Raw genomic sequence first — 72,089 nt, 5'->3', positions numbered from 1 at the left:
TCCCATATGGGTGCCGGTGCAAGTCCTGGCTGCCCCATTTCTGATCTAGCTCTCTGCTATGGCCTGGGAAAGATGTAGAAGATGGTCCAAGTCCTTGGGGCTCTGCACCCACATGGGAGACCTGGAAGAAGCTCCTGGCTCCTGGCTTCGGATCAGTGCAGCTCCAGCTGGTGGCCATTTGGGGAGTGAGCCAGCAGATGGAGGACCTCTCTCTGCCTCTGCTTCTCTGTAACTCTGCCTTTCAAATAAATAAATAAATCTTTTTTAAAAAGAAATCTGAAATGTTCTAGAAACTCCAAGGTACCACAAATTTAGAAGGTATTATTAAGGCAGAAAACTCTTAGGATGATCTTTTGGACTATAGTCTGGTTCTCAGGATGTTTTAGGAAGGCCTTTGCACAATACTTTCATATTCTTAATCTATAGCTGCATATATATTTATGTCTTACTTCTTAGGTGGCAATAATTTTGTCTAGGGTGTGTCTTTCAAATTTCTTTACAGAGCTTAAAAATGATGGATGCCTTGTAAATGCTAGATATGCAGATAAAACTCAGGTTCTCTATGCATCTTTCATTCATGTTTTGGCTGCAATGTTTTCAACAGTCTAGCGAACTCTTATAGGAGGAGTGGATGCCTTTGAAAAACAATTCTCAAACCCTCTCTAAATGCAAAGATATTATTAAATTCACAGGAGATACAATTCCTACTAATGCCATGCAAATTTATGAGCAGGAATGAAAATAGCCCTATATACATTTGTTTCTGTTTTGTTCTTTGCATTTGCAATCACACCCTATATAGGTCATTTTTTTTTTTTCATTTCTGCATTCTGTGTGCCTTAAGGCATGTCTTGGGATTTCAAAAGAAGACAGAAAGACATAACAACACGGAATCACAAAATGTTCCAGCGTAAAGATCATTATGTTTAGCCCTGTCATTTTACAGATGAGGAGACTAAGTCTAAGAGACATGAAGCGGCTTGCCTAAGGTCACACAGCAAAATAGTAATCTTTTTCTGCCATTATTCTTCCTCTGACACATTTTGGTATTTTCAGGATTGTTGATATTTCTTTGGAAAGCAAATACTTTTCAAAATGAAATCTTTTATTCCAAGGGCCAATAGAACATATGATAGGTTCACTGCTGGGGATCATAGAGATCTCCCAGTGGAGGGAAACTAGAAAATACCTCTGGGCTCACCAGTTGTTGGCTCGCTGCAATTGCATCATTCACCTAACAGCCAAAATATGTCTAACCATGTGCATTTCTTCAAATTAAATATCCAGTCACTTCAGTGAAATCATTCTTTTTTTTTTTGGACAGGCAGAATGGACAGTGAGAGAGAGACAGAGAGAAAGGTCTTCCTTTTGCCGTTGGTTCACCCTCCAATGGCTGCCGCGGTAGCGCGTTGCGGCCGGCGCACCGCGCTGATCCGGTGGCAGGAGCCAGGTGCTTCTCCTGGTCTCCCATGGGGTGCAGGGCCCAAGGACTTGGGCCATCCTCCACTGCACTCCCTGGCCACAGCAGAGAGCTGGCCTGGAAGAGGGGCAACCGGGACAGGATCGGTGCCCCGACCGGGACTAGAACCCGGTGTGCCGGCGCCGCAAGGCGGAGGATTAGCCTAGTGAGCCGCGGCGCCGGCCTGTGAAATCATTCTTTCTTGAGCATCTACTTCATACCAACAGTATGCTAGCTTCTATAAGGAAACTGAATTATTCACAGATAAAAAATAAATAACATAGAACAGAGGTAATACATGTAGATACTTCAAAAATTGAATTAAAAAAAGTTTGTTATGATGCAAAAAATTGAAATCCATGCATGGCTTTTCCACCTCTGAACTTCTTGCAAACCCCTCATAGCACAGTGGCCAAGAGCATATATTTACAGACCAGTATGCCTACTAGTTGTGTGCTTTTGAGCAAAACCCTGAAGCTCTTTGTGCTTTAAGTTCTTTGTGTGTCAAGTGGGGTTCATTTATAATCACTGTGAGAATGATGAATTTAATAAACATCAGGTGCTTATACTGGCTGACATATGTCATGAGGTCTGGGTCTCCTCCCCTTCCTATCACTGCACTGCCCCCTTCTTTTTAAATTTTATTTTATTTATTTGAAAGAGAGTGTGAGTGTGTGTGTGTGTGTGTGTGTGTGTGAGAGAGAGAGAGAGAGAGAGAGAGAGAGAGACATTGACTTTCCATACTCTGGCTTACTCCCAAAATGGCCAGCACAGCCAGGGCGGGACCAAGCCAAAACCAGAAGACAGAACTCCATCTGGGTCTCCCACACTGGTGTAGGGGCCCAAGTACTTGGGCCGTTTTCTGCTGCTTTTCCAGGCACATTAGGATCAGAAGCAGAGTAGCAAGGATTTGAACCAGAGCTCTGATATAAGATACCTGCATTGCAAGCAGTGACTTAACCCACTGCACCATAGCACCAGCCCCCATATCCTCCTTTTATAGAGGAGGAAAGTGAAGCTAAGAGGTCAAGTAACTTGCCTAAAGTAGTGATAAGATTCAAACTTAGATCTGACTGGCAGCTGGGCCTGGCCATGTAAGCCCTGAGCTGTGTGCTGCTGTCAGATACCAGCCTTGCTCTCAAGAAGATTGCATGCTAGAAGCACTAACACAGGGCTGAAGACACTAAGTACCACGAGAAAGAAATGATGTGGGCTGAGCATTTCAGCACAGGGCCTGTGGGAGATTGTTTCTAGCTTAAGAAATTAGAATAAGCTTTCAGAAAGATGAGGGATTTGAATTGAGTTTTTTTTTAAGATTTATTTATTTACTTATTTATTTATATTTAAAAGCACAGTTCCAGAGGGAGAGGGGGAAAGAAAGAGGGTAAGAGAGAGACAGATTTTTCATACTAGGATTCACTTCCCAAATGGCCATGGCCGAAACTGGAGCCTGGAATTCCATCTAAGTCTCCCGCACAGGTGGCAGAGGCCCAAGTACTTGGGACATCTGCTGCTGCTTTCTCAGGGAGCTGGAGCAGAAGTGGAGCAGCTGGGACAGGAGCAAGCACTTTGATATGGGATGCCAGCATCACATGTGGCAGTTTAACCCATTGATCCACAATAGCAACCAACTGAATTGAATCTTGAAGGATGTACTTATGCAGAAACAGGAGTGAGAAAGGACAAAGGGCCCAGCGTAGGAAGGGTGAGATCTAGATGAGCAACTGGTAGCTGCTGATTTGATAACAGACCTCAGGGTATGTGCAGGAGATTAAGGAGGGGTGAAGCCTCAAACCCTAATTGATGTCACACTACAAAGGGAGTCAAGTGCCAGGCTAAGGAGTGTGCACCAATAATTGGAAGTCCTTCAAAGGGCTCTTAAAGAAATCAAATGGAGTGGCACAGTGGGTAAAACCGTGCCTGCAGTGTCGGCATCCCATATGGGTGCCGATTTGAGTCCTAGCTGCTCCACTTCCCATCCAGCTCTCTGCTATGGCCTGGGGAAGCAGTAGAAGATGGCCCAAATCCTTGGGCCCCTGCACCCACATGGGAGACCTGGAAAAAGCTCCTGGCTCCTGGCTTCAGATCAGCACAGCTACAGCCATTGCGGCCAACTGGGGAGTGAACCAGTGGATGGAAGACCTCTCTTTCTCTGCCTCTGCCTTTCTGTAACTCTGCCTTTCAAATAAATAAATAAATAAATAAATAAATCTTTTTTAAAAAAGAAGTCAAATGGAAAAAGAATTAAAATTAAGAGAAAGAGCTAAGATTTTGAGACAGAGTGATTATTTACCAGCAAGAACTGGAAAAGATAGGTTTATTTACTTGGTAAGTTCTCTTCTGAACAGTTCAGACCTTTTCTTTAAACCATAAGGACAGTTGATTTGCATTAGGAGAGTTGAGAAATTTTTTTCTGAAATCTGATATAATTTTGATGTCTAAATTAAAATGCAATTTATAAGTATTTCTGCTTGAGTGGATAAAATAGATCTAAAATTTAAATTTATTTTTGAGTTCTTTCCTTACCTCCTTCTCTTCTTTCCTTCCTTCTGCTTACTTTTAGCCAGGTTCACGCATCTGTCCTAGAAAACAGTGTGTTTAATTCTAATTTCTCCTCATGCTTTGAATGCTGTCTTACATTCAAATTTCACATTATTTATGACATAAACTCTCAGCCACTGGGGCACCTAACATCCTTAGAATGGCAAAGTTGAAAGCAGCAGTACAGATGGCCTAGTCTAGAATTCATGTTATTGTGCAGGAGACCAGGGCTTAGAGAGACAACACGACTTCTTCAGGAGCACAGAGCCAGTTCCAGGGACCAGGACTTGCTCTGTTTCCTTTGAGTGCTCATTTCAGTGTGTCATCTGGGCACCTACAGGGCTGTAGGGGAGAACTCAGTTTCTTAGGAATGGTCCATAGAGTCTCAACACACTTTTCAAATACTGCTTCAAGACTGAGAATCCATGAAGTAGTTAGAGCTTAACATCATGAAATCCAGCATTCTCCTTGCTGTGGCCTAAGAGTGTTGCTGCCCCCCATCCTCTGCAAGTTCATGTGCTAGACACTTAATCCCCAACACAACTGCATTAAAAGATGGGGGCCTTTGGCCTTTCAGGAGCTGTGTAAGCTGTGACGGCTTTGCCTTCACGAACAGATGAATGCTGTTACACAAGGGTTTGATGAAAGGGTTTTGATGCCTTTTCGTGCTTCTGTCCCTTCTACCACGAGAGGACAACACATCCCTCTTCAGAAAGCAGCATCAAGGTACTACCTCAGAAGCACAGAGCAGCCCTCACCAGAGTGCTGAACCTACTGGTGCTCTGATCTTGGATGTCCTCAGCCTCCAGAACTGCGAGAAATCAATTTCTGATCTGTGTGGGTTACCCAGTCTCGGATATTCTGTTATACCCGCACAAACAGATGAAGACACTCCTTTTTCAGAGGAGAAGACCGAGGTTAAAGAAGTAAAGGGGGACTTGCCCAACTTAGATGTTAAAAAAGGGCAGAGAAAGGTCAGGGATTCCAATCTGCTGACTCCCAGACCACACTTTCTCTCTGAACATGCTCTTTATTTTTCAAAGTCTCCATGTCAAGAATCCATCCCTTTACAGTCACATCTACTGAAAGGAATTCTGCTTTACAATGCCTGGGATAGCTTCAAGTGGAATGTATCCAAACCAGCAAGAAACGGTTCTGTTGGTATTCTTCTCGATGGTCAGTTCAGGTTGGGTGTGTGTGTGTGTTGGGGGGTGGGGAGAGGCACGTGGAAAGCTGACCAATTCTGCTTTAGCAAGTCCTTTATCTCCTCAAACCCTGAAACTACCACAGTTATTGAATTCTTGTTGAGACCAGAACTCAAAAGAGTGACAGTGGAGTTGGGAACTTGGTGAAGCAATATCCAAGTCAACCAAAACCAAGACTGCATATTTGCATAGCAATTCTGAGGCCACCTTGTTATTTATACCCACAAAGTGAACACGCAGCTGAAGGCTCAGTGGCCAGACTGTGCAGTGGGTGTGGGATGTGCGTAAATGTGCACGTATGTGTGAAAGAACTGTGTAAAAGATAAAACGTTGTACAAAGGGGAAAAAAAAAACAATAAGAAAGCCATAGCTCTTTCTCCTCTGTCATGAATTACACCCAGAGAAGAACATTGCTCCCAATCTCCAGCAATCACCTATAGTTTTCCACACATCCTATCTGGGAAAAATCAAGTAGGAGCTTTGAAAGCAATATTGATATCTGAGATCCTGATTCACTTGATCTGGGATGGGTTCTAGACATTGCAACTCTTAAAAATATCCCATATGTTTGACATGCAATTAAGGTGGAGAATTACTCAGATTATCAAGTAACTCCCTGATTCATTCTTTATGCATAGAGTTAAATTCACTTAAAATGTGATTTTAGCCTTCTTTGCCAAAACACCTACACTAAGAGGACATTTTAAATAAGAACTTAAAATAATAAAACACTGCTTTTTGTGGACTGTAAACCCAGTTTTCCACATTTAATAAATCTCCCAAAAATAAATAAATAAATAAATAAATAAACAAACACACACACACACACATTGTTCACTAATGATTTGGTGACAGTGGAATCTGTATGGGACATACAAAGTGCTGAATCCCACTTTGAGATGTGCAAAACCCGAGGATGCCCATGAGACAACCACTTTGTGGGTAGAGTCATCATATGTTACAACTAAAATTGCAAGACACCGAGTGAAAATTGAATTTTAGTAAACACATAATTTTTTTTGCACAAATATGTGCCACACAGTATTTGGACATACTTATATTAAACAGTTATTATGGCTTAACTGAAATTCAAATTTAAAAGTTATTCTGTATTTTATCTGACAATCCTACTTCAGGTTATGATGTTGGGTTTTTATGATCAAAGAGAGAAACAGGAAATGAACAAAGGCACACAGAAGGGAGAGTATAAGATATGTTCAGGGAATAGGGAGAGGTAGTATGTGGTTGCAGTGCAAGGTATGTTGGGAGTTCTCAGGACATTAAACTAAGAGAACAAACTAAAGCCACACCCTGGAAAGCCTTGAATGCCATTCTGACTAATGTGTGCCCTGTCAGCAATGGAGAGCGCTTTGACATGTTAAAGGGAGGGAAATCACATAAAGTTCATCCATCCATCCATTTGCCATCCATCTGCATCAGTGTATTTATGTCTGTGTAACACATTTGAAATCATATGTTCTCTAAATTTATATTATGGTTCTGCTGTGTGCTGAGTCATCCCCACAAACTACTGCCTCTCTGTCTCGGCTGCCCGAGAAATGGGCAGACCTAGATTCACAGCCTACGTTCTTATCAAGATTGCCATACTGAGATACAATTACCAAGCAGGAAAGACTCCCTTGCATGCTTTTGTGAGGACTTGTTAGAAGGTTCAAATGCTGTGTGCCCAGTCTCTAACCTTATTGCCCTAAAGCATTCCCTCTCTCTAGTTTATCTTCTCGCAAAAGCACTGGACTTTACCCCTGTGCAGTCACAGTGAGCATTTACTGCATCCCTGCCAAATCAACGCATTTGTGTGCAGTGTGTGTGTGGTGAGGAGGCTGTTGCTACTTGTGAAATATATTACAAAGCATTTTCACATTCATTATTTCCATTGAATTTTCAGACAACTCATTCTGCTCTCATGGGAGCATAGTCTGGAAGGGAGTGGGGGTTATAGCTTGGAGGTAGAGAGACCACTGGGAGGCTGCTATGATAGTCTAGGTGAGATGCAATGAAGACTTGAATGGGAGGAGGGGAAGGGGTGAGCTGAAAATGGCAAGAACAGATGAAAACAAATGACCCAGAAATAAAAACAAAAGGAAGTTCTGACACCTGCATTTTGGCCTCATTGACATTGCTTCCATTTCCTCCGTTACACGTCCTGGATAAGGGTGAAACTGGATGCTTCTTGGCAGTTTCAGATGACACCACCCCTAACTTTCTATTGGATAGGGGAAGGCCCAAAATAGCCTCTGGTCCCATAAGCTAGTGATTCCTGGGACTCAGATTCCTGTCCTGAAAACATGGGGAAGGAGCCAGGCATTTGCCCACTGACCCTCTCACCAGCTGACCTGGGCATTAGCACAGTAGTGTCTGCTGACACAGAGTGTCTGCCAAACTTGATTAGCCCATGTCCTGGCTAAGCTGGGCATGTCCAGCATCAGTGCCAAAAGGAGCCTTCCAAGAAGAGACTGTGAGACTTGGAAATCGCTTTCTTTTTCCCGGTAAGTGTCAATCAGGACTGGCTGCTTGGCAGTTTGGAGGTAGGGGTGGGGAAGAGATAAATATGTTACAAGAATCAGAAAACAAAGTCAGAGAGTAATCCAATGATGTTTTCTAAAAACAGAGAAAGCACTACAAGCAATCAACGGAGATCGTTTCTCTCCTCTTGAACTTTGCAAAGGCCTTTGGAGCCCAGCAGAATAAGCCTAGGGTTTGTGAAATGACCTGTGGGAACAGGTTCCTGGCTCAGACCAGGTTGCTTGGAGGTGTGTGGGGTGATGTATGACTGGCCTGTGAGGTGCCAGTGGAGCTCTGTACCCCCAGCACATGGCCAGTTGACCCTCATCTGTAGACTCAGATTCTCCTGTTCCTAATCACAGGGAGTCTGAAGGAATTTACAGACCCTGGTGCAGGAGCTCAGTGTTAGATTGAGCTGTCTGGTGGTCCCATTCTGACTCTGAAAGTCAGTTTCAGTGTTTAAAATCATTGTCCTTGCTTCTATTGTTAGACTCCTACTTGTATTCAATGTTCTTTAGGACAAGTGTCCTGTAGAGCTAATCTTCAAGTCCTAGTCACCAGGTTAGGGTCCTGTTTCCTGGCGTTACAATTCTTTAGTATCTCTGACTCCTATTTACTGGAGGAAGAGAAATCTAGGACAGCAGTTCTTCAATGACTGGTCAACTGAACCACTCGAAAGATTTTAAAAATACAGATGTCTGGGGCCGGTGCTGTCACGTAGCAGTTAAAGTCGCCACCTGCAGTGCCGGCATCCCATATGGGCACCAGTTGGAGACCCGGCTGCTCCACTTTGGATCCAGCTCTCTGTTAGGGCCTGGGAAAGCATTGGAAGATGGCCCAAGGCCTTGGGCCCCTGCACCTGCATGGGAGACCTGGAAGAAGATCCTGGCTCCTGGCTTCGGATCAGCACAGCTCCGGCTGTTGCGGCCAATTGGGGAGTGAACCAGCGGATGGAAGACCCCCCCCCCCCACCTCTCCTTCTCTCTGTGAGTGTAACTGTGACTTTCAAGTAAAATAAATAAATCTTTTAAAAAATACAGATGTCTGGGCCTCACTTTCAGAGATTCTAATTTAACCTATCCAGGGTAGGGCTTGGGCATAGATTTTTTTTTTTTTAAGTTTCCTATGTGACTCAAATGTATAGGTCAGGATTGAGATTCATCTGATGGTTATGATTAGAGCCTTGGGGGCCAGCATCATGGGTAAAGCTGCAATAATGTGACGTCCCCATTTTGTACCAGACACCATGCTAGATGTTTGCATGCTATCTAAAATACTTGTCAACTATATGACAGTGTAACTTCAGAGATAAAGAAACTGAGAACACAGCAGCCTATATAATTTGCCCAAGGTCACACAGTTCAAACCACATCTCTATTACTCCAAGGCCATAATCTTCTTTTTAAAATTTTTTATCTGAAAGGGTTGCAGAAAGAGAGAGAGAGAGAGAGAGAGAGAGAGAGAGAGAATCTTCCATCTTTCTGATTCACTCCCCAGAAGGCCACAATAGCCAGAGCTGAGCCAGGCTGAAGCTTCATCTAGGTATCCCATGTGTGTGTAGGGGCCCAACTATACTTGGACCATCTTCCACTGCTTTTCCCAGGCAATTAGCAGTAAGCCGGATCAGAAGTGGAGCAGCCAGGATGTGAACCTGTTTGCTTGTTAATCCCTTAAAAAGTCAAGCCAGTGCACTCCTGAAAAACTGTGAACACTATGAGTATTCTCCCTTTGTGCTGGTGGCCTAAATGCTCTGATACACAGCTAGCTATTTGTCATTTTCCTGATGGCTTTTACACTATTTCAGTCTTGCAGTTGTTGAGAATGACTCCAGATCTTGAGGGTGTAGATTTTGTCCCTGATCTGCTACTCACTGGTAGTGCGACCTTTGACATCTTAATTGAGTTTTCTGTGCCTTGGTTCTCTCATCTCTAAAAGGGAAGTAGTAATATACCACCTCATTTATGGATTGCTGTGACATGAGTAAATCTGTATAAGGTGTGCCAGCACTACCTACTCATGAATATGAGCTGGATGCACCTATGACATGGAGCAGAAAGTTGAGGTAGGATTGCTCTGATGCACCATGATCACTTCTAGGAATGTGACTGTGGCTTCTGCTTCTCTCTTACTGTGTGAATTCATTCTTTCCACCCTGGATTCAGGCAGTGCCATTTAGCCAGGATGGTCACTTAGAGATAATGGGTTTCATTTGGAATGTGTAGTCCAGAAAAACACCTTTTATTGTAGTCTGTCTCTTCCATTTGCCTAAGTGTAGTGATCATAGCTTAATTGTCAAGCAATGTTGCTAGTGGATAAACAAGTGTTGCCTCTCTGAATCTTTCAGAAAAGACACAGTGGCCCTGGATGCTGATGACACAGACTAGATGGGGTCCCTTTAAAGAATCAGGGGATATAAGAAAAGGGCTTCTGGGGTCTGTGCCGAGGGAGCGCAGCTTACCGCCAGTCAGCAAAGTGACTACTAAGAATTGGTAAACACTTTTTAGGTTTCCCCATGAATCTTTGGCTTTTAAGTGTCTTATGTGCATTACCTCATTTGATTCTAACAAAATCCTACAAGGTAGATGGTAGTGTTTATGCCAGTGAGGAAACTCAGGCACAGAGAAAGTGACTTGCCTACAGCCACACAGCTCCCATAATTAAGACCCCAGCATTCAGCTCCAAAATGTATACCTTAATTATCATACTATGTGCCCTCTGAGAGGTGAAAAGTTGATTCCCAGAAGAAACAAAACCCTGAGGTGATCGGGAAGGGGGGCAGGGCATGAAGCAAGAGTAGAAGTGGAGTCAATTAGAAAGAAAACATGGGTTTATCAAGTGAGGTGGCTAGAATAAGGGGTTCCAGACCCTGGTATGCCACTGAGGTCTAGCTCAACAGCTGGTCAAAGCCCCACTCTGAATGACCTCCCCCACCATACTGAAGATGACTGAGTGCCCTGAAGATACTTGCCATTGGGTATGGTGTTGCCATGACTTTTCAAGAGATACCCTTGTCCTCATTGCCATCCACTAAAGAAGAGGATCTGTCCAGATTGCTGGGGGTGGCAGTGAAGCAAGGTTAGAGCTGCATATTTTTGGTGAATTTATCAAGACCAAAAACCCATTCTGTTTAGAACCTCTACAGTATGTAAATCCAGCAGTTTAATCTAGAGTTTTCTGACTGCAGGATCGCTCCTTGTTAGGCATCATGTCATAGGCATAAATGCATGACAGGAAACATAAGTAAATAATATTATTGGGCTTTGAAAGTGAGCTTAAAGTCAGGCAGAAAAATTATTCACCTTGAACAAGGCACTTTCTGCCTAGTTGTCAAATAGTTGGCAACAGCCATGGCTGGGCCAGGTTGAAACCAGAAAAACCTTCCTTAGACATGTCCCCCATCCCCAACCCACATGCTGACCCAAAGAGCCTCCTGATTTCAACTTTGCAGCAAATACCAAGTAATAAGGGCACAAAAATGGAGGGAGTCAGGAGATGGATGGTGAGTTATCTCAGAGCATCCCCAGCCATGATTCTAAAACCTCTTTAATCTCTTCTTACTGCAGACAATGAAGGTAGGAGAATGGAATTTACCTCCAAGACTACCCAATTGAGCCTCTTGCTATGGAGGATGAGGGATTCGAGGTCCGAAGGCTCAGAGACCAGAAATGTGTTTGCCAGCCTAGTTAATGGCTGACTATTAGGACTCCTAGTCTAGATTCAGGTTGCGATACTGCTAAGTTAGATCAGTAATGTATTTGGACACCCTGCCTACATCCCATGCAGAGAAAAATCTTCAAATACAGTTTGTAGCTTAAAATGTGCAGGAGTGTGCACACACACAGACATACACATACACACACAGATGGAGTGGGGATGGGAATAGATTATGTTCAGGTCTTCATTTCCAGAAACCAGTTACTCTAATTAGGAAAAGTTTTGTCACAAAGACCTTTGTATTTGCAGTCTGGTCATTCAGGAGGCATGAACCTAGGACTCCTCAGCTGGACAGTAACAGCTGATTAATCCCAGTTACCTATTTAATTTGTGACAATATAGCTCTAGTTGACAGAGAGAGAGAGAGAAAGAGAGCGAGCGAGCTGTGTCAGCATGTGCAGAGCCCAGCTCCCCAGATGGAATGATCTTTTCCTTATTAATTTGCTACATGTTGCTTCTCATTTCTCGCAGTCACATTTTTCAAATGTGTTACAAACGACCACTTGCTCTGGGTACTGAATCCACTACTGCTGTTGCTTTGAAAGGGAAGGGGAAAAATGTTAACTATAAACTGCAATGAGCTTTTCTGGCACACATTTATATGTGTGCTTCTAAATTATCAGGGTACTCTCCCAACACTGAGCACCTCAAAGCACCCGTTACTCTTGTATGCTTTAGGAAATGGGAATCTAGAGAGTTTGGAATCATATATTTGGGGCCATGGAAAGAGGTAGTGGCATGACTAGGATCAGAACTCAAGAGTTTCAAATTCTTGGGCTGTGTCATTTCCTATCACATAGAAGAACACACCGAGGGCTGATTGTTTAATCCCCTGAATCCAATGAGACTCAAATTTGAGTGGGCACAGACTCAGTGGTTGGAACACAGCTTTCTGGGCCCTACCCCCCCCCCCCCCCAGCGCTTCTGATTCAGGAAGTCTAGGGTAGGGCCTAGGAATATGCATTGCTAACAAAGTCCCAGAGCCATTGCTGCTGCTGCTGGTCAGAGATCACACTCAGAATCACTGTATCAGCCCAGTTAGGGGAGAGGATGAGTACTGTTATCTCCAAGTAAACACTGCTTATTGTCTTTTTGAGGTCTCTGCTATTTCAGCATGTCTTTTTTCTTCCTGATATGTACCAAATCCTAGCTTAAACACCAATTCTTAAATGCTGGGGCCAAATAGAGAATGTGCTTTACTAAATGCAAATGTGTACTGCAGTACTTGCTATAGATTTTTCCAAAATGTGAGCACTTAAGCTAGACAAAAATATTTCCCCTGGGTTCATCCATTCTACACAGACCAGTTACTGATGTATAAGGAACCATTGGACATAAAATACAGGAACAAAGTGCAGTGGTGCAGAGGCATCCTTGTCCTTGTCAAAGGTAGAACACACACTTCAAGCTCAGTATTTCAGCCAACGCTTTTTGGTTATTTACAGGCTTGTCATGTCCTGTCATGAATAGGGCATTTTGTGTGAGTTTTTGCAGGACAGAAGGGGTTAATTTTCCAAGGGACATTTGTTTTACCATATTAAAAGACATTAATAATACAGCATCTCACACTTAAATATATAATTTGTGTAAAGGTCTTGTTTACACTGTGTGTGATGAGATTTAACAAATCGAAGAGCAGATTTTACCATTCCATGTTACTGACATAACCAAGCACACAGGATTGTTATTCTGAAAAGCAAATGCCAGGTTCAGTAGCTCATGATTTGATGGTTTGTGCCTAGCAAATAATTGGAGGGATTAAAATAAACATCTGTGGAAATCCTACAGCATACCATAAAACTGGCTCTTGTTAAGAATGAGGAATATAATGTGTAAAACCACAAACTTTCTTGTTAATATTTAACCATCTTCTTGGGTAACTGTATCTAACTACAGGTCAAAAAATAAGGAAGTTGCACTTTTTTTTTTTTCCTGCAGACTATTGAACTGGTGGCCAGGATAGAGAATGAATGACGATGCTCAAAAGAACTGGGGTAGTGGTGTGGGCGGGGTGGAATGTTTTCAGATGCTACCCATTTTGGAGTGGTTGCATCCACTCGTGTCACTGTGTTTGGTTCTTAGGTGGGGAGTGAATCGACCACTAGTTAATTCCACGTAACCCAGACACTCCCCTCCTCACCCCATAAACCTACTAACAAACCTTTAAAACAACAGTCCACAACTGAAAGAATAGCCCAGGATCCATCAAACACCAATTCTGCTGGTATTTTGAGGTTGGATAATACCCAACTATCCAAACTTCCAGGCTAATTACATCACTGACACTATATTTATGTACATACACTATTTCTTTTCCAATTATTAACTTTCTTTAACAGTGGTTTGCCAAAATATGCTGCCATTCCACTTGCAGAATAGGCCTTGTGTTGGAACATACTGGAAACAGGCTTCAACCCTAATGCTGCCGAGAGTGTGAGCTGAACTGAAGCAAGGTCCGAAGCCTTTGGTTGCAGTTCTGAAGATGTTTGACATTTTATCCAGGGTCTAGTAACCACTTCAATGAATGAGGGACAACTGAACTGATTAATTCTAAAATTTAGTTCAGATTCTCACCCAGAACTGAGACAATAATCATAGAATTAATATAGCCGATAAAGACTTCACAGACACAACTAGTGAGCACAAAGGCTTGGCAGCATGGTGAAAAACAATAGATCAAAGCAATGGTATATTTCTTGGCATCTTAATAACTAAACAAGGTTTAGCTGCTTACCCGATGGCCACACTACTGTGTTTACTCCTGTTAACTCCAAGTTGGTGAACAGATGCCTCCATTTTTGTTTTTGTTTCTCTAACCTCATTTTGTAATAAAAACTTCCAGTCATGCTGACCAAACTCTGGTAAGTAATTTGAACGTCACATTTAACTCTCACTTTCTTTTACTAAACCCTTTCAAAAATATTTTAGACTTCCACAACTATGAAAATTGGTTGAGCCTGAAGTTTACCAAGGTCTTAATTCTATGGCTGTGCTGTCGTGACTGGCAGTCAAGAACTTCTCTTAGAGTTTAGAGTACTCTGAAAACTCACTGGACAGATTAGAATAATTCATCTAGTTCGATCTGTTCTTCCATATACACAACACAAGTCAATGTTTGTTATGACTTTCTTGATCCTTATTAATAAGACAATACAAGAGGAAACCATGTGTGTATGTTTGAAATAGAAATGATACATTGCACAGATATAGTTCACCACGTTCTGGGATGGGTTCTCAGTGTTCAAATGGGGAGTCTGAAGAGTAAGAACAGATGCTTTTTTTCCTTAATGGCTCTTTCTCTAATTTAAAATCCTTCCATTTATTTCACCAAGATTTAGTGATAACTTTAAACACTTTAACTAAATTACCCAGCGGCTTGGCAGCCATCACAGAGGCAAATCTTTTTAGAAATCCTAGCAATCTGTTAGATCGTGGGTACTATGATATAAAATCTGCAAGCTCAATGTACAAAAATTAAATCAGTGCAATGGATACAAATACATACTGCAAACAGCGTCATTTCCAAACTGAGGGCATATGACCTGTCTCCACATATTGAATTTCTGTATTTTTTTTTTCATTTGTTGACTTTCTAAATTTGGGTTAATTTATTCTCATTATCCCTAAGTAAACCTAGTTTGATTTTTTTTTAACAGTTATTTTATAATCACATAGAGCCAGCCAGCCCTGATTCATGGATCCTGATGTTGCTAGGATACATGATTTTCTACTTGATGAAAGAATATCACTTCAAAGGGGAAAACTTTCAAGTGTCCTAGAAAATGACACTGCAGTCTTCCACGGTGGAAGACAGATCCAATACCAGAGCTTCTCAGAAGCTCACAGGCAGCAGAACTGGCCTCCTTGAGCCTTGACATAAGCATCCTCTCTGGGGCACTTTTCAATTGCTAAAACTAGTGAGGTTGGTCTTAAAGCAAGGAGCACACGTATTTATAATGAAACACGTTTTCATGTTTGTTTTACAGTAAAGAGAAAAAACCCAGAACCCCCAGATTTTATGTACTTTGAAAATATATTTAAAAACATTAAAAATTCTATATTTAAAACATATATTATATGTTAATTAGTACACTTAAATAGAATTTGTATTTACAATAGGCTTCTGATGCGGTTAAGTTTTAATGCCAATTTTTTTCAATAACATAATTATATAAATATACTAAAATACAATAAATATTTGTTTTTGTTTTACATGGTGAATAATATCTTTATCATAGAGAGAACAAGGCCACAGACATTTACTTACATTTTCAATGGGAATCACCATAAAAAAGCAACAGGCCTGCTGCCATGCATGAAACACTTCTGCCACAAAGAGACCACAGCAAGACTTTAAAAAAACAAAACAGAAAAGAACAGAACAAGAACAAAGAGCAACAGAGAGAAATTTTAACAAAATAAATCTCAGATCAACATAAACCACCAAGCATGTGATAGTGATATATCTCTTTGGGTACACTTACCACACAATTGCTAAATGTCTGCTATGAAATCACTTACTAGATCTGTCCCTTGCAATACTTTAAGATTGTGATAGGGACTTTTGCTTTTAAAATTTTGTCCCTCCAAAGGAAGCTGCAAAAAGTTAACATATAACAGATATCCCAAGCATTCCTTACAGGTTAAAAATAATTACAAAGATAATATTTTCAAACATCACATAACAAATCTATACTACATAAAGTCTTCCTTGTTTTAAAGACAGGTGTTCAGGTGATACTGTAAAAGATAGGCCAGTTCTGAATGAAAAATGAAACAAGCAGAAATTATTTGCTGGTGGCATCTTTATTCCCTGGAACATCTGCTTATCCCTCACCCTGTTCACATGCAGCATTTGCATGCAGTTGTTTCTGAAACTCAAGAACACTAGTCCAGGTAGTAACCACCAATGTTTTCAGGTTTGGAAGTGGGCCGACTGGGTGAATGGGATGAGCCTTAATTTCCACTGGGGTCCATTTTTCTCAGGACTACTATTCCAGGTTTCTAGTTTGATTTCTCCTAACCCAGAATGGCAGAGGTGAGACAGGAGCCCTCTTCATAAGCAGACAGGATGGGCAGGAGGTTGCTGCGGCCTTCTCTGGGGAGCAAGATTTTGTCAGCTCTGTCCCAGCCTCTTCTATAAAGCAAGGCAGCTTCCCCGAGTCTTGTCTCTTGACAAGATTTCTATTAGTGGCCTTTGATCACTTGGCATGATTGAGTCTTGGGGCCTTTCCCTGTTCCCTTTTATTTTACCAAAAGTTCTCAAAAGATAAAACCCTGGTTTCCTCAAATCTAGTTTCAAAGAAATTAAGTGTTCATGTACAAACATCTTCTATTTCAATGTGTCAGTCTCATCATCAGAAATGCCACATTTGGCTCCAAATCTGCTCTGGGCTAATCCAACTTTATGCACAATTATAGAGGGGTGGAATGGAGGGCATAAGCCGCCTTGAGTGTGGTCCTCCAGTTGAGAACCTCTTGAGCACAGTTAGGTAATGTAGGCACTTAAAGCACGAGGTCCAAGCAACTTGACACGTGTCATTCCCGAGCGTCCCCTCAAGGGCCCTGAAGAGACCTTCCTTTTGGAATGTCTCAAATACCATTCCCCACCTCCACCTAGACCTCGTGATGGCCACTCAGAAATTCCTCGGGCATTGCCAAGAAATGACGTCAGCTCCACAGCTTCCATCTGGCTGCTTAGTCTCATTTCACTGGCAATGTGGATTCCTGCTCTGACCTAGGTGTTTCTGGGTTCATTTAGAACTCTAGCTTTCACTTACAAAACATTTCTCAGCCTTCCCCTGATTTTTTTTTTAAGTGTTACAATGGTTTATGCAAATCTCACTGCTCCTAGAAAGGAAACATTTGTTGTTGTTGTTCTTTTTCTCTTCTAAAAAAAAAAAAAAAAAAGCAGGAAAAGAAATCACTGTTCCCCATGCTTATGAGTGCCATGATGTGACACAATTTGTTCACTTATTCACAGCAGTGGTAAAATAGTTCAGAGCGCGCAACTGAATTTTTTCCCTTAAGCTAAAACAAAACGAAGAAGGGACCAAAGGGGGAGGGAGGGAAAGAATGTGTTCTGAGCAAATGCAGGTCTTTCCAAGGAAAGAAGCTTCCCCCCCAACCAATGCCCATAGGGTGAGCCGGGGCCTGGGAGGTGCATTATGGGAAGTGAAGTATGAACATTTCATTCAGTTGCCTAATTTTTATTCACTTTCCAGTCATCTGATTGATATTGCGAACATCTTTACAACATACAGATGTATTTTTCATTAACCAGAATATATACTGAAGGGATTCTTTCCCCATCCCTACTCCCTGTGGGAACTAAAAAAACAAAACAAACAAACAAAAATAAAACACAAAACAAACAGAAATCTACCCCTCCCATCCCCCCTACCCCTAAGCCAGAAAAGCAATGACAACAGCACCTTGACATTGTTTTAATTCCAACGCTATCAGAAGTTAAAAGCAGTAAAACAGATAGAGTACTAACAAGAACGGAGATACTTACTGTCTAAAATGTAAACGGAATGTTTTGGTTCAAATTTTTGTTTTTTTTTTTTTTTTTTTTTTGTCTGTTTTCTGAAAGAGGACAGTTTATTATCAATTCACAATTAAAGCAGCATGCAATTTATTATTTTTTTCAACTTTTTATGTTTTCAATTCTTGGCAATGGCAACAAACCACAACGTTATCGAGGAATGTAATGCAGACATTTTAAAGTTGTGCGCAAATGACTGTTTCCCTTCTGGTCATGGATATGTCCAATAAATAGATTGTAGAACCACTGTACTGTATAAACTTCATTTATACATGCAGTTCATAAAATTATTTTTTTCTTAACTGAATAATTTACCCTGTTATGTATATATACAAATAGAATAATTTTTTGTCTCAATATAATCTATACAACATAAATCCACTATCTTCCCCTCTTAATGGTCAATGTACATACACAGGAAGTGTCTATCCTTATGAACCGCCAGCCAATTCGCTTTTTGCTATCCATGGTAAGGGCCCGCACATACGACTGGGTAGTTCGGCACTGGGAGTTCCAATGCCTTTTGTCTATGCCCCTGCAGCCTTCTTTCGTGTAACCCATTGGATTGCACTTGGTCTCGTAGAAGTATTGCTTCAGTTGGCCTTTCGATACAGGGACTTTTTCAAGGACTGTGACCGTCCCGCCCGACATGTCCACTGCAGTCTTTTTGTCTGCCGCTGTCACCCATTCACTAATACTGTCACACACGCTCAACTCCCCACGGCGGGCAGGGTCAGAGTGGCGCCGGACCCTCATAGACATGTTTGCAGCATCCAGGTAATTTTTGTATTCCTCAAGCAGAAAGAGGAGAGGAGGCTCCAAAGGCACTTGACTACTGAGCATCACCCTGGAAGTATACAAGTCCGCGTCCTTATTGTTTTCTTCGCTGGGCCGAACTTTCTGGTCCTCATCCAACAGCTCTTCAATCACATGTTCAAAAGTGTCAGCCAACGACGTCAGGCCTCTTGAACCTGTCTTGGGCCCATTCACGCTCTCCAGAGTCCCATGGGTCCGCATACCCGGGTAGGCCAAGCTGCCTTGTCCTCGGACGTTTGCTTCTTTCATGGGGGCAGCCTTCATGCAACCGAAGTATGAAATAACCATAGTAAGGAAAAGGATGGTCATCACTCTTCTCACCTGGTGGAACTGTAGGGAAAAAAGCAGAAAGAAGACACCACACTGGTTAGGGCTTTCTTTCACAGGGATACAATGTGACCCATCTGATTATAATTCCAGGACATTCTGCAGGGTCAAGGTTTTTTACATCTTAGTGATCAACTCCAGCTGCACTAGACACAAATCAATGTCAGTCGTGTGCTGAATGTGGTTTAATATAAACCAGAGACATGCAGTGTTTTCCCCAAGACTTAGCATATAACCTAAGATTAGATGGCATCTATGCAAGTGAAAAAACTGTGGCTTCAAGTTTTCCTTTCTTCTCACTTTAAGCAGTTTTGTAAGTTAAATTTTTAATGATCTCCACTCATGCTATCCCAAGAAACACAAAATCAGAAAGGTTACCAAGCAACAGCTGCAAGTGTAATAGTAACTTTTTTTTTTCATCTTAGCAATGTGGTCCTTTGCAGGAATGTGTGACAGGAACACTAATGGCCTGAGGGGTCTGATGAACCTTTCTTCCTATGTGATGTCTAGGTATGAAGAGCACAATAATAAAACAGCAATCAAGGAGCTCCAAGGAGCCTTTCCATTGGCTTTCTTTCCTCTTATAGAGATATTCTATTTCAGAAAAGATTTCATTGAGCCATGCTGTTTTAGGCAAGGAAACTCAAGGCCATACAGGATTTGCCTCGTGTCATGAAGAAAGTTTATATTAGAACTTGAGGCTCCCAACTCCAGTGTTCTGTCTATTACACCTGGGTGGTCATAACTGAAAATGTTTTGCTTATTTTCAAACCAAAACTATTTTCTGTATGCTCCTTTTAATGATGTGTCCCTGCCTGGGGCTGATATCATGAAAACAATGTGTCTACTTAGGAGAAAACTAGAGTAGTCAGCATTAAAAAGCCATTTAAGTCAATTTCAAATGCCTCCCATATGTAGGCTTCACGTGTATCTCCACCAACTCTCTGAAGCCCTCAATCCCTTGGCTTTTCCAGCCAATATACAAATCTACCTAAAAAAAAAAAAAAAAGCCCAACTTCTCTTTTTGTTGGAAATATGGTCCTCTGTGTGTGTGTTGACGAGAAAGAGAGAGAGAGAGAGAGAGAGAGAGAGAGAGAGAGGGAGAGAACATAGGCTCTGAGTTTATCATGCCTTTAGAAAGCTGAGTGGTATTTTGCACATTTTTGGAATAGGCAGCAAGTGTGTCTCTGTGCTTTTGAAGTTTCCTGGGAAGTCCCTTAACAGCACACCACAAAATTAATCTCTTCCTGTTTGCCAGAGGGTTGCTCTAATCTCAGTTTGGCTCTACCTCTACAAGCATGCTCTAAGAAGCCAATTAGAATGGATAAACAAGCAAAATGAAAACATACCTATGGATCAAACCAAGGTTACCGTCAGGTGGTGAAGGACTTCAGCATCACTTACCTGAAGTATTGTGTCCCTTAGTAGTAAGGAGTAGCACCCCTCAGCCCTAACATTCTAACTTTATTCCTACTTCCCAGGGCTGGAGCACAAACTTTCAAAAAGACACACACATGCCAGAATCATTATGCTATGCAAATCTGTAAGAAAAGAGACTGTGTTTCTGTCCACAAAGTATCACTGAACACATAGGCAACCTACCTCCAGTCAATCGATCATAGTGCAGAAATGACTGAAGACCCTGGTATTAAAAATCAAATATTTCTATCCTTGACCTTTGTAAGAGATAACATTCTTTTTTACCACTGTGAGACTTTATACCATCCTTAGACACAAACATAACTTCCTTGTAGACTCACTCTCACTTTGCAGGAACATATGCTCAGAATGGCTTGGACTGTGCAGTATTCTGAGATAAGGAAGGGAAAATGGGCCTGAATAACATACCTATGCCCATTCTGCTAAACACAGATTTTGAGAATGTTATGGATTCTGTACCATCAAAGAAATGGGTTCTCCAAGGAGGTTCCTATTCCTGGCAGGCAGTAATTACACTGTTGAATAAAAACCCTTTCTCTTACTATTCCTAGCACAAATTAAAACAACCAAAGGATGCCTCACTTTCAGGTATAAGAAAGAAGAGCAATTTAGAATACTTTGGCCTTCTATATCACTTTGGTAGAGTTTGATTGTGATCAGCTATCTTAAAACACATTTCAGCAAACCAAAGATATTATCATGGCAGAACAAACATATCATTTTATGTGCCACTGAGAAAGAAAACTACAGAACTACCTAGTCATCACTGAATCCTATTGGACACTTAATGAAAGAGCTCCTTGAGACTTATTTGGACACACTTTATAATAAAGAACTTTTGTGCATGCATAAAAAGTAAAAATAAACAAAATAAACTGGTTAAGGAACCAGTGGCTCTGTAGTAACTACTGCAATCTGAAAGATGTTAGAGTAAGAAACAAGGTGCACTTTAGAACTATTGAAATACAGTTACTAAGTATTCACACTAACAGCTGAAAATGGCTCAAGGTTCTGAGACATCTTAAACTAAACAGTTGGGAAATCGTTATATATATGATTATATAGATATATATATGATTTATTTATTTATTTGAAAGGCAGAGTTACAGAGAAAGATGTGTTCTATCTGCTAGTTCCTTCCCTAAATGGCCACAATGACCAGGGCTGTGCCAGGCCTAAGCTAGGAACCTGTAAATCCATCTGTGTGTCCCATGTAGGTGCTGGGGCCCAAGAACTTGGGCCATCTTCTCCTGCCTTCCCAGGCACATTTCCAGGGAGCTGGAATGGAAGTGGAGCAGCAGGGACACAAACTGGTGCTAGTCTCACCTTCTGTGCCACAGTATAGGCCCATTTCTGCAATTCTTACTGGATGTTCACTTAGAAAGCCTTGATATCAAGAAGATTTAACACAAAACTCAAACCTGTTTGTTAGAACAGTGGTATCCCTATCTTTTCTGCTTCTAACAATGGTTCCCTTCTATTTAGGTAACCTAGGCATAGGTCAGAAATCTTAGAATAAATGTTGACAATATATTTCTTATATTGCCTTCAAATCCAGTCACTAAAGATATCCTAACAGTCTCCCCTTAAAATGCTTCTCCTGACCCTTCCTTTTTCGGCACCCCATTGCCACCATCTTGGTTCAGCTTTCACTATCACATTCTGTGATGACAATGTTTCCTTGCTTTACTGGACATATTTTCTTCTCTGTCCAACTCTGATGACCATTGCCTGACTAACCATTCTCATCATTCTCTTTCACAAAGCCTTTTGGTTGCACTTGATCAAATAAAGCCTCTTCTTGCTGGCATCCAATGCCCTTCAAAATCTGGACTCACCTATTTAGCTAACTTTCTTGTATTACCCAATACTTCACTTTCTCATATTACTCAATGCTTCGTCACTCCTGATGAAGGCCAGAGTCCTTGGAGTTCTATACATATTATTGCCTGGAAGTGACTTATTCCATTCTTCTGGCAAATCTCCCTCTGTCTCTAACCACCACCACCCTCCTCCTCTTTCTCCCCTTCATAACCCAGTTCAGGCATCAAAATCATTTATGCCATCTTCTGTAATCACTCCAACACACACTGCCTTGTTTCTCCTCTACACTCCCACAATACATCTTATTTAGTATTTTATCCCCTTCTCACTTATGGTTACTTGTATTCCCTAATTAGGGTAGTCCTCAAGTAGATGGTAAGTTCTCCAAGGAAATGGTTCACGTGTGATCCTCCATAACACTCATATAGAAACATGTAATAGAAGTACTCAGCAAAAATTTACTGGTGGGTTTTTAAATTAAGAAAAAGAGTTCTCACAAAATATCCATTTGGAAATCACCACTGAATCCACTGAAATTCTTAGGTCTTAAAGGATAGGCTGCACTAGCCCCAAGGTATAAACTCTCAGGAGTTTGACAGGGTGAGCATTGTGGTGCAACAAGTTAAGTCACTGATTGTGATGCACACATCCCATATCTGAGTGCTGCTTCCAGTCCTGGTTACTCTGCTTCTTATCTGGCTTCCTGCTAATATGCCTGAAAAACAGTAGATGATGGCTCAAATGCTTGAGTCCTTGAAGGGACCAAGAAGGGAACCCAGATGGAGTTCCTGGCTCCTGGATTCTGCCTGGACAACTCCTGGCTATTGCTGCCATTTTGGGAGTCAACCAGCCCTTCCTTTCCCCCCTTTTCCCTCTCCCTCCATTCTGCTTTGTCATTCTACCATTTAAGTAATAAATAAATAAGAGTTTAACAGATGGCAATTATCAGCCATGAACAATTCCTTGACTTCCTCTAAAAGCATAAAACTTTTCTTAAATAATTAAAAAGCAAGTAACACTGCAGCATACTAACTGCCTTACTACTCCCTGTGTGGTTCTGTTTCTAACAGATCAACAAGATACTGGAAAATAGTCAGTAATAGTAATGACAATAACAGCAAAAATCAGGTTTTCCAATCTTTAACTTCTTTTTTCTTATTCAGCTCAGCTCTTCAATGAGTAATTTTACATGCTGTACTAAGGACTCACAGAAGGTTAAATAACAGCTTCCATGATAATTCTTTTTATCCTTCAGATGGGTATTTATTACATGAAACATTAAGAGGCTGTGCAATATTGCAAAGTAGATCATTAGTCCATGTGTCTACTTATAGTTAACAAACTCATTTGGTACTAATTTTTGCTCCCAGTGATACAACAATCATCTCAACCACATTCCTAAAAAGCCAGGAAGATTGTGTTTAGACCCAGTCTCAGGAGATTCAATACAGTATATAGGATTAAAAAGAAAATCAACAAAGTAGAAATAAAGTTTAGTTTTAAACATGACTCACAAATCTTAAACAGTCAACCAGAGGAATGTCTATAACAGCATTCTCTTTTGCTGTCACACAGTAATAACTCACATTTTTCTAAAAGACCATAAAACATGGCCAGTGCCGTGGCTCAGTAGGCTAATCCTCCGCCTGCGGCGTCGGCACACCGGGTTCTAGTCACGGTTGGGGCGCCGGATCCTGTCCCGGTTGCTCCTCTTCCAGGCCAGCTATCTGCTATGGCCCGGGAGTGCAGTGGAGTATGGCCCAAGTGCTTGGGCCCTGCACCCATATGGGAGACCAGGAGAAGCACCTGGCTCCTGGCTTCAGATCAGCGCAATGCGCTGGCCGCAATGCGCCGGCTGCGGCGGCCATTGGAGGGTGAACCAACGGCAAAAAGGAAGACCTTTCTCTCTGTCTCTCTCTCTCTCTCTCTCTCTCTCTCACTGTCCACTCTGCCTGTCAAAAAAAAAAAAAAGACTATAAAACATGATCATCCCCATTACACAGATGAGGCAAGTGCACTTCACTCACAGAGGTGCAGGAGTCTGCCAAATGTCACAAAGCCTGTGGGTCACCTGTCTCCTAATCCAAGCTATTACCAGGAGGATATGTTGCAAGTCTTAAATATTAACTGCTGGGGAGAGAGAGAGAGAGAGAGAGAGAGAGAGAGAGAGAGAGAATGGAGAAGGAGCTTCCAAAAATGAACAGCTTTGCACAGTTATCAATATCTTGGAGACCAACTTTCTAAAGACGGTACTATTAAGACACCACTTTGTGGGGCTGGATTAATCATGATCTCTAAGATTCTTCAACTTTAAGGCTTGGTTGCTGCAGTAGATGGAATTTCAGACCATGTAGTCTTTCAACAGAAAGGTTTATAAAAAACCAGTCATGTTAGAACCAAATTTCCACAGCCAAGGCTAAGATGGGGAACCAGAGAAAAACACAGGTAATTCAGACACAAGGTTGGGGGGGGGGCACATTTCATTTTTTCCCAGTCCCTTTGAGTTCTATGAGTATGACACATTTAAACATATGTCTGCTCATTTTAAGCAGTCTTTAAAAATATTTTATATTTATTTGGAAGGCAAGTTTACAGAAAGAGGAAGAGACCGAGAGAGAGAGAGAGAGAGAGAGAGAGAGAGAGAGATCAATCTATCCGCTAGTTCACTCCCCATATGGCTGCAATAGTCATAGCTGGACCAGAAGCCAAAAACCAGGAGTTTCTGCAGGTGCCCAAGTACTTGGGCTATTTTCTCCTGCTTCCCCAGGCACATTAGCAGGGAACTGGATCAGAAATAGAGCAGCCAGGACCCAAACCAGCACCCACATGGGATGCCAGCATTGCAGGTGGTGGCTTAACCCACTATGCTACTATGCTGGTGCCTTTTAAACAGCCTTGTAAGTGACAAGGATAATTGTTAATGTGGAAGATATTATCAATTAATATTTCATTCTTAATATAGATGATGCAAACCTATTGGGACCACCTTAAAAAAATCTTGGCAATCAATATTGAAAATCTGGGGCCGGCGCTGTGGCACAGTGGGTTAAAGCCCTGGCCTGAAGTGCCGACATCCCATATGGGTGCCGGTTCTAGTCCTGGCTGCTCCTCTTCTGATCCAGCTCTCTGCTATGGCCTGGGAAAGCAGTAGAAGAAGGCCCAAGTCCTTGGGCCCCTGTACCCACATAGGAGACCAGGAAGAAGCTCCTGGCTCCTGGCTTCGGATTGGTGCAGCTCTGGCCGTTACAGCCATCTGGGAAGTGAACCAGTGGATGGAAGACCTCTCTCTCTCTCTATCTCTCTCTGTAATTCTGTCTTCCAAATAAAAAAAAATAAATTTTTAAAAAATATTGAAAATCTTTAATTTGCATCCAGTTTCACTACATGTATATTGGCTTTCTTTCTGGTCATTCATTCATCAGACATGGAGTGTACTTTCCAGTTTACCAAGTGTAGGAGGCAATAGTGCACATATGTAACCAAAACATAAAGGTAGAAGTACAAATACAATTCTACAAAAATCAAGAAGCTACTTCCAAAAAAGGAATGGAGGAATGCTTTGTGAAGAAGACTGCAAAGGATTTGAACAGATGCAGAAAAGACAGCAGTGGACGGGTGGCAGCTTGATTAATGGCATGGAGGTTGGAAAGCATTGAATAAATGTCTGGAGAGGAGAGTTCTGGAAAAGGAATAGTGAGAAATGAGATGGAACGGTTGCCAGGTTCCAGACAGAAAGGCTCTGAGGGTGACACCGAAGGGATTGGATGTTGACTGATAGCCCAGGAGAGTTTCTGAGCAGGTGAATGCTTCAGGAAGACCAGTTTATCACTATACATAGCGAGACATGAAAAAATGATAGAGGAGAAGAAACAAGTTGGTTTAACAGTTTTATTCTCAGGGACTATTTAGCTTTGAAAATAAATATTGTCATTAAGTCTAGATAGAACTTTTTAATTAATCAACCATCTATTTTGTAGATTCATAGGCTGCAATGGGTTACAAGCAGTCAGAAGTGTGCAGAGCTGAGTAGCACTCGACGGTAATGTCTGTGTTGGCAGAAAGGACATGAGAGAGGTGGTAGGAAGCTTGGACTACAGACTTGCTTTCCAATTATAATTACACTGAACTTTGATTCCACAGCTCAGCACTTTTAATTCAAAGATCTCCAAACACTTTGCAAATATTAAGTAATTAAGACTCATAGGATCCTGGAGGAGTAGGTAACTATAATTATCCCCATTTTTTACAGGAGTTTTTTTTTTTTTTTAATCAACTCATCCTCTTGTGGTTCCCTTGGTAGAACAAGGTCAGATTCCCAGATTCCAAAGGAAACTAGGCCATAAACTACAAAGCCCAGTTTGTTCCACCATTCCACATTATTTCTGCATTATTTTTTACCATTTATGTGTATTATTTAGCCAAGACTTAAGAAGCAAATTGAAAAAACCCACCAAAACAATAACTACCTCACATTGCTTTAAAAAATTAGAAGTTGAAACCCATAAGATATATAGTAATTCCTAAAAAATTAGAAATTGAAATCCGTAAATGAAATGGAAAACACAATACAATGACCTCTCAACTCACCTACTTACCTGAATGACCATTCAACTGAAACTAATTAAATATCTCAGTGAATGCTATCAGATAATGCAGATGATCCAAAGCTTTGTAGGAAGAACCTTTGAAGATGTAATTTACTATATTGTAGTACTATGTCATATGTAGTACTATAATGCAGTAGTATATTATATAGTTTATGAATGAGGACATCTAAATACACTTCTGTGAGTGTTAATTTTAATTGTCAATGTAGATTGATAAAGAATACCTAGAGAACTGGTAAAGCACTATTTTTGCATATATATGTGAGAGTTGCTTCAGAGATTGGTGAGTGTGGAAGATCTGCCCTCAAGGAGGGCAGGTACCATCCAATTGGCTTGGAGCCCAGATAGAACAGCAACAGAAGAATATATAATTGGTTTTTCTCTGTCCTGGAGCTGGGATACACTCTTCCTTTCCTGCCCTTGGATGTTAGAGTCCAGGCCTTTACACTCCAGGTCTTACACTCTGCCTCCACTCCCACCCCCAGGGCCTCAGGCCTTCAGACGTGGACTGAGCCACTTTATCAGCACCCCAAGGTCTCCAGTTTGCAGATGGCCTGTCCTGGAACTTCTTGGCCTTTATAATCACATGCACAAGTTTCTCTAATAAAGCCCCTCTTCTATCTGTGTATATAAATTGCATTGGTTCTGTCTCTCTGGAGAACCCAAACACAACTCTGTACAAAATACAGTCCTTCATACAGAGTATCCTTTGATCCCCTGGTGTGTCCATGGTGTTGAGTGGCACTTGCAAATATTACTGATCCTCACTAAGAGTGCCAAGGAAATGGCCAATTTTCAGTTCATACCAAGAGTAGTACGTACATGTAATTACCATAAGAAAAAACCTACTATTTCCCTGAATTATTAATTTGATGGATAAATTTATATGTATATTTGATAGAAATCACCATAGCTCTAGTCCTCTTGCCTTCCTCTGCTCATATCCCTCATCTCACCCCTGAAAAAAATAAGGATTTTTCTACTGGCAGGAGACCTATCCCTCTCTAAGAGTAAATTTACTCCATATGCTCCATGAGAATTGGATATTCTCCCTGAGTTACCACCTGGAGCAATTTGTATAGTCCCCTGTACAAACCAGGTTCCTCTGACCCTGAATGACTCAATTATCTTTGTGCTGGTATTATCTGCATAGTATTTAGGGAGGTGCAATTAAAGTAAGAGCAGTAAGTCTTAAAGTGAGCTGAAATAATGCCATCAGTCTTGGGATAAGGGATGAAAGAAAAATGCCTGGCATAAGGACCAGAACCAGACAGAAAACACTCCACCTGGCATCCCAAATCCAAGCTCAACTACCATCATTCAGAGGGCTCTAAGTGCTTCCATCACTACTGGCCCAGGAAACCTATGCAACCCATGAAGACTCCCTGAAAGCTAACATTCCCATCTGTGCTCTGCCCTCTTCATCTAACCCCTGGTCACGGAGGAACATTGCTCAAACTGCACACATCTTTAGTCTATTATAAAGAAGTCTTGGCACCAAGCATTCCCAAGTGACATGCATATCAAATAAGTAGGCTGTTAGCAAATATGTTTCTGATTATATATATATATATTTTTTTTTTTTTTGACAGGCAGAGTGGACAGTGAGAGAGAGAGACAGAGAGAAAGGTCTTCCTTTTGCCCTTGGTTCACCCTCCAGTGGCCGCCGCGGCTAGCGCGCAGCGGCTGGCGCACCACGCTGATCCGATGGCAGGAGCCAGGTGCTTCTCCTGGTCTCCCATGGGGTGCAGGGCCCAAGCACTTGGGCCATCCTCCACTGCCTTCCCGGGCCATAGCAGAGAGCTGGCCTGGAAGAGAGGCAACCGGGACAGAATCCGGCGCCCCGATCGGGACTAGAACCTGGTGTGCCAGTGCCGCTAGGCGCAGGATTAGCCTGTTGAGCCACGGCGCCGGCCTCTGATTATATTTTAAAACTACTATTTTTCGGCCGGCGCCGTGGCTCACTTGGCTCACTTGGGCTCACCTGCAGTGCCGGCACCCCAGGTTCTGGTCCCGGTTGGGGCGCCGGATTCTGTCCCAGTTGCTCCTCTTCCAGTCCAGCTCTCAGCTGTGGTCCAGGAAGGCAGTGGAGAATGGCCCAAGTGCTTGGGCCCTGCACCCACATGGGAGACCAGGAGGAAGCACCTGGCTCCTGGCTTCGGATCGGCGCAGCACGTGGGCTGCAGCACACCGGCCGTGGTGGCCATTTGGGGTTGAACCAATGGAAAAAGGAAGACCTTTCTGTCTCTCTCTCTCACTGTCTAACTCTGCCTGTCAAAAAATAAATAAACTAACAAAAACTACTATTTTTCTAGTTTATAGGGCCCAAGTGGCAGTTGGTACTCAATGAAGAAGTGTAACCACTTTTTAAAAAAAATTTAGGTTATACAAGTTTCATGTATTTCATATATACAGATATAGAAATAATGGTACTTCCTACCCTACTCTCCCTCCCACCCACACTCCAATCCTTCTTCCTCCTCCCTCTCACATTCCTACTTTGAATTTTTACAATTTTTGCTTACTTAATGACTGTATAGTTAACCCTACATTAAAAAAAGGGTACTACAAACAGTACAAAGAAAAAAAACTTTGTTCCTCAATGGAATAGACAAGAGCTGTGGACTTTATTTTCTTTAAGAGAATTTCAGGTGGGATTTGTTACAATTCACTAAAGTAAAGTTTAGAATTAACAGTGTATTACTTACCAAATTTCCACACATGGTAGATACTGACATTAATTAAGAACTTAATTAATTCTAATGGGTTCTATGAAGTTTCAGTAATGAAGGACCTGAAAAATTATCAAGTTAACATCATGTTTGATAGGTTTTCCACAACTACTGTGAAATCATGGGGGCAGGGGCAATTCCTGTTAAGTTACAATGACTCTGGAAATAATGAACGGGAAAAAAAGTTACATAACATAGGCATTTAAATTACACTTGCATATACAGACTTTTTTTTTTTTTTTTTTTGACAGGCAGAGTGGATAGTGAGAGAGAGAGACAGAGAGAAAGGTCTTCCTTTGCCGTTGGTTCACCCTCCAATGGCCGCTGCGGCCGGCGCATCATGCCGTTCTGAAGCCAGGAGCCAGGTGCTTCTCCTGGTCTCCCATATGGGTGCAGGGCTCAAGCACTTGGGCCATCCTCCACTGCCTTCCTGGGCCATAGCAGAGAGATGGCCTGGAAGAGGGGCAACTGGGATAGAATCCAGCGCCCCAACCGGGACTAGAACCCGGTGTGCCAGCGCCGCAAGGCGGAGGATTAGCCTGTTAAGCCACAGTGCCGGCCAGACTTTTGAATGTATATAAAAATTTTAAGTGTGAATTTTATGCATATATCTATAAATTGAGTATATTTACACAAGTCAAATTTGCATTAAAATACCCCAGCAAAAAGAGATATCTATGAGAACTAAAAACGTTTTAGGAAACAAAGGTATTGGATAAACTTCAGGAACTGAAATTAAATTCAACTTTACTTTTTTTTATTTTATTTTTATTTTTTATTTTTTTTTGACAGGCAGAGTTAGTGAGAGAGAGACAGAGAGAAAGGTCTTCCTTTTTCTGTTGGTTCACCCCTCAAGTGGCCATTACGGCCGGCGAGTTGCAGCGGTGCACTGTGCTGATCCGAAAGTAGGAGCCAGGTGCTTCCTCCTGGTATCCCATGTGGGTGCAGGGCCCAAGCACCTGGGCCATCCTCCATTGCCTTCCCAGGTCACAGCAGAGAGCTGGACTGGAAGAGGAGCAACCGGGACAGAATCTGGCGCCCCAACCGGGACTAGAACCCGGGGTGCCAGTGCCGCAGGCGGAGGATCAGCCTAGTGAGCCGCTGAACTGGCCTCAACTTTACTTTTTAAAGAGTTATGAATGGGCTGGTAGCACAAGCATCACCTAGGAACTTACAAGAAATGCAAACTCTTAGCTGCTCCCAGCAGAACGCAGCCAATCCTCTCTACCCTGACTACTCAACAGAACCTGCATTTCAACAAGATTTATATACCTCAAGGTGATTCATAAACTTAGTAAAGTTGAGAAGCACTAGATTAAATGATAAAGGAAGTTGTGTAAGATAAGGAAACAACAAAGGGGTCAAAGTCAACTTAAATATTATACTACTTTTTCAGCACGCCATGTGATAACCTGTCATTTTTCTTCCTCTATTCAACTTCTTTTGTTGGGTTATTTATTATGTGGGAAAACATATTAGCTTTCATAATATTATTAAGTAAAATCTGCATTCCCTTTATGTCAACTGGCTTTTCCACTATTGTGTTTATGCAGGACACCTATAAACATGTTTGGCAGGATAAGAATTTATAGAGCACTGCTGACCTAAATTTGGATTTCTACTCAATCACTAAGTTTTACCTAAATGCTATAGGGTAAGTGCAAGCATAATGGGACAACCTAATCACTTAATGCAGCCTTGTTTCAGTCAGTCAGTAGGGCCGGCTGTGGGTTAATGCCCTGGCCTGAAGCGCCAGCATCCCATATGGGCGCTGGTTCGAGACCAGCTACTCCACTTCCTGTCCAGCTCTCTGCTATGGCCTGGGGAAGCAGTAGAAGATGGCCTAAGTCCTTGGGCCCCTGCAGCCACATGGGAGACTGGGAAGAAGCTCCTGGCTTTGGATTGGCACAGCTCCAGCTGTTGCGGCCATCTGGGGAGTGAGCCATCGGATGGAAGGCCTCTCTCTCTGCCTCTCCTCTCTCTGTGTAACTCTGACTTTCAAATAAATAAATAAATAAATAAATAAATAAATATTTTTTAAAAATATCAGTCAGTTAAGACCATAAAGGAAATGATATGACTAGCTTCAGCAGGTGGTAGCTTTCCAGGCACTTTACTTCAGCCAGATGTCAGATTACTTTCAGCCAGTTGTCTCTGGTTCACGTAAGTTCTTTCTATTCTGAAATGGTGAAGTAGAGACAGGCTGGGAGAAGTGCTCACTCACTCAGTGCTGAATTGCTTATTTCTAGACTTGTCCTGAAACCAACAGAACCATCTCTCTCCTACCATATACTATGTAATTTAAAACAATAAGACAAAAATATGACTAAATATGACAGCAGCAGCAAAACCGTAAAATATTCATACATTAGTATAAGTACAAAGCATCAGAAACCCCTCTCTAACCCAGATCTGTCTCTACTTTAATTAAGGTACCCAGCAGGTTACCCAATTTCTCAGTTGGTGGCTAATATTTGAGATCTTTTGCTTCCCTACTAAAGTACCACAAATAGTAAAAAGTTACATTTCTAGGGAGTTGAAGCATCAGTTTTGTAAACAGAGCTGGCTAACACTCCACCCTTTTAGTGTTTTTGCAAATGTCTGTAAAGATTGCGAGTTTTCAAACATCAAGAAGTCATCAAGTTCCTCAGTGCAAATAACTTGCACTGAGAACCCTGACAATATTGCTGTTAACTCATTAACAAATGGGTGGGATTGAGATAATAACAAAGGACCCTGTTTTCCCAGGAGGTATCTCAAGTATTGCTGGGTTTCACCTTCAGACCCAGTTGAAAAGTACAGGCGTCAATACTGCTCAGGGACCACATCCTCCAAATTATACACAAGGCACATGTACTAACAGGAGATGTTGTGAAAGCAAACCAGAGTACTGTCTCTCTGCATCAAAGAATAAGTATGCTCTACAGCAAAAGATAACGCAACGATGACTCAACGGCATTCTCAGTCCCAAAAGGGAGAATACACAGCCGCTCTCCCCATCGGATAAAGGGAATCCTTCTTTAAGAAAGTAAGTTTGCTATTATGTGCGGTTTGGGAACATGCCAAAACAGTTACCATTTTAAGAGAGAAAGAGAAAATTGAGACCAGTCTGACATATTTCAGTCTCTCTCTCCAGAAATGGCAACTTTAAATCAACAGGTTTCTTAATAACTTTCCTAGACACAGAGTTTCTACCATGAGATGCCATGGGAATGCTGACAGCTGAGAGCCAATGCCCCACTAGACTCTGTCACCCCTAATGGACCCCAGAGATGTGGTAAAGGCTTGCATTTCTCAGTTTCCAGATGGTGCACCTGAAATTTTTCCATAGCCAACGTATTCCTGTGGTTAATTAGTTATCTCAGCATTTCCACTAGAGAAAGAATATCTTGGAGCAGGCTGGCAGGTTCAACATCATTAATTCAGAAGGACTAAAATGAGCATGGGATGCAGAATTTTCACCAAAAAGGGACCTTTCTAGACCCCATCCTCTGAAGTACATAGAATACTGAATTTAAAATGGCAAGAGAGGTGAAAGTAGGTTGGGGAAGAAACTGGAAAGAGGAGGCAAGAAGACAGAGGAATCACATTACTTTTCAAACTATCACAAGAATCCTAGGGGACAGATCCAATTAGCAGGTCCGGGTTGTTAGCTCTTTGTTGCTCACCTTTATGAGACCATTTTCAGGAATCAGTTGGTTCAATTCCACTGGAGTGCTGAGGCACACACCACAGCCCTTCTTCTGGGATGCACAGTCACACCACACAGAAGTGTGTGGGTAGATGCCAAAACATGTATGGACATGCAACCCTTTCGGTAGAAACTCAATGTTCTAAGTGTTAATGAGGATTAATCTTCTGCATGCATGGAGAAAACTGGTGATTCCACACATCCAGTTGTCCTTTGGGTTATTTTTGCATCCAACTCTATAATTTATTTTAATTGCTTACTGTAAAGCACAGGAAAGTATTCATTATTTATAGCTTAATGCAGGAGGAAAAATAATTGAGTATGTTCCTCTGCCTACTGCCTGAACTCAGCTCCCTGCTAAGTGTCACTGTTCATCTGAATAGCACAAGTCAGGCAGTTTCTGGGTCTTGTGCATAATGAGCCATGTGGACCCTACTCAAGAAACTGGCTGTGTTCTGAGCTACTATTAAATATAAGGAAAACATTAACATCTCAGATAGCAAAAAGATCCATACAGATGGTCAGAAAATATCCCCATCACTTAAGCCATTTGAATGCACCTATATGTAAACATTCAGGCACTGTAATAGAACTGTGAGACTATCCATTGTCTCTTATTCCTTTGCACTAAACATTGATTCCTACAGATGACCTGCACACTCAAACATCCATAAGTTTAATCTAAGCAATGAGATAGGGATCATATTCCTACATAATAACTATTAATTGACACAGTATTGATGGTGGTGGTTCTGTGCACGAAGGAGATTTTTGGAAGATGCTCACACAGCTGCATAAACGATAAGTAATCTCAAGCTTCTCCTTGCATTAAAAAGATAAAAATATTAACAATGAGGTGACAATCTGATTATACACAATTTACAGCTGAGGAAACTGAGGCACAGAGAGCTTCAGTGAACTGCCTAAAACCATGTCTGGCTTGTGGTGAAGATTGAACTTGAACCAGGGCTGGCTTGCACTGATTCTTTCCATATGGAGTCAGATGTGGATGTGGTGTGTTCCATTTGAGGGAGGTCTACTTGGCAAAGGTATCCCACAGTCTCTTTGCAACAGCTCCTAATTTATTTAAGTAAAGCTCCCATACGACCATTTCTGATAAGCAGTTTGGTTATACACTAATTCCACAGAGGTTGAATACAACTGTAATGTTTCTTTGTTACTACTCTCTTCCAAATATTGAATTATTCCCTCAAGGTACCATCTGTACATGTGTCCTTAATAGGGCACAGTGTCAAAACTATGTATGAAGGTAATTTGTTGAAGATGTCAGAACATTTTCCCCTGAGATCTCTTTGGGTGCTGGAACAGAATCACATGCTTTTCAGACTCATAACCACAACTACCTAATACTCCTCTGTCAACCCCACTTGAGTAAGAATGATTTCAATCAAGACCCAAGTACCAATGTGCCTTTTAAAAATAATTATAATATTTAACACCTGAACCTGATCTCTTCAGTGTCTGGAGGCTTTGTACTGTATACCATCCTGCTCGTGACCCATCCCATCTGTCTAGTTCTTGAAGAATATGGTTGAGGGGCTGAGATGTGAGTGAAAAGCTCAGGGAGGCAGGATGATTTCAAATGTGTTCTCAAGGAATAGTTCAAACAGCTGGTGAACACCACAAAGACAACAGGACAGATAATCCAGCACAGATCACACAGCATACTCTCAGACTGTGCCAACATCTAGTCAAACCAACATCAGGTCAAAGGAACAAGAGTCCTAGTCTCCCACCAAACTGGTACCTGAGTCATTGGCATGAATAACAGAAGCAATCTGGACCCCACAGCTATACTAAGATGCTGCAAAATATATACCTGGGCTAACATCTTGAATGTGCATGGAGGGGTTGATGATGACAGCACAAAAGATAGAACACCTTGCTTCTGACAACAGTCAGCCCCTGGCAAAGCATAGACTCTTAGAGAAGCAACTGCTAGGAGCCTGAGAACAAAACTGGAAATGCCTGTTGTGAAAGCTTTCACAGGTATTATCAACAAAAGAAAATGTGTATTTGTCAGAGGTGTGTCAGCTAGCTTTTGGCAGGCCACTCTTACATGCCCCGGAATGATCTCTTGCATAGACCAGATACAGTCATCAATGCAATTCTCCAAGTGGAACTACTTCATAGAGTAGAGAAGTAATGCTTTCCCCTTTAAAGTGACCTTGTCAAAAATCCTATAGAAAAAGAAAAATACAGTGACCATTTGGATTGCTCATCATTTGAATGGAGCCTCGGCCAGATTACATTTACCACACTTTTTTTTTTTTTTTTTTTTTTGACAGGCAGAGTTAGACAGTGAGAGAGAAAGACAGAGAGAAAGGTCTTCCTTTCCGTTGGTTCACCCCCCAAATGGCCGCAACGGCTGGCGCGCTGCACCAGTCCGAAGCCAGGAGCCAGGTACTTCCTCCTGGTCTCCCATGGGGGTGCAGAGCTCAAGCACTTGGGCCATCCTCCACTGCCTTCCCGGGCCACAGCAGAGAGCTGAACTGGAAGAGGAGCAACCAGGACAGAATCCGGTGTCCCAACCGGGACTAGAACCCGGAGTGCCAGCACCGCAGGTGGAGGATTAGCCTAGTGAGCCGTGGTGCCGGCCTACCACACTTTTCTATACAGTGCAACTGATGGGATTTTTTTCTCTAAACACATTATTCTGTCCTCAGATAAAAACAAGATAGAGAATCAATCTTTCTGAGAATGGTAAGGAATTATGTGAGGGTGACCTGCGGTATATACTTTTCAAATGTGCAAATGTTATCTCGGTCATGAATCATGGTGTTTTTATATGATTCCCTATTGTATAATGCAGAAAAGTGCCTGGAAACTTTAAGGAAGAAATCCAGCAATATTGCGTCACAATTCAAAGTTTATACTGTACCATGGAAGTTTTAATGTAACTTATAAAGAACTAATTATTTAATTTCCTTTTTTAAAATTTTTATTTATTTATTTATTTATTTGACAGGTAGAGTTATAGACAGTGAGTGACAGAGAAAAAGGTCTTCCTTCCCTTGGTTCACTCCTCAAATGGCCGCTGCAGATGGCGATGCGCAAATCCGAAGCCAGGAACCAGGTGCTTCCTCCTGGTATCCCATGAGGGTGCAGGGGCCCAAGCACTTGGGCCATCTTCCACTGCCCTCCCTGGCCACAGCAGAGAGCTGGACTGGAAGAGGAGCAACTGGGACTAGAACCCAGCACCCATATAGGATGCTGGTGCCACAGGTGGAAGATTTACCAAGTGAGCCACGGCGCCGACCCCTAATTATTTAATTTCAAATCTAGGGAAAAGTGTAAGATCATTCCTCAAAAAAGTATCCCTTGGGTATGAAAGTTCAAAGCTTAGCAAGATTTTCTCTATAGATCATCTGTGATGATGTGTACATCTCTTGAACTCAGTCCCAGGAAAAGCTGAGAAAAGAGCATTGAAAGCCTGGTGTGCAGTGTATTTTGGTGGAACAATTTTCTTTTCTGTTCTAGTAAACACTGCCATGCTTTAGCTCCAGCATTGCTAGTTAGGCGAATAATGAATGCATGCTCAACTTTCCATTACAGGAAATTCTGCAAGTGGCAACGTGGATCCATTCTGTGTGCACCATGAGAGTTGGTTGAAGCCCATGTCTGTGGTGAGGCATTGTTTCCATTGGAACTGATGCCTGCATCAGCTCTTGGAACTGTGCAGTGTTCCCACTGCAAACCTGGGACAAGGTGAAGGACAGAGACTTCACTTAAAAGTTTGCCTCTCATTTCTCATCTCATCTCATACTGTCATTGAGGCTATGGAGAAATACATTTTCATCTACTGATGATGAGAGTACAAACAGTTAAGATTCTTTGCAGGAAAATTAGGCAATAACTACCAAAATTATAAATGAATTTTCCTGCTGACCATGGAATTCTACTTAGAAAGTAAATGTACAAATGTACAAAATGCTATATATACAAGGTTATTAATTGGAACAAGGTATATAATAGTAAAAATAGTAGAAATAGCCCAATTTCAAGCTACAAGAAAGTATTTAAACTACAATAATATTTAAAATAGAATCCATGCAACTGTAAACAAGTTATTTCCCCATATACTAAAAAGGAAAGCTCTCTAGAATTTATTCTTAGTTGATAAAAACAAGGTAAAGGTACAGACATGGTATGCCATCTTTTTTTTTTTTTTTTAAAGAAGGGATGAATTTAATGCATAGCCACGTTTCTTTGTTTTGCCATCAAACACACTGTGGGAGATTCACAAGAAACATACCAGTGATGGCCTAGAGAAGGTGTGTGTTTGTGGGGGAAACTGGAGTGGGCAAGATCCAAGCAAGACAAGACTTCTCCATGAAAACTTCTTTTGAATAGTATTTTGACTTTGAATTATGTAAATGCATGGGCTATTAAAATTAACAATAACTAATTTTTAAAAATGTTTAACCTAGTGGCTTTGTTTGGGCACTAAACAATCTCCCACATTTCTCTGATGCAAAAGATACTCCAGAGATTTCTACCACTTCCTTTGTTTGTGTGTCCTGGGGGGTGACAAGGATGAATCTGGTGAGTGCCATCTCAATTTTAGGTACATACGGGGTTGTAGTAGACAGCCACTGAAGATCTGAGTGCTGGCCTTGCCTCTTCTGCATTCTGTTAAGCTGACTCTATGAAATAAGTGATACCTCACCATTCCAACAAATAGGACAGATTCATGTGTGAGCAAATTCAAGGACCTTGCTATCTTACCTCTGTGGATGATGAGGATAAGAAGACACCCTGCCTTAGTAAGTCACAGCCTTACTACAGGGTCATCAATACAGGGCAAGGACTTCAGAGACTGAGACTGAAAAGGCAACTCTATAAACAACTGTCGTGAAACACAACCCTCGCCTGAGGGGTGCCCATGGCCAAATGCAGGGCACTGCAATAGGAGGGAGGAAAGAAAACTTCCAAAAGACGAACCAAAACATAAATAGAAAACAAGAGCAGGCTGACAAAGGCAGACTTTAAAAGCAAGACGTGGTTAAATGACTCCATATGTGGTCAACTGCAATTGAATATACTGGAAATTCTGAAAAGTCTAATAGGGAAATTAGGGAGCCATATCTGGGAACAAAGTGCAAGGATACAGGCTTGAATTTGAAGATGACATCAATGTCAAACAAGTCACCGAAAAGGATGGGCCTTATTCTCTGTGATCAATATAGCTGATGCAGACAGGTACCTGTCACATGCAGGTGGGGCTCCAGTGGACCTCCAAAATCAAACACAAACTTCAAACACTTGTGAAAATGCTCCCTGGAGGACCTTTCACCCCACATTTTGAGACTGAATGAAAAACCACTCTTTCAACGTTCTCCACCCCCCCAAAACACCCCTCTTCTCTTCTCCATATGTTCAGTCATCTGGAAAGCAGATCTCCCATTAAACAGATGGTCAAAGCTGTGCCACAATATTAAACTAATCGCATGAATCTGAGGGCTGCTTTCCTCACCTTCCCAAAATGAAACATTCTGAGAGGCTGGAAATTACCACGAGGAAGTACACCAAAGGTGCCCTAACTCGGGACTGCTCTCCAGATGCCAGGCTAGGAAGGCAGGTATTAGGACCTGAGAAACAGCTAGAAAAAGAATGCCTGACAACTGTGATCGGGAAAATGCCCAGTGCCAGGTGCCTGGAGCAATGTACTCTGGGATTTCCTCATGTGAAGAGAATTCTGTTGTGGCAGATTGTTTATTCCATGAAGGGAAAAAAAAAATCCACAAAATTTTCCAATTTCTGTCTCTTCTCCATTCAGAGTTACAAAGGTCACCTGTCTATCTATGGTTATCTGTGAAAGCCTTTCTTTTGGAAGTCAACTCCTCAGGCTTAGGACTTAGGATGACTGTGATTCAGCCTTCTCCTAAAATTTACTTTTAAATATTTATTCCTTTTAATTAGACATTCTCTGAGCCCAGGCACTAGGGACATCCAAATGACTGGGGCAGAATCTGTCTTTGGGGACTTCACTGTTAGAAGCAGGGATGAGTAGTAGGTTAGACACATAAACTGACAGTAGAGTGTGGTACCGTTCACATTGTAATTAATTCACTTATACACAAAGGGCACTCCCAAAAGAGGAAAGAAAAAGGAGAGGAAGGTGGTAGAGGAGAAAAGGCTTTGGCCCAGAGTTTTGTTCAGTAGAGATTATATTTTTCAGGAAAAAAGAGATTATGTTAGCTGATCTGCCAACCCCTCAGTATGCACAACTCATAAAGCAAGATGAATAACCATGAAGAGATCAGTGTTTGCTGGTGCAGGCAGATTGGAAACCAAAAACTCATTTATAAGTACCTACCTAGAACCGATCTCCCATTCAGACTCCCTTCCTAGCTGATGAGGACAATGCTGAAGTCTTTCTTTTCGCTAAAGGATTTTCATGAGTCATTTTGCAAGTACCTACAGGGTCAGCCACTGTGTATGTGCCCAGAAGTGTTATGTCTTATGGGGACTAACAATTACAGGAAATGTAATTTTCTTCCAAAGGATTTACAACTTAAATGTAAAGTTAACACTAAAATCCTAAGAGGGGAAAAAAAGCAAACATTATAAGAGCTTTTCTGGGACAAGAATCATATCTCATATAACTTGGAAAATTTACCATTTATTCAACTTCCTACTATTATATTTTTAGGGCAATCATATCTTTTCCCCTTGGAATTTTGAACTGAGAACATAACAGAAACAAACTGTCATGTGGACATAAAAGTACAGGGCCAGTCTGATGCTAGCAAAGCTGTGTTAAAAACACAGTATAGCCTATTTCCTAGTGTCTGAAATTCAGGTTGTGGGACCCACAGAGTTAGAGCCAGAAAAATGGGAATTGAAGACAGGGATTATGGTACAGTCTGTGGGAAGTAGGCCCTGCATTTATTACTTAGTATATAATCACTAGAATGTCAACAGCCCATAGGTTTGGGTGTGGCAGTCCCATGAAACAAGGCAGCTCATTTACAGTGCAGTGGTCCATTGCTTTGATTGACAGGCTATACAGTCCAGAATATGACAGACTGAGTGTGCTTCAACAGTCATATTCTCTCTTCTCACACATAATGGGATAAAAGAGCAATATTCCTTGGATAGTGTTTCCTTGTAGGAAGCAAGACCCTTGTCGAAGCACAAGGATGGGGAAAAGAAGTTTCCTCCACATTTTTCTAGGCACAGAGCATGTCAGTAATTTGTCCAAGAGCATAGAGCTAGTAAGTGGTATACTTGGAATAAAATTTAATCAGCAGGCTGAGGAATGTAAGTACCAGGTCTGGGCGAGTTGATGTCATTTCTATTTAAGAAACATTTTTGAAGTCAACAGATGATCCTGAATAGGACATTCTAGAACATTTTTCTAGACAAGAACGTCATATCCACTGCTCCTAATATAGAACTCAGTACAGAAAATACACACAATAATGGTTTAATAGTTATACAGTTGCTTATACAAGTAACCACTAAGTTATGACATAGAGATCACAGATGATCCTGGGAGCTCAGATGGGCTAGTTTATTATGAGTGGTGTATAAGAGGAAGGAAAATGCCAGCAGCAAGTTGAAGAATGAGTAGGATTTGAATGGATAGAAGGAGAAGAAAGTCATAAATAAACACAAAGACTCCGAGAATTACAACGAAATAAGTTTTGGTCTTGTCAACTTTGCTACAAAGTGAAGTCGACCCAGGCATAAAGCGTACTGTTGAAGCTTTTTATTGTTTTGATAGCAATAAAAACTAAATTTAAACAATATTCTTTGAAAAAATGTCCTACATGAAGGGTCTCTGTGAATGAGACCCCGGTGGAAAGAAGGGGCCATCAAAGAAGGATGTACTTTTCTCTGGAGGGAGGAGAGAATTTCCACTTTGCTTATGGCCTTGTCCAAATACTGACAGAGACTGTGGACTCCAAAGGCTTTCATAGCCTAGGCAGCTCATGTCAAGAGCCTTGGGTGATCACTGATGTCAGACATAAGAGTGTTAATTGTTAAATTAACAACAGGAGTCACTGTGCACTTATTCCCCATGCAGGACCTCTGTCCTCAGTGAGTTATACTATGAGAATTAACTGTAAAACTTATTCTCAGTTTTTTTTTATATTGTGTGTGTGTTTGTGTGTGTGCATGTGCAAATTGTTGAAGTCTTTACTTAGTATAGAGTTGGTCTTCTGTGTATAAAGTTAATTAAAAATGAATCTTAATGGAGAATGGGACTGGGAATGGGAGAGGGAGGAGGAGGTGAGGTGGGAGTGAGGGTAGGAGGGCAGGTATGGTCGGAAGAATCACTGTATTCCTAAAGTTGTACTTAGGAAATTTGTACTCATTAAATAAAAAGGTTTCTTTGGAAAAAAGAGTATTCTTTGAGAGTTGGAAAATGCTATTGACAAAAAGGATGGCTCAATTCATGAAACATTTGCTATGCCAAGTTCTGTTCCAAACACTCTATATGTATTAACACATTTAATCCTTACTACTACCCTGTTAAGATGTTGAGGCACAGAGAAGTTAAATAACTTGCCCAAGGCCATGGACCTAGTAAGTGTTAAACCTGGGATAAAACTTTATCCTCAGGTTCAGAAGTACTGTCCTAGGTCTAACTGTCTGATTAGGAAGTTTCTATGAGTCAGAAGCAAATCTTCAGCAGGCCTCCATGTCAAAACCCTTGAATTTCTGATTGTTTACAAGGCTACAAATCCCTTCTAACCAGGGTCTAATCCAAGTATTTGGACAATCAAATAAACGATAAGTGTCTCTAAATCTCAGGGTATTCCATTTACTAGGCGTCTAGGTTAGCGATTCCCAAGCTTTCCTGCACATCTGAACCACTTATGAAAGTTCTTAAATACAGCAAGTGCCTGGGCATATCACAAACCTATGAATCTCAGCAACTAGGACCAATTCTCTATACTGCTTAGGAACTTCTCTACCTGTTGACTTTTGATTTAGAACAATAAACTTTCCAGTGGGGCTTTGCAGAGCAGAGTGCTAAGGAACCTCCTACAAGAGGCAAAACTGAGTTCAAGAAGGCACAGCCATGATGTTCTCCCTCCTGTAGCTCAACTTTGACCAGCACTGCTTACTGTTGTTGATGTATTGGGGCTCCATATAAAATTTTATTAGGAAAAAAATCTGGTCTGATCACATTTATTTATTATTTATATCTGTATTATTAATTTACAGGTTAGTAGACATGTTTCTGTTTCTCTGATTTTGTTTCAAAAATGAAGACAGGAGTGGTTGCTGGCCCTACTTATTTACTGCGTATTCTGACGGCCATGCCCAGGAGTGACAGCAAAGTCTAGGAATGCAGCATAATTTAGTTTCAGAAGGAAAGTGGGATCTATAACCACTTCTTGGTCTAGTGATTTTTGTTTTCTGAGTTTCACAAAAGAACTATGTCAAAGTTTGCTTCCTTGTTGTTAACCAAGAGGTTAAACATTTCTGAGTTGATGGTGCCAAATTGTGCTCTTGCTATATTGCATATTTACATAACACATAAACACCACATGGTTTCTTACTCATACCACATATTTGAGCAAAATCACCTCCTGACTTCACAGAGAAGTGGAAGAGAATTATTAGCTTCTCTGAGAAATCTACTTCTACCTGCACAGCCCAACATTTCAGAAGCTATGCTAACAGCTCCTAGTGACACTACTAGCTCACACTGAACTTAAATTATCCAAAACATCCAGGTTTCCTTTCTACAATCTGGTGATAAGTCATCACCCAAAAGCAAGCCACCAATTCCCTATCCTACCCATATAGATTTTTTTAACTTAACCATAGTATTTCACATTTCAGCAACTGAATTTCAACAGAATGTCGCTGGCTTTATGTTTCAGTATGACAAGCAGATCATCTGTGCCTTCAGACTCACTATCAGCCAACCCATCAGTGCTGGATGTACTTCCCAATGCTGCCTAAGAGAGAACACCTTGGTGAATTGGTCTAGGAATTGACCTGGGACTCTGCCAAGCATCTCCCTCCAGCAGCACGACTCCAGATTTAACCTTTAGACTCTACATGATTTAAAAGAAGAGTTGTCTGTGTTTAAACACCCATTCAAGAAATAAGTGAAAAGATAGAGAAATTTGTTTGAATTTGGGCATAGTTTCAGCTTTCAAAGGTACATAAAGACAGAACAAAAGCATCAGAAAATGCAGCTGCTGATGGCAGCAGCTCCAAAGCCAACACTGATAAGACTGAATTCCCTGTGGCAAAAATTATATTCAATGGACATCCTGCTGCTGCTTATGACACTTTTCTTTTTTTTTTTTAAAGTCATTTTCTTTTTTTGGAAAATAAAGTTTTCTGCATTTCACTGCTTTTGTACATGGCACAAAGTACAGACAATATAAAGATTTTTTAAAAAAGTTACCATGCTGGGGCCAGGGCTGTGGCATAGTAGGTAAAGCCACTGCCTGCATTGCTGGCATCCCACATGGATGCTGGTTCGAGTCCTGGCTGCTCCACTTTTGATCCAGCTCTCTGCAATGGCCTGGGAAAGTAGTAGAAGATGGCCCAAGTCTTTGGGCCTCTGCACTTGTGTGAGAAACTTGGAAGAAGCTCCAAGCTCCTGGCTTTGGATCAGCTTAGCTCCACCGTTGTGGATGCCATTTAGGGAGTGAACCAGAGGATGGAAGACCATTCTCTCTCTTTCTCTCTGCCTCTCTGTAACTCTTTCAAATAAATAAATAACTTTTTTTAAAAAAAGTTACCATGCTATTTTTTCCTTCTGCTTACCAGAATTGGGAACAAATTTGAGATACACAAAACTATAAGAGGGGGCCTTCAAAAATTCATGGAAAATGTGTATTATGAAAAAAAAAACTATGCATAGATTTCATTTTTTTTGCATCAAAAGAAACATTTTTATTCCATATTTCCAGGAAGTTTTTGAGGTGATTTCTTATTCCATTTCCAGAAGCTTAATAACTGACATCTCCTCTGGTATCCAAAAATGTGAAGACATTTAAAAGAAAATCTACCAGCAAGTTTATAGTTGCTTTCAAAATTGACTTTAACATTTCAAATGTTGCAAATAGAATTTCTTGAGTGAATCAGATTAAAAATAAGAAATTTTAGAACTCATCTAACTGACTTTCATGATGGGTACTGGAAAAAACAAGCATTATCAAACTTATTTTCTCTAATTTCTGCCAGCAATTTTCTACAGTTATAAAATTTCTGCATTGTCTACATCATTGGTCAGAATCTAAAGCAACTGTTAGTCAATCTATTTGTTCATCCAACAGCATTTATCTAAGTGTCTTCTCTGCCACCAACACTGTTCTGGATGCTGTTGTGAGTGCATGCGTAAATGAACTAAACACAGACTTTGTCATCCAAGAATTTTAAGCAATTTCTAGCTGTTGGTTCCTGGTTCCATCATTATTATTGTTATTATTACTGGCTCCAATGTACATCTTTATATATTCTTTTTTCTGAGCCTTATATTTTTAATAAAAAGCTTTTACTTAATAAATATAAATTTCAAAAGTACAACTTTTGAACTACAGCAGTCCTTCCCCCCATACCCACCCTCCCATTCCCAGACTATCCCATCTCCTACTCCCTTTCCCATCTGATTCTTCATTAAGATTCATTTTTAATTGTCTTGGCTTTCCATGTCTGAAACACTCTCATGGGCTTTTTAGCCATATCCAAATGCCTTAGGGGCTGATTCTGAGGCCAGAGTGCTGTTTAGGGCATTTGTCATTCTATGAGTCTGCTGTGTGGCCTGCTTCCCATGTCGGATCATTCTCTCCTTTTTAATTCTATCAATTATTATTAGCAGACACTTATTTATGTGATATCTTTGACACTTAATCCTATCTTTATGATCAATTATGAACTTAAACTGATCAGTTTAACTAGTAAGATGGCATTGGTACCTACCTGCCAACTTAATGAGATTTGGAGTCCTATGGCAAGTTTTTAGCTTTATCTTTGGGGTAAGTCCAAGGGAACATGTGCCAAACTGTACATCTCCTCCCTCTTATTTCCACTCTTATTTTAACAGAGATCAATTTTCAATTGGATTTAAACACCTAAGAATAATTCTGTTTTAAGTAAAGAATTCAACCAATGGTATTAAGCAGAACAAGAAAATACTAAAAAGAATAAAATAGTAAGCTGTTCCTCGACAGTGAGGACAAGGGCTGATCAAGTCATTGCTTCTCACAGTGTCAGTTTCACTTCTACAGGTTTCCTTTTAGGTGCTCAGTTTATCTATTCTAAGTTGAGGCAATCCTTTTCATTTGCTTCCCCTTCTCTGGTTTTCCTTTTTTTTTTTTTTTTTTTTGGTGTTTAAATCCTACTACATATATGATCCTATATGTTATTCTTAAATCTTCCAAAATCATTTAACTTAGAGTAAAGATCAAAGGCATTTTTAAAGATTTCTCCACTCAATTTATTTGGTGTTATTATATCTCAAAAATTTAGTGACTTGCCTGTGGCTAGTGAATAAAATCAGAAGCTTTGTACCCACTGCTTCAGTGCATATCCCTGAAAATAACAAAGGTTAAAAGGGAGACTAGTCCTTGATCCCTGGCAGGCTACCCTACACTTGGCAAAAAGAACTTCATGCACGTACTGATTTGTGGATCTGCCTGGTTTAAAATTTCACCTACAATCCCAAGTGCACCCTCCCCTGCCCTATTTTCCCATGCCCTCTGCATCCACACTCCCCCAATCTGCATAGAGCCACAATTCTATTAAATGCAGCCTTGGAAATGTGGTTCATATGGAAATAAGCCATGTGTCTGCTAAGGCTGATGATTTTGTTCTCTAGGTGGCACTATTACTTCAGTTTTTGATGAGTTGCTTAAATTAACTTGAAACTGTTTATTTTCTTTGAATTTCTATCACATAAATCTTAATTTCATACATACCAGTTGTAATTAAATGACGGATTGCTTCTAGGTTTTATTTTAATAAGCCAGTTTGACATTCGGTGATATTTTTATCATGCAATTTTACATTTCTTTGCTACATTGTCTTAGCATTAACAAATTTTCCTTTGCCTGCCTTCCCCCTCCTAGACTGCAGAGGCATGTCAAAAACACAGAAGGCCGTCATAAAGTTTCAGTCAGACCAAAGGCACAAAGATGAAAGAACATTTAAAAGCTACTAAGTTCTGCAAGCTTTCAAAATCAGGACATTACTACCATGACAACCAATGAAAAGTTCTTTCAAGTGAACCTTTGGGGAAAACTACATAACATTTGTTACTCTCTGGGCTCTTTCGAAATAAACTTTTACTTTATTATGGCTGTCACTGGAGCTTGTAAATTTATGTTGCTTCCCCCCAGTCACTCTCCCATTCCATACCCGGCCCCCTAACTCATCTCATGCACCATCTTCAAACATCAGACAATCTATCAACAAAACTTCTTAGCATCCAATATATTTGCTCAGATTTGTTTCACCAAGAGCCTACATGTCCCAGAGGGACATGAATTTGAATATTTACACACGAGTGAAAGTTTCCATAGTTATCTGAGAAGATACTCATGTTCATTTTCAGTTCCTCTCCCCGAAAAGTTGTCCAATGTCAATACATTAGTGAGTCCCATTGTTTTGCAATGTCATCAATAAATGATTCCATATATTCAATAATTTGAGTTCATGACTTTTTTCTAAGTCTTTAGTGTAAGGACTGTGGAAATCTGGTGATGCACTTCAGTATAAAATGCTTAGGATAAATAATTCTCTGCCTACAGTGGAAGTTTAAGGGGACTTTAAGAACTCACAAGCCTAAACTTCAAAGTACCAAAGCCTCCCCATGTTTCCTGGGGTTAAGTCCCACATGCAAATGCCATACGGATTTCATTTGCCAACATCATTTATTGCTTAACATTACTCTATGCTACACAGAATAAAGGGAGGCAGAGTGTAACCAGTAAGTTTGCTCATTCACTTTTGAAGCCCATCTGTGCATGTTATTCATCCTAATAAAGAAAATTTATCCCAACTCAACCTAATGCAATTCTCCTTCAAATGAGTTCTTCCTCCATTGAACAACTGCCAGCATTTTAAACCTAGAATTCCACAGAAATCTCTCCTCGATTCCTTTTTAAAATGCAATTCACAGCTTGAGATCACAGAGCCTGCCAGTGGCTGAATGGTTGCACTAGATGGCTGAGAGTCCTTCAATTAAGCAGCAATTTTGCAATTAGTGGAAATGGCGTGCTCCATAACAATTGTTTGAAAACAAGTTGAGACAAGTGAGCAATTATCCTATTAAAGGGATATAGTCACTTGCAATGGGCTAGGCGAGCCCCCTCACACAGAAATCTTCCACACAGGGAGACACAAGCGTTATGTTTTAACCATTAAAATGAAATCAGCATTACAGACATCTGAAATGGAAGTGCCCTTCATCTTACAAGATTCAGAGTTCAGCTATTCTCCATTCTCCAGGCTCTCTGCCTTCATTCAGGAAGTCTGAAACTATTGTCCCTACTCTGCAACTAACTTCCTCAATCTAAATCTCAAAATGCTAAAGAACTATCTGTATATGAACTTTCTATTGTGCACACCTTCAATTTTCTTGATGCTTGGAAGATTGAGATCCAAGGCTGCTGGCTGCATTATGTTTCAAAGGTCACTACCTGGACACAGGTGTGCATGCATGTGTATGAGTGTGTGTGACACAGGGACAGATTTACAGGTTTTAAGAGGCCAGTGTAAAACAACATAAACAAACTCTTTGCTATACTATCAAGTAGGCATGCTCAGCTTGCTAGCTCTGTGTGTTGAGTTACACATCAGAGCTATTTATATTTGAAATAAATGGGATTATCAATCATCTACATTCCCACTATTGAAAAGCTGAGTCTCTTACAGGCTGCAGGAAGAAGGAATAGCTTACAATCTGATGATGGACCTTGTAAACAGGAAACACAAGGACTTCCAGTCTTGATTGTAGAAATTTGCATTTACATTTACAGGATTTCTCCCCACCTGGTGAGTCAAAATGAACCCGCAATACTCCAGCACCACTCCTCCCTCCTATGGCCATTATGAGATTTAAGCGATTAACCCACGAAGCATGAATCATTTGAGTTGATTACTGCATTCTAGGCAGATGACCACTTTCTTGGGCCCTTTTGTTTGCAAGTAAAAGTTACACAGGATGAGATATCCTAAGACAGATTTCTTAAATGCTTGAACTTCTGGATGCACAAATGTTGACATATTATACTCTTAAATGACCTTCATAACACCTTAAAATAAAGAATATTTCTAATTATTAACTCAGCTCTGCACAGGCTATGAAAGGCTTCAAAAGTATGAGAAAAACTACTATTACTATGCTTTTTTTTTTTTAAAAAAAGTGATATCTAAGAATGTCTGAAATGTAATGTTTCAAGACGTGTGTAGGTCTTATTTATCTGTAACTCATTTCTTTCTGCTTATCTCATTTATAAATAGTGTTCTGTAATAACAAAATAGTCCTACATGCATTGTGCTCTTCCAGTCATAATACTTTCTACTGGACTATATTTATGAACATTTGTCACATTTTACAAAATAAAGAAAAGAAAGACAACAACTTTATTCCCCTGGAATTCCAGTCAGGGTAGCCAACGTGTTTTAAATTCCAGTAAAGGTTATGGTTACATTTCAGTAAGTGTCTCTTTCCTTTCTCCTACCTCCGCTCTAGCTCAGAGGTAAACTCAGAAAAGAAAAGCTGTCTTAAGGAAGGCATCTGCAGAATCAGGACGCTGGACTCTGGTTGTTTCAGATGGGGTGTTGTTCCCAGGGTGAAAGCTTTGTAATTTTTACATGGTCTGTTTTCTATTACGTGAAACAGTTCGAAGTGCTACATGTCATAATCTTAGAAACCCCAGGCTAAAAATGATAATGGTGCACGATGTACACACTGAAGGCTCCCATGTTGGGGTGAATTAAACTCATTTATATCCTCATTAAATAAAGACGTAAAGAAACATTGCCAAATTGTAAGACCAAACGACTCTTGATAACAACAGCACATCAAAATATTTTTGGACAAAATAAAAGCAGAAGGGGTTACTCTCTAAGAAGCTGAACCAGTCTGAGAGGTCCCCTTTAACAGCACACCGTTTATGTGCAGTTAAAAATCTAAGTTCGCAACCATATACTGCTTAAGTATACCAGGAGGGTTAATAAACACGCAGAAATATGATTTCCTTTGCTTCAAGCCAAGAACATTCCTGCATTCTTGTCGGAAAGGGTCTACTGGTTGCTGCTGGCATTGAGGAGTACGTGCAAGATACCTGTAAGTCCCGGAAATAAGGTCCAGGACCACCTAACCCATCACCAACCGTGGCTCATCAAGACTCCCTGAGCGGGAGGAAAACTTTCCGCACCGCAACCGAAGGAGCGGAGCGCGACGAATCTAAACCTAAGACGCGGAGCCGCCCGCCCCACCCGGCCGCAGGCGGCCACGTCATTCAACAAGTCCCGCCTACCAGCTCCCTAAGGGATCCCACAAAACCATCACTAACGTCCCCACCCCCCAGCCCTGCGCCCCCAGCGGCTGCGCTTGGCAGTACGGCCGGCAGAGGGCGCCCTCTACCTTCCCTAGAGCCGCTCTCCCGGTCCCCTCCTCCACCTCCTCCTCCCGCTCCTCACGCTCCGCGGCCTCCCCCCACCCCACCCCGCGGTCCCTCGTGCCCGCTCCACCCCCAACGCACAAACACTGCATCCTCTGGCTAAGACTTCAGTTCACCCCCCGCGCTCCGTGGCTCTTTCTCCTGAGGGTGCCCTGAAGTCTCCCATTTCCTCTTCTCGCGATCCATCCGGTACAAAAGCCCCCAACCCTCCCCTGTTTCTTCCCAGGCGCAGCTCACTCACTCGCCCATCCCTCTTCCCGGCTCTGCATCCCCAGAGAGCAACCCGAGTCAGGACCACCCCCTCGCCCCCCCCCCCACCCCCGCCACACACCCTGGGAGTCAAAACTTTGACGTCCCTGGAGGGTGCCCCTAGGGCGGGCCACCGAGAGAGGAGAGGTCTGGGTACCGCTTCTCCCGGAGTCTCGCAGACCCTTTCAGTTCCGAGGGCAACAGTGATCCAAGTTGTTCGCGCTCCCCTGGCCTGGGACCTGTGCGTCCTCCGTGCTCTCCGCTCCTGGGGAGCAGCTGTCCGGGCGCACACTGGCCAGAGCCCGGGGGAAGGGGTGCGCGCTGAGGGCGCAAGCCCCGCCGTCGGCGCGGGGACACCCAGCCCGAGGGGAAAATCGTACCCCAGTCCGACACACCCTACGCTCGGCCCCGGCCCCAGCCGCGGCAGCCGGCGCCGCGGACCTCGCTCGCTCCCCAGCGCGGCTCGGGGTCCGGCTCCGGGATCCCCGGGACGCAGCCCCGCGCGTCCTCCTTGGCCTCTTTTCCCACGCTTCGGCGCTGCTCGGGGTCCTCCTCTCTGGGGCTGCCGGCCGCCCACCCGGCTCGCGGGATAGGAGAAAGCTCCCCCAAGAGCCACTCCACATCCTGCCTTCCCCGCGAAAGGGGAGGAGAGACGGAGTTCTGGCCTCGTCCCACAACTTCGGGGAACCCCCTCACCCGGCCAACTTTCCCCGCGGGCGGCCAGTTCCCGCGCCGAGCCCCCACGCCCGGCGCTCGCCTACCTCAGGGTCCACACAAAGCTCTCGGGTCCCCGGCGGCGGAGTCACATCGTTGTCCCGCTCCGGGCCCCTGCGCGCAGCCCCAGTCCCCGTCGCGGCGCGACTCCCCGCCGGCCCCACAGCAGCAGCGGCAGCTGCAGTTCAAGGGTCTCATCCACGCTTCCCCAGCAGCGGGAGGTAGGGGCGCGCGGGGCCGGCTCCTCGGCGCGGCCCAGGAGCCCGAAGCGCGACCGGGTGCGCGGGACTGCGGGCGGGCACGCCCGGGTGCGGCGGCGGCGACGACGGCGGGGACCTGGAGCTCCAGCCTGCACCCTGCGCTCGGGTCAGACATTATTTAGCTCTTCGGTTGCGCTTCGATTGGTCAGACGGCGCCGCCCCCCCCGCCCCCCTGCCCAGGCTCGCCCGCGCTACCGATACCAGTTCGGGGCGGCCGCTTAAAGGGAACGCCGCGCCTTTTCCTCCGCCCGGCTCAGCCCAGGGATCCCCGGGGGACGCGCCGAGGGCTCCCCCCGGGGCGTGCGCTCCGCCGGTCCTGACCTCTCGCTCCCCTGGGCCCCCGCTATGTGGCCCTGCTAGCGCCACGTCCGCTCAGGGTGGCTCGGCTGGACGCCGGCGGTGTGGAAAGGGTGGGCGAGCCCCACTCGTGGGGAACCCCGCGTTCCGCGCCCTCTGTGGAAAGCCGGGCAGTACGTGCCATGGCGGGAGGGAGAGCCAGAGCAGAGCGGACGCCCGGAGGTCTTGCTCCCTCCGCTTGCAACTCTCCGCTTCTTCCCCCATCCCAGCACCCAAGTTCCGCGGGAGAGGGCGTGCGTTTCCCGGGCCACAGACACACCTTCCCGCACCTTCCCGCACCGCGGACACGAGCGCACACAATGAGGTCCTACGGAGCGCGGGGGGCTATCGGTTTACCGCGCTCCCTTAAACACACCTGCTTAACCAGAGTTCGCGCACTGACCTCTCTCCCGAGTTTGCCTAATAGGAATTCAATCAAGATAATAACGGCATTTTTAATTAATGAGCGCCCCCAGATAACATTACAGCAAGTTGCGGGGAGCCGAGGTAATGACGGACCTCGCTCCAGCCACACGCCTTCCAGCAGACCCAACAGGGGAAAACGGAAAACGAAAGGAAAGGAGAGAAACCCACCTTTTCAGTCACTACTCGTCAAAGTCAACATCAAGGCAGCTGCTCTGGGAACACTTCAGCCCCCAAACTCTCAGACTCTGGTTATTCCTTTCTCACCTGCCCTTCGGTTAAAAAGAAGGGGGTGTGTGTGTGTGGCGGGGCAGTGTTGGATGGAGGGGGCGAGTCTTTGCTGCCCGGTGGTAGTCTTTCTGTTCTGCAGCAAAGAAGTTAAATTATTGATAGTGGAAATTGCATGGCGGAGGTACGGCTTGCACCCCTTGAGCGAGGAGCTCCATTTGATCTCGCCGGAGGCTGGGAGGTTTCATGCTAGCTCGCCGGGGGAGGGGGGGGGGGGGAGGGGGAGCGGCGGTGCGAGCAGCCCTCTCAGCGGTGAATGAGAAAGTGGGTGGGAGTCCACGAGAGGGCTCCACGGGGCCTTGACGTGCGCTGTCATATGATACCTCCGCTGCCTCGAAATAGACACTCCAGTGCACGAATTACCAGAATCAAAATGCAGCGCATTCGAAATGATACATCTTTTATTAGAAGAGTTCCGTTCCAGGGCATTGCATGCTTCTTGCAGATGTTTTCATCTCCAGACGGAGCAAATCTACACCCATCAGCCACCCCTGTGAACACGGAACCCGACGGCAAATACAAATTAAAAGCCTTCTGCTTCACCCAGAGTGGGCGGTCGGGGGTCTCTGGGAGTTGGCTCGTTAAGCTCCTTCCCCACCTCGCCCCACCTCCTAGCCCCTAGCCCCCGCCCTGGCAGAAGACGCATCTTCCGGGTTCTCATTTGCCAGTGGTCGAGACCCTTCCACAGAGCAGATGTGACTAGGGGGCCAGAGGACAATTTTCAATTAGTCGCTTGAGGAACTCAACCATCTATCTGGGTTCCGGCTTTGAGGGTAAAATGTTTTCTCATTTTTTCAACCGACTCACAGGTATCAGGACAGACCTTAAAACTTCAAAAAGAACGAGACAGCGGTTGTTAACGTGGAATCTCTCCACCTTCTCGGAGCATAAAAATCACCTAGGAGAGTGATAAAATGAAGGTGCCTCCCCCTCCTGAAATTGTGCTTTAGTAGGGATGAGGCGGGATCCAGGATTTCGCATTTTAATAAGCACCTCAAACAGTTCAGATGTAGACAACCTGAAGTCACTCTTTAGGATACACTCTTTCTTAAATTAAGGGTGCAGAAATGAGCATCAGAGGAATCTCTCCGGTCCCTCCCTAAGTTTTTGTAAGCGCTTTTTTTGTGTACGTGCATTTTTCTGTAATCTCAAAAGTCTGACCTAATTATTGCTAAAACTCATTGCTGTAAGAATTTCCTTAAACACTCCAACATTAATTTTGCTAAAGGGAAAGATTTATAAACAGTTTCCCTTCCTGGACCCTCTGTGGTTATCAAGAATTTGCTGTTGAACTGAATATACAGTATTATTACATGGTTAGTTCAATTCACTTAGTGGTTTACAGTTAGCAAAATGAGCTTACTAATCTTAGCTATTTTAGAGCTTCTAAAGACTAGTGACAGGAGTTATTATTCTATTTTATAAATGAATGACCTGAGGCTCAGTGCCAGGAAATAATTTAGACCAAGTTCACAGTGAAGCACCAGAGACAAGATTTCAGTAAACGTAAGTGTGCCTGCTAGAAATTGCCCTGCTTGCATCCCTTTCTCCTCAATAAAGGAAGCTCTCTGTTCCTGGGGAAGTGTTATCAGAATGTGTGATCATTCAGAGTGCCTTTGCAAATTGTTGGACTAGTCAAATTATTCAAATATATGCATTTTCTTAGAGTGTCACACATTTAGCTTTGCACCTCTGTCAACTTGACAGAGCACATGACCAATACAAACTACCCTACTGCACAGATGGTGCAGTTTATTGTGGCACATTTAAACTGTGTGAGATATGCAGGCTAACTAGAAAGTAATAAAGGATGGAGGACATGGAGCTGGCCTTGGTCACCTTGGGGATACTCTGTGTTGGTTCCCAAGGGTGTAGGCTGAAAGTAGACACAATTTCTTTTAATATCCTAATACAATGTAGCAGACTATTACAAATATTTTTTTTAAAAAATACACTATAAAGAGTTGGAGGAACCCTCACTCACACTTTACATAACTTTATGTCAGCATCAAACTAATGCTTATTTTCTAACTTTAAATTTGCCTGAAAATTAGGTATAACCCCCAGAGTTTTAAGTGATTTACTTCCTTCCTGAAAAGTATCTGGTAAGTGAATGTCAGTCAAGAACCTTAGCATTCTCAGTGCTGCTCAGGTAGAAGTTGTGGCAAATCTTTTACTTTCTAAATTGACACTGCTACGTCACCATTTCTGCTGAAGAAAAAAGTGTTCTTTCTGAGAGCCTGATTGGATAGATCTGTGGCCAATCTTATTCCTACCCTCCCTTGATATTATATACATAAATGTTTGTATCTTCTCTTTCCAGTGTGTGGTGCAGTTTTACTGAGGAAGAGACAAGAGGAGCCAGAAACAAGCAGGAACATTTAGAAATAAAAGATTAAATGCCAATTCAGATTAGTCTTATGAACAGGTCCTCTTAACATACCTGAGCATTTCCAAATTTTCTGATCTGTGATTATAGAATTATCTACATGCCGAGATCTCAGACTCTATAGGCTTAGCCATTTCCCTTAAAAGCTTATTTTATATTCAAGTGCAATGAAGTCAAAATGACCTAAAGCTGTACCAGTGCCTTGAATGGACTTCTGAATATTTTTAAAATTTGTTTAAAACAGATAGTATATTGAAATAGTTTTGAATTAAAGATCACACTTTTCATGGAATTTCTTCCCATTGTGATCAGTGGTGATGCCGAGAATATAAAACATGCATTTCTGGTTCTTCTTAAAGATTGGTCTCTGACATGATTAGTGTGTTAGGAGCAGATTACAGATTTATGATACAAGCATTTTTTCTATCACCAAATAGAGGAAAGGTGTCACAGCTTGATAAGAAAATGCTATCTATTTCTCTTGTGTGGCACTTAAATGTTAATTTTAAATTAGTCAAAATATATTTCTTTCTGGTTTTGGTTCAATACTATCCTAATGCAATGTTCCAGGAGGACAAAGGCCAGCAAGAAATGTGAGTTCCCATCTATTCTTGTCAGGAAATATGAACTAATCCTCATTACCCAAGTGGAACAGAGGCACCAGGCTCAGAGTTGACATTGACACATTTTTTTCTATTAATAATTTTAATTGGCTGAAGTCAATTCCATCACTCTAAGTATTTTATGTTTAATTATGTTTTTTTCAAGTTTCCTAGTTACTCCTGCCTTCAGTGTTTCTTGAAAAAAAAAAGGGGGGGGGGGAGGGATTGTCTAGGATCAGATGAATTGACCTCAAACACAGCTGAAAACAGGAGTATGTAATTAGCATGGGGAAAATAATAAGTCAACAGAAAGCGCCCCTGATGAGGAAGGTGTTTTCAAATTCATGCTTGATGAATTCCAAGGCCCAATCCAATGCAGAGCTATGTCACTCTCAATCCTTGAAATTATTGAGTAAGGGGGTCGGCATCATGGCTCGTTTGGTTAATCCTCCGCCTGTGGCACCAGCATCCCATATGGGCGCCGGGTTCTAGTCCCGGTTGCTCCTCTTCCAGTCCAGCTCTCTGCTGTGGCCTGGGAGGGCAGTGGAGGATGGCCCAAGTGCTTGGGCCCCTGCACCCGCATGGGAGACCAGGAGGAAGCACCTGGCTCCTGGCCGTAGCGCCATTTGGAGGGTGATCCAACGGAAGGAAGACCTTTCTCTCTGTCTTTCTCTCACTGTCTAACTCTGTCTGTCAAAAAAAGAAAGAAAAGAAAAAAGGAAATTATTGAGTTAGGCCTATCCTAAGGAAAACTTTAATGAAGAAATGATTTCCCTATTCATTACATGGAATTTCTAAGTAAGATTTTTATGAACCATCAAAATAGCTCCATGCTATACTCAAATGTGTCCAAATTAGTCACCACCTGTTATAGGAATTATGTACCCAGCCATGGCCATTAGTTGGTAACAGCAAAGACCCATAGAAGAAAATTTTTAAAGGGCCCAGATTAGAAGAGTAGAACAAGAAGGTAAAACACTGAACCCATCTGGGAATATTTAGTTGGATCAAGAACACAGCACAAAAATCATTATGAATTTGCTTAGACTAACCCCCAGACATATGAGAACCATCAACTTATAACCCTCCGTGATACCTGGTTTTCCCTTAGAATGTTTAAAAATCAATAGTGAAGAATAAATTGGTTGATTCATTATATTATTTCCTTAAGCATGGTCTAAGGGAATGAGAGTTTGTGGACTTGGGATATAAGTTAAAACTTAAAATGATTAAAACAGACTGTGATATTTGTTGTGATGGGAGAAGAGCCATGAGAAAAATTAACAATATTAAAATTAAAGGATTTCAGGAGATTGAATCAGATAAGGAACAAATTATCTTATTTTTGAGATCCACCTATTTAAGCTGTGTGATGATTGAAGTGAGAGAACTGCTAAACTTAATAGTCTTAAAGAAGAAAATGGAGGGAAAAAAGTGCACAAAATGATGACAAAAATAATTACCCAACTTCACAAAGTTATATTAAATATGCTAAGAATTTAGCCACATTTTATATGATTCTGATATGTGTCTGTCTGTAATAATCTTTTTTGACAAAAGCACTGGGTAAGATCTTCAACTGGGTCTGTTGTCCTGGTCCCCCAAATGACCAGACATGGTGGGAATCAAATCCTCAACAGCACATGTGGATGGCTTAGATTAGGCTTTAGGTCTGTCTAGCATACAGAATCATCTGGAAACTTTCTCAATTTCAGCTTCTGTTCATCCAGTGGGCCACTTGTGAATTTATCAAGGGTAGAAAAATACATTTTGTTTTGCCTTGCCAGAGATTTGCCTTGCCAGAGATGACAATCATCATGCTTCTAGTGGCCGAGGGGTAGCGTAGCAGTGTTGACAAGAAACTTGTTTCCAAAGCTGGAGGAGTACTAAGGGTTTGGGAGAGAGGGGTTGTGGTCCCCACATTGATCACTGTCCCAATCATTCATGGTTATTAGTTTCAAAGAAAGGTCGGCAAAGGACCAAGGGTAGAGAAAGTAGTAAGGAGGAAATGAGATAAAGAATTTTTGTTTGAGACAAATAAATTTTCTAAAGGTGATTATTTAGAATTATGAAAAGGTAGGCTCAGAAGTGATCTTAAAAGATTATATCATCTTCCTCACCACTTTTGGGCCTAACATTGAGATCAGGCCTATCATCCTTATTCTGAGAATCTTTCTAGAATCCAGCAATGCTAGTGCTTGGAGGTTCTCACTTGTAATATATTTTTGTTCTTGTTGCAATTTATATCTTATTTAATTTCATCCAACCTTAGTGAGGATGGAGAACAGCTGGTTACTAACCTCCTTGTGTTAAGTTTCCACTTAGACTTTTCTCATAGCAAGAGATGAGATCTCACAACCTACTCCATAAACTCCAACTTCCAATCTATTAATCACTTCTCTTGGTCTACCTTGGACCTCCTCCAAGGTCCCCATATTCTTTGGAAACCATGGAGCCCTAAACTAGACATATGTGTGAAATTATCCAGGGCTCAGGAAACATGGGAGTCATGAATTATCTGAGCACAGCTGTTGAGAAAAAGCTCAGGGAAGATTCAATTAGATTGACAAATCCTCCCCTTGCAACTTGGAGACAGAAGTGGATGATTAATAAAAAGATGAGCTTTCATATCAAAGCTGTATCTTACATCTTCAGCTTTTAGAGGAAGTATATTTTCAAAAAAAAAACCCACCAGATCTTGACTGGTATATTTAATTTTTATTCCACTCCACTCCCAACAAAATTGGTTAAGACCAAGTGATTTTTCTGTACTTCACCTAATATCCCAAATTGTGGACTTACAGTGCTTGTATACTCACACATATTTATGTTTTGACATAATTTTTCCAGGAGGGGAAGCTTAATAAATACTACAGCACTTTTGACTCTTTCACTTTGTCCTAAATTGGACCATTTCTTTTTCTTTTTTTTTTGTACACAAACTTAATTAGAATAACGTGGGTAAAATTAAGTTGAATTCCACAAAAGAATCATACTAACCTACATAATACCAAAAATTAAGTTTTTAGCAGAATATTTCACCCATCAGGTATATCTTCATTATTATCACACAACCCAATGTAGCCAAATATTTTGGGCCTTCTAATTATAGCCCAGCTGAAGATCACCAGGTATTTCATTCCTACTAATCATGGTTGTCAGTTGAGGACATATACAATGGTGACTGTAAAGTCAATTCAGTTGTCCACAAAAGAAATTAGGCCAGATATGGAATGAAGGCAGCAGTCTAAAAGGAAACTGGAAAGAGGGATTACTTCTTCATAATGGCACTTTGAGATATTGCCAAGGGACTCTGCCACCAAATGGTGACAATTACAAGTGTTTGCTTTAAGTAAGCATTCTTAAATCTTAGTCTCCAAAGAAGGGTACCAAGTCTAGTTGGATCTGAGAAGAGGTGATGCTGATGGAGCTAGATAGGACAGATACAGTGTTTCCTTAACACGGAAAACAGAGGAATGGAATAGAGAAAGAATAGGAAGTAAAATCATAAACTTAAATTCCAAGACCCCTTAATTTAATTTTCTCTTTTTTGCAGTCACTGCTATATATACACTTTGGTAAACTCCTTAGTGTGTGTGTGTGTGTGTGTGTAGTATATGGCTGTATATCCAGTTTGGGAAGTCAGATGCTGATGCTATGATACAAATTAAATATAACTCTGAGACACAAACTCAGATATCTGTCAGTTTTCCTCAAATTACCCTCCATGCTGAATTATAACAATAAAGACCAAATATTTAATTTATTTACCAAGTTTCATGCTTCTCCAAAATGCAAGACAATCATTATCATTGAAGATCTTTTATTTCATAAGCATGTTTTCCTGAAGGCCTTGGGATAAATGAGTCAAACATATTACCATATATTGGCCTCTTTAATAATAAAAAAGAAGTTCCCAGTGTAAGCTACAGAAGTGAGCTTTACATTGCTTGTTACTTTATGTTGATTCTGAAAGACTTCAGTTATCATGGTCACATGAATAACATATCCATAGAGCACTGCAGCCAGATTGTGAAGGTAGATTATGTTAGAACTACTTTCCAAGACAAATTTTCTTTGCCTTTCATTTTGTATGCATACAAAAAAATAATTAATCTGGGAAAAAATAGGTTCAATTCTAGAAAAGAGAATCATGCTAATCTATATGATGTCAATTTGTCCCCAAAATATGTAGAAGTTTGACATAGTCTTGACTATTGGCTAGACTCATATTTTTTCTAATATTACCTTTTATTACTGTGCTTTGGAAGCTCAGATTTTTTTATTTACAATTTTTCTCTCCACCTGTGGGATTAATTTATAAATATCTAATTTACCTTTCATTTGGTTGATAATTATAAGACTACAACTTTAGAACAGTGTTGCTCAAAAGCATAACTGTAAGTATGGATGTAATGTAAGAACAAAGGAAACAGGCCGGCGCCGCGGCTCAATAGGCTAACCCTCCACCTTGTGGCGCCAGCACACCGGGTTCTAGTCCCAGTCGGGGCGCCGGATTCTGTCCTGGTTGCCCCTCTTCCAGTCCAGCTCTCTGCTGTGGCCCAGGAGTGCAGTGGAGGATGGCCCAAGTCCTTGGGCCCTGCACCCGATGGGAGACCAGGGGAGGCACCTGGCTCCTGGCAAAACAAAAAAAACCAAAGGAAACAGTTCTAAAGAGTATTTCTTTGAAAAGTTACATTTGTAATATTTTATAGGACTATGGATTTTAACAAATATAATTAATTTTAGATTTCCTCCTTTATTTCTTGATCATTTTAAGGGAAACAAATCAGGTTGTTGTTATTGTTGTTTTCCTTGGAGTGGAGGAGAGCTAAAACAATTTTGTCATTGAAAAACAGAGAGAAGTAATGTCAAATTTCAGACAAGAGAGTCAATACAGTAATATAATAATATGGGAACCCATGAAAACCTGAAGTTTTGTTTTGTCTTGTCTTAGCTAGTGTTTCAATAATTATAAAGTAACTGTGGATGTTTTAAGAAATTAAAACATTTTGAAATTTTTGTCCTCCCATTTTGAAATTAATAAATTTACTACTAACATGTTATTAACATTTTACTTATATTTTTATTAGTGTAATCTGTTATATGCACACAGTTTATTTTGAAAATTAAAATAATTAAAAACTTTCATCCTTCTTTTGTTTTGATTACTAGGAAATAGAAGAAATATCTTTGTCATTTCACATGATTTTGAAGCCAAGATTCTGGTCAAGAAAACTTGGGTCATTATTTAAACTCTATCATTTTCTAGCCAAGTTAGGCAAGCAAATTCACTAGCTCAAGCTTGTATACATAGATACTATAAAGACCGTATAACTGTTTATTGAATAAATTGAAAGATCATCACTACTGTGCACCTCAGCTGCTCAATCAATAAAATGAAGTCAGTGGGCTATAAACTGTAGTTGTCAAATCTGGCAACACATTCAGACCCTAATTCAGAAAGAACAAATGATTCATGTGATTTCAATGTGGTAGAGGAACCAAGGAAGTAGATCATCTCTAAGGCATTTTTTCCATGTAAATTTGGACTCCTTTTAGGAGCTATATATTACTTAATAAACTGAACTTGGAACTCATGTTCCAAAAAGTTCCAAAAGTTAGAGCATTGAGCCAAGATAAGTAAGGTTGCTTATTCTTCTTTCCATTGTATTACTTAGTTACATCTGACAAGGCTTTGGGAGGACTTCTTCACACATGAAAATGTGCTTTAAGATCATCCTTTTTCACCGAGCTTATTTCTGAGTTCCAGAACATTTAAAATTCATTATGAATTCATGGTGTTATTCCCTAAGAGTGGAGTGGGATAAGGTCTCTCCATAGACTTCTACATCTTTGATTTTTTACATGAATTTGGAAGCTCTGCCAAGACCACTGACTTGTGCTATCTAAGACTTACCAGTATGCATCCAATCCCTCATTTAAAACCACGTCTTTCTAGGAGTTGCTTTCTAGGAGGAAGATGGATGGCATTTATCAGGAAGATGCCCAAATAGATATATGATTCCATTACCCATATCACCTCCTAGTTTAGTTTTTAGAGCAAATATTCCTAGTTCAGAGTTGATGCAAAGACACAAAGGACCCAAACAATAATTCCTGGCATTCTCCCAAATGAGATGCTATTTCCAGAGAGGCTCCAAGTTTAGAGTGGAGCCTTTGGAGGAAGAACATTGAATTGCACAAGGAAAGCCAATAAACATTTTAGTCCCCAACAGGGACTGTAAGCCTTGTAATTACGTTTAAGACTGTACTTGTCCATCCTCTTCTTCTCTACATCTATAAACAACATGTTAGCTTTGGAGGTTTGTCATCCACTGTGTGTCTTTGGAGAGGGCGTTCCTCATCAGAGCATCTGCAGTACTATAGCCAGTAACAGTTTGAAAAGGCAAACTTATGAAATGTCTTCTAAACACACTGAATCCTAATCTAAACAATTTATAACGTTTCTTACTCAATAACTTTCAGAAGTTAACTAACTCGGAATTGCCCTAAACAAGTTAAGAAAGGAGTTAGACATCATCCAATTGGTAATAAACTAAATGAAGTGGAAGGAAGAACATGCAGGTGAACAGTCCCAGATTCCTTTTTTTTTTTAAGTCTTTTTTTTTTTATTTGAAAGGCAAAATTATAGATAGAGGAGAAGAGAGAGAAAAAGAGAGAGCAAGAGCGAGCGAGTGAGGGAGAGAGCTCTTCTATCTGTTATTTCACTCATTTAATGGCCACAATGGCCAGGGCTGGACCAAGCCAAAGCCAGGAGCCAGAAGCTTCTTCTGAGTCTCTCACATGGGTGCAGGGGCCCAAATACGCGGGCCATCATTCACTGATTTCCAAGGTGCATTAGCAGGGAGCTATATTGGAAATGGAGATGCACACATTATAAGAGGAGGCTTAACCTGCTGGGCCACACCAACCCCCCAGAATTCTAGTCTTTCTCTTCAGTGGCTATATACTTATTTCTGGACAGTTCTCTCTCTTAATAGCATTTTCAGCATTATAGCCATTGTCATAGTAGCAGCTAAGACTGCACAGGGCTTTGAATATTAGCTTGGTAATTTTTTAAAAAGGGCTTTGGCATTAGATACATGTTTGAGTCTAGTTTTGACACTTATTGGCTCTGCTAATTTAGTATAGTTAATTAATTGACTGCTGCCTCAGTTTTCTTATCTTTAAAATAATAGTATAATAATAATCTCTTCCTAGAAGAGTGGTTGTGTGCATTCAACTAGATTTGGAAATGCAGAATTATCATTATAATGAGCTCCATAAAGTTTGATTTTATTATTCATTTATTTGCTCCTCAGAAAACAACTGAAGTATCATGTGCCCCTGGATAATGTTGAGAATACACTTCAAGGTTATAACTCAGTCAATAGAAACATGTCTACCCACCCTAGATATCACATCATTTGGACCTTCTCCCATAAGGTCCTTTGTCTAATTGCAAAAGTGATTTTGTTAGAGATATTTCAGAATACATTGATGCTTATCACTACTTCAAAATTATAGTATTTACCTTACTAGTTTTTGTTTAAAGTACTTAAAAAATATATATTACTGTATCACACAATACTGTTTCCTAATATTTTTATAACTGTATATCATTGTAATGGGCTTTCTTTGTAATCTTACAGTTATGATTTTATTCATTTAGAAACATTATTCTCCAGACTTCCCAAAGAGTGGACTCCATGGCACATGAAAGGTTACAAACACCATGATTTTTCAACATTTGATAAAACATAATAATAAAAGAGTAAATCTTAAACAATGATTAAGGAACATGTTGGGGAAAAAGAGGCCCTTAATGGAAGAAGAAGGTACAATCATAAGAAATTATTGCTTCTGATTGAAGTAACCAGAGCAGTAAAGGGTATAGAAGGTAGATAATGGGGCAATGCTATGGTGTAGCAGGTAAAGATGCTGCCTGTGGTGCTGGCATCCCATTTGGGTGCCAGTTTAAGTATTGGCTGCTCCACTTCCAATCCAGCTCTCTGCTGTGGCCTGGGAAAGCAGTAGAAGATGGCCCAAGCCCTTGGGCCCCTGCACCCTCGTGGGAGACCCAGAAGTTCCTAGCTCCTGGCTTTGGATTGGCCTAGCTCCAGACAATGAGGCCATTTGGGGAGTGAACCAGTGGATGGAAGACCTCTCTCTCCCTGCCTTTCAAATAAATAAATACATCTTTTTTAAAAAAAAGAAGGTAGATTACATATCCATGGACAGAAGGCCTTGAGGGTTATTCACAGGAAGCTTTGACTCAAGAGCCCCAGGATAATATGAACTCTATCTTGGCTCCTCTTTTTATTTCTTGACTCAAATTTTTCCACATCCTCTTTTTCCTCTCCATTCATTCATCCTGCACTGTCCTACTCCCATTGCTTTTGTTGTTTGTTGAGCCTTCCTACAATTACCTAATTTAGGGATTTCTCCCCATAGTAGCCTTCTTACATAAGGACAACAGATAGTTGATTTATTTCCTTGAAGTTGGAGAAAAATCTGTTCCAACCCTTTCTGATATTTATGTATATGAGATTTTTCATATTTTGAAGTAATTTATAGATAGCATAACTTTATAGCAAATATTCTGGGCCCCAAGATAGAGCATTTTCTTCTGTTATTTAGGACAATTGTTGAATTCCTTTTTCTTTGTGTGTGAAGATTTTGAAGCGCATTTAGCATTCACTCAGAGATTAAGAACACAGAGGACATACTTTCTACTTCCTGTGGTGGTCCAGAAAATGCCCACTACTTGTTAAATACAAGCCATAGATTTCTCACAGTTTTAGGCTGAATTGTTAAATTCAGAGGTCACATGTTGCTAAGATGCTTGTTTTTGGAAAGCAGACTTTAAAGATTTTTTATTTTTAAATTAATACTTTGGAATATGTTTTGCCATTTGTCAAAAATAGAACTCAAGAATGATGTCTGTCATCCCTAGTGCATCAGAAGTTATTTTAAATATGGCATCTTTATAAAAGTCAATAGCTGCCTCATCAAAGGGCAATCATGTCCAGTGTGGGTGGCAGTGCCAATTGTTTTTGAACTACTGCAGCAGTCTAGCCAATCCTAGGGAATAGCTTGCAGTCTTTTTACACCCACATTTTTTCTTAATTATCTCCACCAGGCTGAGTTAGCTAAGGACAGATCTATAGCATTTCCTGGATGTCAAAATGCCCACACACCTTCTGCAATTCTTGGGCTATCCGCTGCCTTTCATGTTTCTCCTGGTTAGTCCATTTAATTACCTATTATCGTGTGTATATAATGCATTATTCATGATATTCAGGCAATTTCAAGATGCAATATCTTTGATTTTGAAAGGCAATGACCTGAAAAATTAGAACATCTACATGCACAAAGAACATAAGGATTAAGTTTTGATAAAAGGTCTTCTATCATACTATATCCTTTAAAGAATACTCTATAGAAGTTTGAAATCATTGGTCAAATTAAAACTTTATAAGTCATCATTCCTCAGTAAACAGTAAATTCATTACCTAGATTCCTTCTATGTTGGGTTCAAATGACTTGCTTTGACTTTTCATAATGTTTTTCTTAACAAGCTAAAATTGGTGATACCCAAAATCATCAAGGGATAGGGTAACTTAGGATATACTTCCCACCAATAAATAGTTATAGACCACCTTTTATATCATGCAAAGTCAGAGCTGGAAAAGGAGATTTTGGGTGATTGGCTTTTCTAGCTTCTAACAACTAGTAGAGAGTAATGCTTAAACTCAGGCTTTTACTCTGATTCACTGCGTTCTATTGAAAGAAGTAAGAATCTAGAAGTTTGTTCTCTTTCAAGGAACAGAGGTAATGAAGGGACAAGTCTTTGTCTCTAGACTATAAGCTTCACCAAGTTAAGAGACTGCTCATTGCTGAATATCCGATCTCAACACAGTTCATGATGCTTAATATATTGTCAATGAATACATACAAAATAAAATTTAGAATGTTAGAGCCTCTATAGAAAATGTATCTTTTGCACAAAGTGAGAAATGGCCAGTCAAGTTCATGATCAAATAAGATATCCACAGAATGTCTACCAACATAAACAAGTATCCAGGCATCCAAGACTGGGATGCAATTTGGGGGCTGAAAGAAAATAAATCAGCATGAATTCATGGATCAAATATGGGCTGTGTTAAGTGACCTCTGAGAACTTTCCTATCTCTCAGATTCTATGACTCATGAATAAAAGTAATGTACTTCTTGTCTTTTGCTCGTCTATTTCCTATGTTTGTTTTGTGGGGAGTTAGCGATGGTACTTTAGATGGTATTTCTGCTACAGGAAGACTCCTGCCTTCTTTGCACCTATAACTAGGAGAGGGAAAGAAAGGTTTATTAAGGGAAGGACATAGGCTGGTTAAAACTTTGCACTAGGCCTGCAGAAATTTTGGAACTATCAGTAGGCAATTTCTTAAATTAAATAAATAAAAATATGAGGAAGTAATGCCTACAACTCCCTCAGCTGCCTTGGCAGAGTTGGTGTAGAGAGGAATGAATGCCATCTTTGAAATATGAAGATGTAGATTCTGAATCAGCCTTTACCTCTTACTGGCAAAGTGGTCTTCTGCAACCCTTCACCTTAGTGTTCTCATCTATAAAAGGTGATTAATGATTTCTACCCTACATGATTGATAAAGGAAGTCAAATAAAGAAATCCATAAGGAGATTTCAAAGTGCTATATGAATATAAACTACCATTAATAGGGAAGAACAAGTAAAGTCTGCACTACAAGAAAGAATTCCTTACAGGTATCTTTTAGAAAGTTAGAAAAAAAAGTCATCTGAATTTTTAGAACTCAGAATTCCCTCAAAATTGCTAAATGACAATGGAGGCTGAGATAAAAAATTTAATATTTTGATCTCTGCATCACGATGTTAGGATAGACAGTATTATTCTTTATAGAACATGTGTATTTTTCTCAAGGGACACTTATTAAACCTCTAAATTCCAAAGTAAAAGAAGAAAAATTAAATATTTTTGAAATTATGGTCACCCTTGAGCCAAAGGGGGATGAATATTTTCTTTTTTATCATTTAAGAATTTTAGTTTTTCTCCCTTAAAGAACTCCTCTGCTCTCATGTCTATAGTAGTCAAAAATAGTAAGCCTTCATTGAGTGCTAGTGTTTATTTTTATTATGCCTGATCTTTACATGGATTATGCATGTAAATTTAAAAGACTGCTTGTTAAATTCTCACTAGAAAACACACACACACACACACACACACAGAGGCAGTAGCAGATCAGCAAAGACACCAGCCAAAGAAAGATAATTTGAGATACTTCTGAGGTAGCAGTTGTAAAATTAAAATAGGCAACTCATTAAATTATCCATAGAGTGAAAAGAAAGTTCAAAAATAGATAATTTGTTGGCAAGTCAGTGCTTTTCAGAACAAATTTAGTTTTAAGCAGAGTTTTTAAAACAGATGATATCAGTTCATACTCATTAAGCTCATTTAAATGGTTAGATTAGTTTGTCCTAATTAAAAGCAAAGATTAGCTTTATTGGCCTTTGGTAGAAGTATATTTAATAAAAAATATGTTCAATTAAACATCATTTTAACTGACAGATTGTAAGCAATATGATTGGGGGAATGTTATTTGAGCAAGTTGGAACCTGATCCCAAGATCAAAAATTAAAACCACGATAATTAAAACAGAATTAAAATATAAAAAAACCTTTGTAAGTCATGCTTTAAAGCTGATTTCCCCTCATTTCTCTTTTTGGCTTTTGTGGCTGGTTGTTTATTTTCTAGTCATCCAGTCCCTTGCCTTATCTCCATCACTACCTGATTTGGGAATGTTTCTTACTAAAGCTTCCCCTAGAGGACAGGCCAGGAAAAGGAAAGAAATTCACCAGCTTCTCTTCTTAACAAGAATTTAGAAATTTGATAGGGAAAGAGTCTGGTAAATGAACAAGGAAGCTTATTTATGTGAATTTTAGATCTTTTTAAAGTTGTATTTCCAATTTCTAATTGATAGACAATTGATAAATAATATTTTGTAAGTCAGTTAATCATTTGTTCTTAAAATCATCATTTCTGCCTGGGCCATACACATATTAGATGATATTTTAAAATAATTTGTATTATGGTCCCATGAAATGAAAATGCTATATGCCAAGGATGTCACAATGATGCTCCTCGTTTAGGGAGTGCCTGCTTCCCAGTTTGCAACGCTCTTTCCAACATTCTCTTTCATCCTCCAAAAATTGCTGTGTTGTAGGTCTTACTATCAATGACACTGAAAATGGTATGGGCAGGATTCGCATATTTTCATCTAAATCAATACTGATATATTCCATGGGGGGAGCTAGAACAAGCTAAGATCTGGCAGGCAGAAATATTAATATGCAAGACCAGGAGATACAAAAGTAGGCTAGCTTACAGTTAAATTTTGTAGGTTAACAATTATTATTCTTCATGCTGAAGAGCTCTATGTAAATACACATAAACACTGAATACCAGGTGCACCGTTCTTAAAGTGACATTCATGTCCACGACACTTTAGGTGAAACCATTTCATTTCACAAGTCAAGGATGTGTGTGTGTGTGGTGTGCGCGAGAATGACGTGACACTTTTGAGGTTTATTTAAGTTGTTAAAGAGCTCGAGGTTGCAAAAATTAGACTGTTTAGCTTTTCCGCTCCTTGTCTCCCAGAGACATGAAATCTACAATTTTCTCGGTTCAACTGTCAGATAAATTGGCAAGTAGACTAAAAGGATAATATTCCCTTAACGGTGCATTCATTTGAAGCTCCAGCAACTGTATTAGGCAGCAGCGAGTATTCGCCAGCAAGGCTTGGTGCGGGGAGAGGGAACTCTGCAATTTAGAGTGACAGATGAGTTTTTTCCTCATCCATCAAGCTGCCTCGAAATGTCACAATATTTACACCTCCTCTTCGGTGAATTAGAACCCAGAGACAAGAAGGCAGAAAGAAAAAGAAATTCCGAACGGTTGCCGCTTGACTGGGGAAAAGCAGGCGTTGCACCTTTAAATTCGGCCCCTCCATTCCCCGTCCCCCCTCCCCCCTTCCTGGGATTTTGCAATAAATCTCCCAGTTCTGCGTTCAGCCCTGCAGATCCGTATTTAAAACAGCACCATCTGGGAAGGGTGGGTGGCGATGGTGATGCGGGCGCCTTGGAGTTCCTTTGCAGCACGCTTGGAATTGCATCAGACTGATCAGAAATCCCCCCGCCTCCAAGCCCAGCCCCTCCCGTCACACTCCCCTCCCCGCCCCTCCTCTCTCCTCCTCTCGCGTAGATCTGACTGAGAAAACGACTGGATCTCGGAACAATCTGTGCCCCATTCGCTGTAGGCTTGCTCCGTAAACCCTGCCCTACGCTCTCTTTGTGTGCCGAGCAGCCTATCACCGTCATCTGATCCTAGTGCCTGTTTTTTTTTTCCCCCCTTCTAAATTTCCACAATATCCTCGCGTTGCCTATGAATCCATCCTTTCCACCTGCGCAGAGTTGGGATTCTTTCCTTCGCTAAACCAGTTTTGAGTCTTGAGTTTGGGAAATAGGTTTTCCCTACACTCCTCTCAACCCCATCCCAAACCCTTGCCTTTTAATTAAGAAGGACCGATGGGGAGAGGAGACCAGAACGATCAAGCCCCGGGGCTAAAACTGCCACCGGGCTGGGCACTGTGGCCGGAACAAAGGGCCCAGGAAAGGGGTGGCAGTGAGGGGGTGTAGGAGTGTAAAGAGGTGGGTGGCCCCCGCCCAGAAGCGAGCAAGTCCCTTGGCTCTCCAAAGAGGAGGACAACGCAGCACCCGGCTCCGGCCTCCCGGGGTCCCCCGGGGGCACAGGCCAGACCCGGAGGTGGAACGGAAGGCTGGGCGGCTCCGACCTGCTCCCGGCTCACCCGCCGAGCCCTCCACCTCCACCACCCACCAGGCTCCGGGTTCACAGGAGCGGCGGCGGCCCTGCCGGCTGTCCGCCGCCCTCTACCCGCGCCTCCAGGCGCAACCTCGCCCTGGCTGGGCGGTCTACGCGACCAGCTGATTGGTGGCTCTATCCAGCCGCCGGAGATACCAGTGATCTCCACCGCCTCCAGCCACCCAGGCCACCCCCCCCTCTCCCGCCCCCGGCCCGCTCCCTGGCTCTTCGGTCAGGAAAAGACCTTTCACTCCCAAGCAGAGGCTCTCTTTCCCTGAGTTACCCAGACCGACCCGGACCTGGGCTCAGTGAGGCATCCGGCCCGGCAGGGAAACGGAGCGCGGTCTCGGCGGTTCCCCTTCCCTTGAGAAAGCGGGAGCCCTCCAAGCCAGCGCCCCAAACTCGCCAGGAGAGAGGATAGAAAGAAAGAAAGAAAAAGAAAACCAGAAAGAAACATCCAGCGAGGAGCGAGGGCGACGGAGAGGAAGAGATAGAATGAGGGAGGGATGGAGGCAGGAGGGGGCGGGGTGGAAAAGGGGGGCGGGAAGGAGGGAGGGAGAGGGAGAGGGAGGGAGGGTTACAGGGAGAATGAATCCTCCTCACTAGAAGAGCTGAAATTACCTTGATTCATTTTGTGTTGGAGATTTGGCGTTACCTCCTTCCCTCTCCCCAACCTCCTTTTCCCCCACTGCACGCCACCTCCACTGCCTCATTCTGAATGGTACAAAGTCAAATTTCAGGAAATCGAACGTTGTCCAAAAGCTTCATAATTAGTAATGAATCTACTGTACACCACACACATACACACACACACACACCAGCAAAGAGAACGGAAAAGAGGGAGGTGAAGGGAAGAAAAAGAAAAACCTTACATTTGAATTAGACATTTGCAGGTCCAAGTTAACTAAACTCATTATATCCGCAGGAAGACTGACCTTTTTTTTTCCCTCCCCCTCTCCTCGCGTTGCCACAGGGTTCTCACCTAGGGCAATTCAAACTGGGCAAATACCACAAAACAACCCCCTCTCACGCTCTCCCTCTACTTCCTCCCTTCCACCATGCGTCCTCTCCCTTAGATCGAGAATCAAAATAGCTCAAGAACTGGGGTGCAGGGGGTCCCCGCCCCGGTGCTTACCTTCTTTGCGGCTTACACCACCCCGGTGGCTAGATCCTGGAGATAAACACTTGCATTTCCCAAAGTTAACCCAGTATACCAACCCGGAGCTTGCCAAGAGTCTATTCCAGCCTACACCGCTAGGAAGCCAACTTCAGCGAGCTCAATGAGGGGACCAAACTGGGGCTCGCTTTCCAAACGCTCCGCTCCAAAATCTGACTCTCTCTTCAGCCCCGATCTCAGTGTGAGCCGAACCTCAGAAAAGACGTTTTTTAAGGGCGACTCAGGCCGGCTTTCCAGGGGGCGAAGAAGGCTACCTGGAGTACCGCCACCTCGGACAAATCCGTTGGCTCTGTCCAAGGTGCTGAATGGACTCCCGGTAGCCCCGATTACACACCCGGCGCAGCAGGAGGAAAAGGCTAAAACATCTCTAATTAAGTGATACTTGATATTGCTCTAGACGGCTTCTTCCACTTCCTTACGTTTTGTCACGAGCGGATGGCTTTGCCAAAGCCATCCTGTTAACAGTTGATCACATGTTGATGAGCCCCCTTTCTTCTGAGAGGATTACCCATTTCATTACCGGAGATATGCACTTCTGACTTGCCCCCCCCCCCGGAACCCCTCCCCCATCTGCACCTAAACTCCCAGCCTCTACCCCACCCATACCCCCTTTCCAGCTCTAACCCCAACCTCTAACAGTATTACTGTTTTTATATGGAAATTATCCCCCTTGTGAATGTCAATTACATGCCCACATATAAATCATAAAATATGCTCACACATCATACACATAAAGGCAAAGAATGGAATACAAGACGGTTGGAAGACAAGCATCAGCCCTGAACAGACAATATAACACACCCCCCCATCTTCAGCTCCAAGTTTGTTCCACGCAGTTCCACATTGCTGTGTTAAATCTCAAATGATTCCAATTAAAGTTGCACTGTGTAAAAACCCGATTCTCCTGGCCCGAGTAGCTGCTGTTCTTTGGCGTGTGAAGTGCTAGGAAGCGCCGTGATATGCCCGTTGTTAAGCAACATGTCAAGATTTCTCAATTATAATGCAAGGTTTATCGCTACTCACCATTGTGCCTTTGCTGTCCTGGAGACTCAAGTGTCTTAAAATCTGGTCTCCCCAACAGATGCTGGAAGGTAATGTGTCTTGTTTGAAGTCATCATGTGAGAAGTTCGGCTTTGCTCAGTGGATCGCCCACCACTTGGTGTGACTTATGAATCTAATAACCCTTTGCAATATCCGCAAGCTTAAACTCTCAACCACCTTGGCGACTACAGAAGACAAAGCAGCCGGCACCGATGTTGAAAAACCTATAGATTTACGCAAACGCCCTCACTCCGAGAGCCACATTTCCTCTTTAGTTCTTACGTGATTCTAATGAATGAGCGAGGTCATCAATGACTGCCCAACTGCCCTGCTATACAGCAGGTTGCTCCTGGGGCGCCTCCTAACCGCCCGTCACTGGGTCCAGGCTGAGAAAGTTCCCAGAAAAAAAGTGAGGAGTTTCGGGGTACCCTTACAAAAATAACCCAGCACGTACACCGCTCCCTTGCCCACTGCTCGGGTCAGACCTGGGGGTTCTGGCGAAGCTGAGCTCGACTCAGGAGATTTCCCCGTCTCCAGGTAAGAAAACCTTCGCCTTGTCAGGCTAGGGCGGGAAGACCGCTGGGGAACTTGTTGCTTATCAGCGCCAGCGGGCGACCGCTTTAATAACAGTGTCAGAA

General features: G+C 41.8%; 1 protein-coding gene across 2 annotated transcripts; it reads right to left on the bottom strand.

Moving 5' to 3' along the window:
- Positions 1-17,335: 17,335 nt before the first annotated feature.
- On the bottom strand, positions 17,336-52,503 carry BDNF (brain derived neurotrophic factor). Of its 2 annotated transcripts, none has more exons than XM_062196377.1 (2): positions 52,214-52,503; positions 17,336-19,135 (listed from the first exon to the last, which is right to left on the bottom strand). In XM_062196377.1, exon 2 carries the CDS (start codon positions 19,112-19,114, stop codon positions 18,371-18,373), a length of 744 nt encoding a protein of 247 aa, XP_062052361.1. In that variant the 5' UTR covers positions 19,115-19,135; positions 52,214-52,503; the 3' UTR covers positions 17,336-18,370. The 2 variants fall into 2 exon arrangements, with proteins under 2 accessions (XP_062052361.1, XP_062052360.1); XM_062196376.1 differs by lacking the exon at positions 52,214-52,503 and adding an exon at positions 51,071-51,296.
- Positions 52,504-72,089: the final 19,586 nt, after the last annotated feature.

This window comes from Lepus europaeus, chromosome 7, assembly GCF_033115175.1.
Source record: "Lepus europaeus isolate LE1 chromosome 7, mLepTim1.pri, whole genome shotgun sequence".
In the NCBI taxonomy this organism is placed as follows: domain Eukaryota; kingdom Metazoa; phylum Chordata; class Mammalia; order Lagomorpha; family Leporidae; genus Lepus; species Lepus europaeus.
The sequence above is the reverse complement of the archived record's forward strand: the minus strand, read 5'-3'. Positions and strand labels throughout refer to the sequence as shown.

Coding starts and splice junctions, on each gene's coding strand:
- BDNF (XM_062196377.1), bottom strand. CDS start 19,114: ATGACCATCCTTTTCCTTACTATGGTTATTTCATACTTCGGTTGCATG.